This window comes from Nuphar pumila, chromosome 1 (genome assembly GCF_984573655.1).
Source record: "Nuphar pumila chromosome 1, dmNupPumi1.hap1.1, whole genome shotgun sequence".
In the NCBI taxonomy this organism is placed as follows: Eukaryota; Viridiplantae; Streptophyta; class Magnoliopsida; order Nymphaeales; family Nymphaeaceae; genus Nuphar; species Nuphar pumila.
This window is the reverse complement of record NC_143249.1, coordinates 182,065,061-182,136,220: the sequence shown is the minus strand read 5'-3', so window position 1 is coordinate 182,136,220 and position 71,160 is coordinate 182,065,061. Positions and strand designations below refer to the sequence as shown.

Genomic DNA, 71,160 nt, shown 5'->3' with positions numbered 1-71,160 from the left:
TTGCATTTCTTGTTCCGATTAAAATGATTCGAGAGACGTTTCCTAGCAAATGGACCATATTGAATGCATCTACAGGGTTAGATTTACAAAAAAACTTATAAAAATCTTGATTCATACCAGAAAACTTATTTGGTATAGGCTTTAACGTTGAATGCACGTCCAAATTTGATTTCAGACAATTAGCGGCGATCATGGCCACCACTAATTGTCTTTGCTTCACAAAAAAAAACATCTATTCATCCACTCTTACATGCTTCTATATATATAAAGATTTGCTATAATCTATTGTACACTAATGTTAGATAAAAAATAATAATTTTAATAAAATTTTGTTTTTTAACAAAAAACATGTTCTAAGGGATGTTTCCTAGTAAATCTAGTATGATTAAGTCAAAATAACTTGCATCATGAGATTCCAACTAGATTGTACCTATAATCATCTATATATATATATATATATGTGTGTGTGTGTGTGTGTGTGTGTGTCTGTGTGTGTGTGTGTAAATTGGAATATATTTGCTGGTATGAATCAAGATTTTCATAGGTTTTTTTGCAAAATCTAACCCTGAAGACGCATTCAGCATGGTCCATTTGCTAGGAATCGAGTGTTGGGTCATCATAATCAAATCAAGAAATAAGATTTTTTATGCTTGAATATTTATGAAAATTTTACGTCATTGATTTTTAACCCTTAAAGAATCTTTCATATACATCGTAAAGAGTCTGTTTCTATAAAACCAAGCATCTAGATCACATTCGTACAAGAAAAATTTTGAAAAAAATAAAAAAACCCTATAAAAATCATGATCCATACCAATAAACATATGTGGTTTGTAAACATATTTTAGTTACCCTATATATATATATATATATATATATATAAACACTAAAATATGAGAACTGATGTGTGAACTACGATTTTCATAGATTTTTGTTCTTTTCTCTTGAATCTAATCATACAGATGTGATTTGCATGCTTGGTTTTATAAGAACTCGCTCTTGAATTGTCTGATTTTGATGCATAAACGAGATTTTTTTAAGGATTTAATATCAATGGCTCATAATTTTTATAAATATTCAAGCATTCAAAAATCACATTTTTTCATCGAAAATACACAATCCAATGGTTGATTCTTAGCAAATTCACCATGCCAGCACATCCACATGGTTGGATTTGCAAAAAAAGTGCTGAAAATGCCCATATTTTTAGTTCTCATATTATAATTCTAATATTTCAACTCTCTCTCTCTCTCTCTCTCTATATATATATATATATATATATATATATAGTAATGGGTACGTGCTAAATAAAATATGTTAAATGAAATATGCTAAATGTGTTTTTTATTTTTATTTTAAATTCTGATGGTACATATGTGATCTATGTACTTTATTTTATATGGATCATCTCTTGAAGTGTTCAATTCTAACACATGGGTGGGTTTTTATAATGTTCAAAAAATCAATGGTCCAAAATCTTTGTAAAAATTTGAGACTCAAAATATCATTTTTTGTCATAAAAAACACACGATCAAGGTGTGGATTTCTCTTAAATCAATCATGCCCAACACATTTATGGGTTTGAAACTGCAAAAAAAAATCAATGAAAGAGCAGAAAAGCACATTTTTCATGTTTCATTTAGCATGTACCCATTACTCTCTCTCTCTCTCTCTCTCTCTCTCTCTCTCTCTCTCTCTCTCTCTCTCTCTCTCTCTCTCTCTCTCTCTCTCTTTCTCTCTCTCTCTCTCTCTCTCTATATATATATATATAAAGTAGTATGTGATAGCTGCCTACCGCTAGTCTACTGTGAGCGAATGGGTGTTTTTACGCTATTTTTTGCAAATATAACCCTATAGATGTGTTCAACATGGTCGATTTGTTAGGAAACAACACTTGGATCATGTTTTTTATAAAAAATATAAAATTTTAGGCTTTAAATATTTATAAAAAAATTAGACTGATGATTTTTAAATCTTATAAAACCAACATGTGTGTCAAAATCGGACGATCCAAGAATCGATACCTATAAAATGAAGCATGTAGAACACATGTGCATGGTCATATTTAAGAAAAACATGAAAAAATCATTCAAAAAGCTGGTGGTAGGTAAGGACCACTTTATATATTTATAACTATAATATGTAAACTCGCTAAATATGTAAACTAGTATGAATCGAGATGCATTTGGCAAGTGGTCAGTTTGCTTGGAATCAACTATTAGATCATCATAATCGGATCAAAAAATGTGATTTTGTATGCTTAAATATTTATAGAAATTTTGAGCCATTGATTTTCAAGCCTTAAAAGATCATTCTTATACATCATAATCGGATGATCTAAGAGTTTGTTTCTATAAAACCAAACATCTAGATCGCATCTGTAGAGTAAAATTTTAGAAAAAAAAACTATGAAAATCTTGTTGTATACCAGTATATATAATTTGTTGGTTTACATATTTCAGTTACCCCATATATATATAATGAAAATATTTGGTGTTTCGGTGTCATGATACCATATGGTAGTACACCCTCTTGTTTGCAAGTATCTAGCCCATCTAATGGTAAATCTAATCATAAAGATCTATTTGACACTGTTTATTTAGTATATTAGAAGGTTTTCTCATGTTTTTAATACACCATAAGATTTCATCTTGATGATGGTTAAAATCAATGGCTCACAATTCATAAAAATAAGAGTGGTTTAAAAATGATATAAAACATCAAATTGGACTGAAAATACTAATTCAAATATGCTACATATGATACAATGGTTAGATTTTGCTTTTCAAGCATATCTATATAAATCAAGTGTGTTCCACCATAAGTTATGTTGGTACAGTATAGCGCACACACACACACATATAGGGGAATAAAAACCTCCCCGATGAAAGACCTCCCAAACCTTCCCAATGAAGAATTTTTGGTGTTTTTTTTTCAAAATTCTGACCATACTTCAGCATGATTGATTTACTATGAATTGACACATGGATAATAAATTTTGGATAGAAAAAACGGTATTTGGAGCCTCAAAATTTTATGAAAATTGTACGCCGTTGATTTTGAAACTTATAAAAACTATCCATGCAATGAAATCAAATGCTTCAAGAATTGATTCCTATAAAAACAAGCATATAGATTGCATATGTACATCAAAATTTTGAAAAAAACACCAAAAATTTAATAAAATGTTCGAAAAGGTTTGGAAGGGTTTTTCATTGATGTGGTTTTAATATATATATATATATATATATATATATATATATATATATATATATATATATATATATATATATATATATATATATATATATATATATATATATATATATATATATATGAGAAGAATTATAGAATAGATTGCAAACTATGCCTAGATCTCAAAAATTTTATTGATAAAACCTGTTCAATTGTAGCCAATATCTTATTACTAATAATTTCAACTTTAGGAGGAAAAGTGGCATGTACTTTATTAGAGAGATTGTGCAATTTGATTTTTTTTTCTTACTTGCCACTATTTATTTTTACAATAAGTATATATATATATATATATATATATATATATATATATATATATATATATATATATATATATATATATATATATATATATATATATATATATATATATATAATGTTACCGATCGAATTATAAAAATTAGGGTAATATGGATGTAACCGTTCGCACCCGTTCTTTGGATAGAGTTGGGCATTGGAGTGTGTCCGCATGGAGTATTATTTTATGTTTTTTAATCTTGAAGACTGGAGGCTGTAGGTGGGTCTTCAAAAATACCAAACGTGCAGAGCAGTCAAACAGCCAATCGTGAATTGACTCCGTAGATTGCTGTCCCGAGTGTCACGCCTCTCTCTTCAGCCAAAGAACCCTTACCTCCTTTATTATTGTGGTATATAAATACTCCTCAACCTATGCCCCCAGAACCATCCAGGAAATTTCCCCCCTAAGAAAAGAACCGAGAAAAATCAAGCACCCCTCCTCCCTTGGCTCTCTTTCCCAACTCTCTTGCCAGATCTTCTCCTTAGACACTTTATCGTCTTTCTTCTTGTGGGTATCTCAGATTTTGACAAATATCATGTTCTTTAGTGTCTAAAGCGGTTTCCTCCTTGTGGGTATCTAAGATTTTGGACCAAGATCATGTTCTTTAGTCTCTAGATTGGGTCTTCCACGATGGGTGTCAAGTTTTTGAACCTCCAGATGATCTCGTGGTGTTTTCAGATGATGGGCAACCACTCTTCTTGCTTGCAGTTCCCTCCCGAGCCGCCGGCGAGGACAGTGAAGCTCATTCAATCAGATGGAGTCGTTAAGGTCTACCACAGGCGGGTGAACGCATCCGAACTGATGGTGGAATTCCCTAAGCATCTGATCTGCCACTCCGATTCTTTCTACATTGGGCAGAAAATCCCCGCGCTCTCTGCCGATGAAGAACTCCAACTCGGCCATAAATACTTCCTCCTCCCCAAGCACTTCTTTCAATCCGTTCTTTCCTTCGTCACTGTGGCTTCTTTCGCTTCCTCTTCTTCTAGAGTAGTCAAGAATGTTGCAGGCATTCGACCGTTTGACATACTCAAGACGCCAGAGGGGTCCCTTCAGATTAGAGTCTCCGATGAATTCATCTCGAAGCTCATAGAAGAAGGGAAAGTTGGTGAACATCGGCTTCAACAGCAGCAGCAGCAACCGAAAGGGAAGGTGTGCACCATCCCAGAGTTGCAGAAGGACTACAAGCAGTTGGTCGGTTCTAGGTCTCAACAATGGAAACCCAAGTTAGAGACCATTAAAGAGACAGAAAGGAAAGGCAGTAGATTTAATGGTGCGTTTGGAATCAAAGAAGAAAGAAAGCGAGATCGAAAGGTACCGAAAAGGCGCAGAGATCTGAAACCATGAAACAAGTTAGAGACCACGAAAAGAGAATACTGTAAAATATAAAATGTTACAATTTTTTTCCCATTTTCTTACCTCAATGCTGTGTTAATTCCTCAAGATCCTAAAAGTTTTTGGATTGAGATCGTCGATTGGTGATTGATCGCTCTGTGACATGCCTCCGTGTAAATTGATATAGTTAAACGCGTAAAACAGGAATTTCAGAGAAATTTTCATGGGTGGTTTTTGTTCTTTCAAGGTCTGCCTAATACAATCAAAAGGTGGTGATGTCAGGGACAACTCAGCCACTATAGAAGCTGGCTGAGAAAATGGCAGATTGTCCACGTGAAGGTTGGCAGTCTTAATTAGTCTTTTTCGGAGGTAAAAGTGACAAATTAGTGATCAAAGATGGATTGGGGGTTTGAACTTTGAATCTCGTGTACGTTACTTGGCTGAAAATGCAATTGTGGTCACGCACGCACATCTGTATGAGAGTGGATCAGGTCCGATGTACTCCTGACGGTCAATTAGGTGCCGTTCATCTACTTGATGAACGGCATCCAACCACAAAGGCTGGAGACTTTTCTCTCAGCCGTTTATTACAGATGCTCAAGATGCTATCCATTAGAGCATCAATGACACTGAAAAATTTTGTTAGCTCCAACTGAACGGTAAGGAATCCAACCATGTTGGTCCGATGGCATTCACCGTTAGGGGTACCCCTGACTTGATCCACTCTCCACACACACAATCGACGATCTCTCATCCATTTCCGACGAATTGAACGAGAACGGCTTCCCTTCTTGCTTCGATCGATGCGCAAGGCGAAGGCGGCGGAGAGTCGGAGAAGATGACGGAACCGGAGCCGCCGACGAGAGCTTCGCCGAGTCGTTCTACCGGAGCGGCACGGACTTCTCCTCCTTGTTGCAGAAGGATTTCGATCCGTCGACGACGGAGCCGAGACTCGTTCAGGCCGATCTATTCAGTATGTGGGGGCTCAAGCGAGCCGCCGACTCGACGGATGGGGGGATCGTTGATCAAGCGATCCGTCGGTTCTGGTTCTAGGGTTTGGCAGAATAATCGGAAGCTGCGTCGTGTAGGGGAAGGTGTCGTCAGCTCGGGTGGTGGTATGAGGCGGAGATGTCCCTTTTACAAGAGAATTGCCGGTACGATTTCCTTTAAAGTCTGCGAGTTTGTGAGAGTTGCGGCTATGATTTCTCAAAGTCGAATTCGCGATTTTGTGAAAATTTCTGGTATGATTTCTTGCATCGAAGTTATGAGTTTGTGAGAATTTCCTGTATGATTTCTTACATAGAAGTTGTGATTTTGTGAGCATCTTGCCGGTATGATTTCTTAAATCGATTTCATGATGTTGAGAAATTTTCTTATATGATTTCTTGCATTAAAGTCGTGATTTTGTGAGGATTGCCTGTATGATTTCTTACATGGAAGTCGCGATTTGCGATATTCCTGCCTTTGGTTCTCTGAGTTTGATTTTTGCGTTTTGTTAGATTGCATGGGATTTCATACTTTTCTTTTTCTTTTTCCGTTGATAAAGCAAGGAATTTTGCAGTATTTTCGAATACAAATGATAAATCAATCCTTTTTTTTTCTCCTTAAATCATCCAAGAAGAATGTGGGTGATCGAATCAGGATTGTGAAGAAAAAAACGTATCCTGAAAACACACGAAGAAGAAAAACAAGAAGCGGCGGCCGCATTACCAAACTGATATTGCATCCAGTCCTGCTGGGGAAGAGGCATAACTTCCCTTGGCATCGGTGGAGGAATTTAAGTCTCCAGATTTTGCGTCGAAATACCCGCGTGGAACAAGAAATCTTCGAGGGTCATCTCCCCGAGCGTCGGCTGCCACTGAACCCTCTGCTCCTGTACGTGCTGAATCTCCCTCTAAATATCACCGACCGTCTTCTGGCCGAAATCTTGATTGAACACCAAGCTAGGTTGCCTCTGATCCCCAGAAAAAAACAGTAACCCCAAGAAAGCAAATGACCAAAAAAGAAGCCCCAAATCTGTAAAAGATGAAGAAAGAAGGAAGGAAGGGAGAAATTAGAGCACAGCCGAGCGCTCTTGGATTTATAGGAGCGAAGAATCGGTGGAAGTCTCTACACGGAAATTAGGGTTTATTTTTTCTGCTATTTTCCCCATTCTCTGCTTCTTGGCAAGTGATGATTGGTTCAGATTAGAGAGAAAGAATCAGATGAGATTAACTACAAGAGAGCATTGATACGCGGAGCGAGGCAGTTGGAGACGAGATCTTATTGACCGTTCTTTCCGTTTCACTTTTCTTGATTATCCATCAAAACCATGGCTGACTTGGTGGGTTTCAGGGTGCATCAAGTTCAGGGTTCTAAAGATCTGTGTTTTCTTCACCACCGAGAGTTAACGTCACAAATCATGTTCTTGGTACAATATCGCAATATTTTGAAAAAAACTAAACAATATGAGGATATAGGAGAAATCCAATATCGAAAAAATAAAAATAAAAACGTGAATAATATAAGTAAGATATAAAAAGGGTTTTATTTGAAAAAAATAAGGGAAATTTTCAAAAATAAAAAACTAAGCAATTGTTTAGCTCCAATTAATAAGTATTGATACTTTTCCTACTCAATATAAGGAACCATTGATAGTCATAAATGTTGCTGGTCTTAGGACTCTAATAGTTGCATCAGGGTTCACATCATATCTACACCCGTTATTTCTTACCAGTTTAGAAGCATAGAAAATCAAGTTTGGATTGGTATGGGAATTTTTCAAGTCGATTCCACTCATACCTTATGTCAAACCTATCTTCATACCCCTCCTCAGGATTTCAATGATGCAAGTTGTTTTCATCAAATCAGGTTTCATAAATGTGGTCGATATGACATTTAAATGGCCTAATTAAATCCGACTTGTGCATGGGATTTTTTGGCGATTCAAAAATCAATGGTTGACAAAATACATAATTTTTATTATTTAAAAATCATATTTTTTAAATTAAAAATATATGATACAAAGGAAACTTAAGAATCAATCTATAAGGTCAGATTTGATGAAAACAACTTGCATCATTAAATTTAGGAGGTATTGAAAGTGATGACACAGGGGTGAATGGAAGCAAACTAGGAATTTTATCCAATGTTTATCTCTCATTTTTTTCTCAACCTACAGTGGTATTGGCTCTAGCTAGTGTTGCTTACCACAAATAGAATTCTTTCTTGAATAAAATTCACTCAATGCATTGAGCACAGTAGGCAACTCAAGTATACATTGAGTCAAATCCAAGCAGTTGATATGATCATAACCTGCACCCACATGACCTATCTGCTTCATCCATCATTGCTCAATCCAACCCTACTACCCCTAACTTATAAAATCTGGAGAGAGAGTCCCTAAGGTGCCAAACTTAGAAAGTCCAGAGAGAGAGAGTGACTTTAGATTCAGCTAATTAGTTTGAGTACATTGTCACCAACCTCCCAAAGAAGAAAAAACAAAAAGAATAAAGAAATCCACGCGTGAAGAACAAGGAAACACAGACGTTATGGAGGCCTTCAGCATGTTATGAAGCGAGGCGTAAGCCTCGAGGCGTTGAAGCGTAAGCTTCATGATCAAAATAATAAAATATATAATATTAATAAAATAGCATTGGTAAATGGTTTTTTAATATAAATATACATATATGAGTTTGTTATATACATATATGAGTTTGTTTGATGGTTGATTTAGTAAATATAAGGTTTTTGAAGGACTTGAAAAATAAATAACTCCCAATTTTTTAAATTATAATCTTGAATTTGTTTCCATCAAAAACGGCCTAAACAAAAAAAAATCTTAGTGATGCATATAAATATTTTTTTCTTGGACATATCAAATGCATACATGCAATAGCAATAGAACTATCATGAAACTATAGTTTTTCAGCAATGCACTTTTGCGCACATCTCTTACTTATATACAGGTATATGTAAATTTAAGTTACTAATGCAAGATTTTTAGTGGTTTACCACCACGCAATTAATCGGGAGCTATTAATGCTATATATTGAAACTTGCATCAAACATTTAGCTGAAATCATAGTGAGGCCAATCCAAACAGTGTTATATTTGAAATTATTTTAGATAATTATGTATTCAAAGCAATTCCAGAACGCCTCAGTACCTTGAGTGTGTGCCTCAGTACCTTGAGCGTGCGCCTCGCCTGTGAGGCGTACGCTTCAAGTACTGAGGCGTACGCCTCTCACAACACTGCTTACATGCATAAGCCAATAACACGAGTCTTTAACGTGGTTCGGTCTTGATGACCTACGTCTATGATGCCTCTATCCCTCTTAGACACTTAACGTGTGATATGTTCCCCTATTTATAGTTTGGTTTACAAATTGATAGACAACTTTTTTCAATCTTGATAAGGATTTTCGTTAACAGGTTTACATAAAAGTCTCTCATGATTACAACTTTATTAGCAATAAGATTCTCATAAACTTGGGTTTCCTTCTTGGACTTTCTTTAGAGGTTTTTCTTCATTCGTCTTGCTCTCTTTAGAAATTTTCTTATTGAACCTGTTCTCTTAGAAAGTTGGATCCTGTTGGATTTAGACAACGGAAATTAGATCAAATTCGTGTGTCTTGATATCCCAACAGCCGAAACGGGCTTGGGGTGACGTTGAGCTTGGTTCTTAAATAGTTGAACCATGGAATAACAAGAAGCTTGGTAAAAAAATTTGTGAGCTGGTCGAATTGGTCGATACAAGTTGAACAACACGAGCATGAACAACAACTTTGTCCCGCACAAAGTGAACGTCCAATACGATATGCTTGTTGCGACTGTGAAAGGTACCGTAGCAAAAACATAATCACAATAGATGATAAGAGAGGATGAAACTTCATGACCAATTTATCATCGAAGATATTGAAGCCACATGCATTCGGCAGTTATGTAACCACTTTTGTCACATAGTTGACGAATCAGTTGGTCGTATGATTGATCTGAATTTTGTTCATAGCCGTGGCCCGACTTATTGGGTACAACAATAATTAAGAGGGAAACCAAAGAGGGCTAAAACCCTAATTAACCCTCTTTTGTTTTACATAGTATGAACCATAGATTAATTAACGTCAACTGTTCATATTTAATACTCTGTACATATATATATATGTGAAAAAATGACTGTATTATACGACAAAAATAGCATGTTTCCTAAAATGCCCTATAATCGTAGGTTTTTAGTTTTTAGTTTTAAATTTTTTTATTTTTGCTTTTACTCCTCGCAGGTGCGATTTTTTTATTTTTGTACGTTTTGATGCTAAAATAATACACCCACAGAACTCGTCACCAAAATCACATTGGAGGTTGTGATGTTACAAAAAGATTGCTAATTTTTAAACAATTTGTCAAACTCATGCCGAGTTTTGCGCGATCACCAGCAATTGCGAAATTGTTGATGAGTATTATGAAATTATAAAATAGTTGTGAAACTCGAAATCTCTTATTTGAATGGCACCTGTACGAAATTACTTTTTCTTGTGCAATTATGTCTCATATAAATGACACTTTGTTTTCCAACCCTTTTTTCATCTGGATGCCCTATTTTGCAACACCTAATGTTCTTATAGTACTTAATCAGTGTTCCTTAATCTTTTCGGTGACATTCCAATGACATTTATGTGAATATTTTGGCGAGCAGCAACTTTGCGAAAATCCTTCATCGACAGTGACTGGCCAACGGGGAAAAACCTCTGTAATACCTGCAAAATTTATTCAATTTAACTTTTAAATTCGAGCAAAATTTAGTTTAAATTCGGGTTAAAATTAAGCTAAATTCAAGCAAAATTCAAGATGTTAAATTTAATTTGGACCCTAGTTAGATTCGAAATGGGTCATGGATCTGGTAGAAGATCCAAATTTGCAACTTTAGATTTGGGTTGGATTAGAAAATGTTTTTTTTAAAATGGACCGACATCCATTTTGGTTTTTTTAAAACTTGGATTGGATTTAGAAATGTATTTGAAAATGACTGAACCGCATTTTGGACCCAACCTAGAGTCCCTGTAGGATGTCACGTGTCATATGGGGCCTAGTGGGTCACTCACAGCCCAGAGAGATGCCATATGTCAATGTAGAGGCCCACAGGGGCTGTGGAGGTAGCCATGGGTATAGTGGTCTTTTACACCCTCTATACGTAAAGTGGCGAGTCCATAATGCGTAGCGATTCTTCACATGGGTCCCATGACATTTGAAACTATGAATATAATTATCTAAACAAAGATAACCAAGCAGGTAAATGTAATAGATTTCAAACCAATTAGGAAGTTAGAGATATTATCAAATTAATTAATTAATTAATTAAAGAATTCTAGAAAAGGGTGGGATGCCCCCCAGTGGACCCCACATGGTAAATTAGGTTAATTAACTAGATTAATGGAGGTAGAGAAAAAAAAAGTTCTCAAGTAGGAAAACTAGGTGTGTTGACCCTAGTGGGGCCCACATGGATAGAGTAAGAAACCACCTCTCCCCTATTTTTGGGGAATTTCACTGGGTGCTCCACCCTAGTGCGGCCCACCAAAGGGATAGAGAGGTTGTTTGAGAAACCACCTCTCTACAAAAATGGGGAAAATCCCCTTGGATAATCCCCCTTATCGCTTTATCTCTCTATCTCCCTTATCTCTCTTTCTTTCCCTCTTGTTCTCTCCCTCTTCCCACAAGTTTGGTTTTCTATCTCTATCTCTTGTCGAGCATGGAGAAGGTGTGCAGCCATTAAAGCTGCACAGTTTGAAGCTTTTTCAATGGAAGATGAAGGTGTGAGAACCTATATACGCACATATGCGGTAGGGTTCTTCTTACAGATATAGTTGAGATCCAATACATGGATCATATGTTTTCCATGGTGGGTTCGATCAGACCTAAGGTTGGATCATATCAACACCCTTTCCAAAGATTTTATAAGGATTAGAATATGAATTTTTATAAAAATAAAACAAGGTTTTATGGTTTCTTTTAAGGTTTAATAAAAAAAAATGTGTGAGTTGTATTAAAACCTTTTTTTTCATTAAACCTATGCTATTTGAATTATATTTCAGCATACCTTATGATTCATATGATTTGAAACATGTTAAAGGTGTTTTTACGTTTATTGATTTGATTAGGTTGTGTGAGTGCCTTTATTTTGTTTTATGGGTGTGTTTTGTCATGATCTCATTACAAATGAGCATATATAATCATTCTTAGGGTTTGATTTTCATTGTCATACCTCATAAGCATGTTGTTCGTATTGAAGAAATAAATATCGAATTTTTGAGCATAGGTTTTATGAGACTTTTTTTGTGTCTTATGATGTTGAGCATGAAATTAATTAAGCTTGTAATGTGCTTATTTGTTGTCTTGTAGAGACAGTGTTAGACGACCGTAAAAATTTATGGAGACCTTTCAGATATATTGAAGAGATCCTAGAAAAAACTGAAATCCATTTGGTATCTAAAAGTGTCCCAAACGGATACTGCAATAGGCAGCAGATTTGTTGTCCTGTGTGCAAGACATGTTTTAGAATCAAGTTTAACTTGAATGAGACTGATTTTTGGCTAAAGTCTACTAGACACGACAACGGATCAACGAAAAACAAAACAAAAGTTTTATGCTTTACCTGTGAGGCCCAGAAGCTAGCCCAAATCAAGTGAGTTTATAGATTTTGCAAAATTTTGAAATTTGAACTGTGCCTAGACATGGTTCAGTGCAGAAAAAATCCATGGTAAGAAGTTATTCAATAAAATTTGATTTGTTGAAAAGCGGTTGAGAGGCCTATCATAATAAAAATATATTTGACTAATTTTTCTTGAAGAATTATGATATTTTTAAAAATTGTTTTGAAAATGGGTTCTAACCTGTATGGTTAGGATAGAAAAATACACTGCAATTCAGAAATTACTACGAACAGCTGTAATGGAATTTTTTTGATCTTTCACTTGAAGATGAAAGCTAACATCCCCTGTTATATTCTGAATTTTTGTTAGGCCTGTGTGAGCTCTGTAGGGAACGTGGAAAGCAAGAAAATGCTTTTATACACAACTTAATGCTATGTGTATTTTGACTAGTGAACCATGTTTTAAGTTATATGATTTTGCTTAGACATAAGTAAAGTTTAGCTTGCATGTTCTTATTGGCTGGATTATGATGTAAAATACGGGTGAAGTTTGAATAACAGATTTCGCAATATCAGACTTTCACAACTATTTTATAATTTCACATTCGTATATGCAATACTCATCAATAATTTAGCAATTATGGGACTTTCACAAATTTTATGATTTTCGCTGGTGATCGCGTGAAACTCGTCAAGAGTGTATTATTTTAGGGTTATGACATGCAAAAATAAAAAATTCACACATGCAAGGGGTAAAAGTGACAATAAAAAATTAAGAACCTTCGATAATATCTATTCGGCAAATTTGGTAAATTCTGAAGCATTTTAGGAAACACATTATTTTTGTCGTACAATATTGTCATTGTCCAATATATAAATTATATTATGTATAATGTGCTGAAGCCAAGCTTAATCAAATTTAAACAGGTTAAACAAGCCCCATCAGTTGATCAAACTCGACTCGCCTACTCAGTCAAGCTTGTGCTCTTTTTATGGATTCAGCTCGTTGAAAATACCGAACATAAAGCGAGTTGAGCTCGGGCTGGCACGATTTGTTGTGCAGCCCTAGCTAGATGTACCGAGCCTTTGAGGGCATGAAGAGTGAAAACTTTAATCTAAACACGTACGTTGCGAATATTGATCACATTTTGATTAATTATATCTTTAGTATAATAAATACATAAAATGGTAAAAACAACAACACATTGATAAGTTTAATTTTTTAACGCATCACCATAATATCATGCATTTATTGGATTTATTTTATATGTTTTTGCATTTTTGCAAACATTTGTGTGCACAGGAATTTTCTAGCAACAACTATTCTTTTTCATTATTGCAGGTTTCGATAAGATTTACCCAATGTCAGATCCAAGGGGTTTGGAAAAATATGAACATAGACACAGTATACTCAAGCAGCAATCAATAAATAACACATCCAAGCAACAAACAGAACCAAACATGTCAGAATTTTCAACAGGAGATTAAGAGCATGATTATCATTTAGTTCAGGAAACTGTCTGATGGGCTCGGACCGCAACTGCATGACACAACAGCTCATTAAAAATACACTGTCAAGCATAGAACAGACACTCGGACATACTGGAAGATGAATAATAGGTCTTAACACAAAATACATTATCCAGATGAGACAATCAAGATTAACCGAAGTTACAGCAACAAAAACATTGCTAATAATAATGTTTCCTGCCAACTCCCAACTTAACAGCAAGTTTTTTTATGAAGTATAAACTAACTTCCCAATTGTTTAAATTCAATGGTTCAATTTCCGAGCTCTTTTTCTTCATCTCTTTATGTTGTATTTATCCAGTTAATTCAAGAACAAACATGCAGGAACACATGAATCAAGTATTAATGTACTCAACAGAATATTTGGTAATGGAATCGTCAATGCTTATATTTCAGCGAAGCATACCCACACTAGAGACTAGCCTCAAGCCATCAACCCACCCATACCAGTGACCAGCCTCAAGCCATCACGAGTGGAAGTTTGATTAGATTTGATCAGTTAGCATGACCTTGTTGTGACATGAAAAGCATTAGTGCACGAGGCAGGTCATACACAGTCAAGAAGCAACCACAAGTGTAAACTTGTAAAATTTGCAAATTGAGCACTCTACTTCAGTGCACAGGTAAAGATAAAACAATCACAAAGCTATAGCCGTGATGATGTGGCTCATGTAGCAGCAGAGTATCTGTTTGAGCCTCTTTTCGAGAGCATTGATCATAGAACGAGACAAGTATGGTACAAAAGCAGTAAAACCTGATACCAATGGTAAGACCACGACAAAATTCATGAGGTACAACGAAACCAAGCTGGACTTTTCCAATGAAATCTCTTCGGATATGAAAATGAGTACAGGACCAGATATTAGAACAGGAAACACAGAAATTTGAAGAGCCTAAAATGACAAAAAACATACTGATAACTGCAACATCCCATCTACATTACAACCTATACTATATCAGGCTCAGAAGTGGAGGACAGAGAGCACACGGCTATTAAAGTTACTCTGTTCAAATTTCAACTCCCTTAAGCCTATGTTTCTCTCCTAGATCTCCTCTGGCGAGGAGCTGCAGTTTCCTCTTTCTCATTCTCATCTTCCGCCTCAGCAGAAATTTCTTGATTATCCGTCTCTGCAGAATGGTCATCCTTCTTTTCCTTTGGCGCTTTAGGTCCAGCCTACAGCAAGAAAAAAAGAAAAGAAAAAGAAATAAGTCAATCTCTGAGATATGCACTATAGAAGCAAAACAATTGAAACTCAAAGACCATACTGCAACAGAAAGCACTACAGAAGGAAGATGAAAGAACTCACAGCCGGTTTCTTCCCACCAAAAAGAACCCTTAGGAAGAGTGTGCCAATAACCACCAGAACCGAAACCAGAATACCAATTGTAAGATTGGGTTGCTTTTCACCTTTTTCAATAACATCCTGCAACACATCCAACAAGGTTCAGGGATACTCATGAATTGAAAAACATAAAGCAACAATGCAGTTCAAACAATTCCAGTGCACATATGGAGACAATAAATTTAGACAGATAACATGTAGAATTACAAAAGATCAGCCTTCTGATGTGAAATTAAGCAGGAAACTTAATGGAAATATTGTCACATGGCGTCCAAATTTTCACCCTATGAATCAAACCTAAAATAATAACAGAAGCCATTCAGCCAAAGATCTCAAGTCATACTACAATTACAATCCTCACGTATTACAATTATGTCATTGTGATATATTGAAAGATGAATAATTTCCTAACTAATAATGTATGAGAAGGTGAGTCGCTTACAATGATCTTGACTTTATATGCCTCCAAGAATGGAATGTCAGCTATCTTGTAGAGGATATCAAAAACCTTTTTCTGCAGGAAATGAGAACGGGTTCAGCATAAGGTAAGAAAATGTATAAAAGATTCATATAGCAAATTGTAACCCAAATATAAACACATAAAAATCACTAAAAACGTCACCTGGAAGCCTGCGAGCCCCTTTGGGAGATTGGCAGCCTCATCCTCAGCCATCTGCTTTTCCTTTTCAGCATCATATTTGGGCTTCCATGCTGTCTCACGGTACCTCTCCGCAACCTTCTCATCACTTACTATCAAAATATTGTCGAATAAGATCCCATCCTGCATTGTCCAAATCTCTATTCCAATAGCAGCAATTGGCTCAAAGTTGGGCTTCTCGAGTTCAAAGTAATCAGGGTTTGGAATTTGTTGTGGCTTCCAAATGCCTTTGTAGTTAGGGTTGTCAATCATCGGGGCATGCCATTTGCCCTTGTAGGCTGGATTCCTCTTCATAGGTCTCTTCCACTCACCACAACCAGATGCTTCTGCACATTTTGGGTTATCAATTTTTGGGGCCTCCCACTCTCCGTCCTCCTCATCATCCCAATCTTCTGGCTTAGTAGCCTCTGGGTCATCAATCTCCTCAGGCTCATCATCCAACCAACCCTCAGGTTTTACAGCCTCCTCATCTTCAATTTCCATCGGCGCATCTTCATCCCAGTCATCTGGCTTTACTGCATCAGGGTCTGCGATATTGGCTCTCTCATCCCAATCCTCTGTTTTTTTATCATCTGGATCAGGAATGGTAGCAGGCGGGATGAAAGGTGGTTCGAAATCATCCTGTGACAGGAAGTTTACCTTCTTCTTCTCCTCGCTATCAATCAATATCCTTAATTCATTATCAGGTTTGACTATTGCAGTGTAAACATGAGTAAGCTTGTCCGAAGGAACGGATGGAGGATACTTGAGGTGGTGCTCAACATATTCTCTAGATTTAGGGTTTTTGTGCTTAACAATGAAGTGCACCTTGTTGGTCGAACCACATTTATCGGGTCCAAACATAATAGTGTAAGGAGACTCATTGTCGAATTCCTTAGGTTTCCACCCAGCATCCTGAGGACGGAGGTACTTCAAATAAGCTCCACCGCATTCAAGCCCATTCTGCAACCTGGTCTCAAATTGCAGAACGATAGTTCCATCCTTGAATTCTACCGCATTGTCCAATTCCTTGACAATGGCGTATTTCATCGCCTTCTCACTCACAAGAAGGCCGTGATCATCATGCCCCTCACTCTTAGCATGCTTCCATACGCCTAAATCAAACAATTAGAAAAAATAGTAAAGATTAATCGTGACCAAAATCCATAGAGAAACCTATAAAACGCTAAGATCTACAACTTTATAAACCAACCTTTGTAGTCATCCTTCTCAGATACAATCCACCGGCGTTCGAATGATTCGTCAAAGGATTCATAAAACAACTGGACAAGAAGCACTGAATCAATTCAAAGCAAGCTAAAACCCTAGAGAAGAAAACCAGATTTAGAGAATCTACATACGAACAAGGAGGAACAAGACGGAACATAACCGTCTCCATTCAAAACTCACCTCCTCTGCGGCGTTGATGCTGACGGCAAAGCACTGAATAAGCAGCAAAATAAACAAGGGTGCAACGGAGATCCGCTTATCGGCCATCATGGAGAACCGAACAACCCGACCTGCAGACAGCGCCAATTCAGATTAAACCACCAGAAAACCCTAAAATAACTCCAAACCCAATATAAACCCTAAAAAAAAACTAAGTTTCATAATTGATCTGCCTCCCCAAACTCTCAAAATTTCCACCGGAATACGTCAAAAATAGGAAAAAAAGAGAGATTCAGATCATACTAAACGAAAACTAATCCGGAAAATGGATTCTTGGAGTCTGAAAAAAAACGCAAAAAGAAAAATGAGATAACAGATCTAAAGATGACCGCTATAAATTCCACATATTGCATACTAATCATAACGGCGTAGATGAAAGAGAATCGTTCAGTTTCCGCAGGAATCTAGAAGAAGAGTAGGTTTTCGGAAGGCGATGACTCACCGCAAACCGATCGGAAAATCGGCCGGGAAAAAGCGCCCTCCGAGGGTAAGCCGAGCTCGAAACCCCGATCTAGGGATCATCTGGGTCGAGGGCTCGAAATAAATGACACGGACAAGGTCAGGTGGGGCCCAACGAACCCCCACGTCCTCACAACCAATAGTGAAAAGAGACCAACGGTCATCGCAGTGGCCGGGTGGCAGGCTTGAGCACGTAGATAAGGAAGCCTCTCGGAGAACTCGGTTGGTTGTGGACATGTTCCAACTCGGCTGATATTTATTTATTATATAGTTCTTAGGTATTTGAGGAAAACCAAATTTTTTTTTTTTTTAACTACCAAGGAAAATCTTCGTCGAGAGCCAAGTATGTTTGGTTGAATCTCAAAAATGATTTTAAGTTATATGAGATTTCAAATCACATGTTTTGGTTATGTGCAAATCAGCTTCGTCCTCTCAATTGCATGATATTTAAAATCGCATGTACTTAGCAACTCCCATGATATATGCCGACTCACGCCTTTGCCTTCAATACTTGTGCACGGGTAGTTAACGTGGAGTTAAGCTTCTGTCCACACCCGAAGAGTTCTTGCATATTGTATTTATATGGTTAGTCCTTAAAATTGAAAGCCATCACTAGGTTCATCATATATGAGTTGCCAGCAGAAACTAAATGTTCTTTGAAAATGCATATATGATTCGTCGAGAAATAACTTCAAGAATCTGGCCAAATGATATACGCGTGTTAAAAATAGACTAAACTTCGAAGCCACTTTTGAAAGTGAATTCAACTTCATTTTTTATGTATAATTACTTGATTTGATATCCTTTTGATGAGTTGTAGAACCATATTCAGAGTTTTTAATCTTGCAGAAAGGGGGGTTCGGGGGCTCCCCCGGCGCGGGTTTGAAACTTGGTTTTTTTGGGGCTTATGTTTGAAACCCGGTTTCTTATGGATCAAACCCGATTTGTTTAGGTTTAGGGTTGTCGCCCTGTGCCTTGTATAAATTCTTTTTTTTTCTTTTCTCTTGTTACAGTCGAAGAAGAGCAATAAAGTTTTTCTCTGGGCGGTCGTGGTTTTTTACTCTCTCTCTCGGATTTGAGGGAAGGTTTTTCACGTAAATCTGTGTGTCCTTGTTGTGTTTGGTTTGATCGTTCTTGTTTATTGTTTCCTTCATGTTGTTTTTTGCTTGCGGTTTTCCTAACACCTTCGATCTGAGGAATCTGAATATGCAAATATCTTTAACTAACGAGCTATCAATTGATCGGGATAAATTATGGAACAGGAAAAACATTATTCAAGAAGCCTTATTTCTAGTAAAAACAAGGTGAAGTCGATCTAAATGCTTAGAACTCTGAATTGTCATGTTAGAGGATGCAGTTCAGATGTTCTGGAATAGGATTCAGCAAAGAGGAACTTTGATTAGAAATTCAACACTTGAATTCACATGGATCAATCCGTGAAGATGATCATGCACTTCTACTCTAATGATCTAAGATGAATTGCAGTTGAAGGTGTTGCTGGAATTGAATCAAGAGCTCTAGCAGATCTACAAGTATGATCTATAGCGCAAACATGTTATGCAGTCTCTGCACATTTGTTCTAAGCCTAGAACACATCTAGAATTTCGGCAAATGCTTGGATTTCGATCAGAACCAGGAGAAAGGTAGAAGAAAGATCGATAGAGGAGATGAGAAGGGAAATCAAGTGAAATCCTGAAGAGAAGAGCAAACTCATCTCGAAAGGCCAATTCCTCACACGAGGCTTATTTCTAACACCTATTCCTAAGATCTATAGCTAGAGGAACTACTTCTAAATTTATTTCCAAGAATCTAAAATCAAGAGTTACACAAATAAAGGGTTTGAGGTCCTATTTATAGGCTCAACCAAGTTACAAAGTGAAGTCCCTTGCTTGGTCAACCCAAGGTTGAGGTGGTGTCTATTGGGATGGTCAAAGTTGACGTCTCACTCTACTCTAATAAAGCAACTCTAACTGGATGCGCACTAGCGCATAGGCACTAGAGATGTGTCTGTCGCATGCATGCACACTAGGCACTTGGACATCGCGTGCGTGATCCCCACGCGCTTGCTTGTCGCCCACGTGTGTGCTAGCAATGTGTGCATTGCACTATGGTGCACCATGGCTATGTGCATCGTGCGCATGTGCGCGCCAACTGACTTTTGATGTGGATCAGGTCCAACTATCTCGTAGGCTGAAAGCGTCGACCTGTGCAATCCCATGCACTATGCGTCGCCGACATCAAACTTTTGCAGGTAACTGCCTTTGATGCAATACCAAGGTTGCCATGCGCGGCCTATGCACATGTAATACACAAATAATTGTAGCAGTGTTGCGCCACCAGCTAGGCTTATCACAGATGCTGATCACTTCTCTTCTGAGGCTTTTTGTTTGAAGATGCATAGGGCTTAACGTCCTCTTCATGGCCTCTAATACACACAAGTTCACACCTCAACTCTACTACTGATAAGGACACACAGAATAGTTCTGCACGCAGCAAACAATCAATGCAATTTTTAGTAGTTGCCCACCTCGACGCTTAACACGCACAAGTGATGGCACAACCATAGATAGTGGTGCATTTTCACATATACATGAGCAAGATCACTCGGTGCTGGTAGTTGCAGTGCAGGCGCGCACACTGGTGTTGAGCATGGGTTGTGTGTTGTGTGTGGGCAGCAGACGATGTGCACACGATCGTATGGCAAGCATGCATAGATTCAACTCATCCTTGAGCAGCAATTAGGCGGATGCACACTTTACAAACACCTACACTTTTGTGCGGCTGATACACACATAATTAGTTCATTCTGTCATAAGCGCATACACAAAATTTTAACTTGTGAATGATCGAAATGAAAAAATTGCTCGAGCTTGTCTATGCACTTATCTCTTAGTTGATTTTACGACATTATTGGCTATGCTCAAACAATAGTCAGGGCAACGACCGTAGTCAATCTACGCAGATGTGCGCAGTCCAACTCCCGTCTATGACATTGTAGCCAAGGCGATGCTGTGAGTTGCAAATCAATTGACCTCTATTCTCAACCAAATGCACGCAGACACAGTATCAGCAATAAACAAGTGTTGTCCTGGGCAGGTGCACACACATGCTCTGCATGTAGCACTATGTGCGGTTGTTGGTGCATAATCGTGCAACAACTAAAATCTCAAATGTGCATCAGGTTGCTCTGCATCGAACACTAACGACACCCTGCTTGTAAGACCCACATATTTTCTAGAATTTTAATATAATATAGAGAAATTTTAATGTAGAAAAATCAAAGTAAGAAAATATTGATTTCTATATTTAACTTAGCTAATTAATGTTTATATTTTTAGAATATAGATTTTTTGTATTAATTAACCAAAAAGATTAAACCAGTAATTATTTGTTAAATAATTTTAAATGATTGAAAGCAAGGTCTAATTAATCTTAGAATAGCTAATTATTTTTTAATTATGCCTTAAGCTATGATTTCGCTTAAGAAAAAATATATTAAAGTATTTATATAGAGTTTTGACCTAATTAGATTAGATTAAACTAGAAGATCTAAAGTAGAAAAAAGTAGTGAAATGAAACTTTAGAAAAAATAAAGACTCAATATGGAATCTCAGAAAAATAAAAATTCAATGTGAAATTAAAAAAAAAGGACTCAAAAGTCCAAGAAGAATGATGACATTAGGAGTTGAAATGCAAGTGAGATTCACTAAATTCCAAGAAGAATCTTAAAAATATCCTAAGTAGAACAAATGAAGTAGAAAGACTAGAATCATTAGCTTGACGTAGGTTTCTATAATAGAAAAAGTCTTCATGTGATATGGAGGTCAAGGGTTAGGCATGGGAGAATTTTTTTGAGAATTGAGTTGGATATATCTCAACCCTCTATTCTTTGTAAAAATCTAAGCCATACATCTTGGATGTAATCATTAACTTAAGCCTATAAATACCCCAACAAATTGTGAAGGATAGACATCCTATAGTTCACAAACTTTTGTCTCTCTTGTTTTCTTCCTCTCCCACGATTTTGCAATTTTCTCATCTTTCTCCACTTTAGTATAGTGTAGGGTGCCATTAAGGAGCTCTACTCTACACCAATAGCGAGTTGAAAGTTCCAAGGTGAAGTAGATCAAGTCTAGTTGCATTTACAAGACAAAGTAAGTTGATTTATGTTTTACGCATATTGATATTTATTCAAACTTCTCTCTCTCTCTTATCCTATTTCTCTCCTCAACCCATATGAACATGTGCTTCATAATACATGTGGATATGACAAAAAAATTTATATGTTATTATCTATTTTCTCTCATGTATATATTTTTTGAACCCTACATGATTTAGGCAATGTTCATGGTTGAAGTGGAAAAGCACTAACTGTAATGGTATTTTCTCATTTCAAGAACCACGATCAATCAAAAAAATTGATTGAGTTTTATGAATTATTCATTCTTGAAAAATCAAGCATCTCACGAATTTTAATTTCTCTCTAAGCATACTTAAGGAATCATTATGTTCCTCAATAGAAGCAATTTTTTGAAATCCAATTGAATATAGAAATTGGGAAATTTATGTGAATGTGAAAATTTAAATTAGTTTCTTAAAAATTCGTGTGACGGAGATAGAATTCACAAATGAGAAATACTTTCTTAAATATCCATGTGAATGAAATAGAGTTCACAAAAAGGGAAAAACGGTTTGTTTAAAGCTCGTCTAAATATGAAAAGATTCACAAATTGTACTTTGATTTCTTGAAAATTCGTGTGAATGAAATATGACTCACTAATTAGCACTGGTTTCTCAAATACCCATATGAATGTGATAGAATTCACTAAATGAGAATTGATTCCTTGAAGATCAATGTGAATATGATAGGATTCATGAGTTAGAATGCTTTCTTGAAAATTTTAGTAATTCACAAAAAGGAAAATGCTTTCTTGGAAATTTTAGTAATTCACGAAAAATGATTTCTTGAAAATCCGTGTGAATATGATAGAGTTCACTCAATGTAAATGGTTTTTGAAAATTCGTGTGAATATAATTCCCAAAGTGGAAAGTGTTTTAAAAAAAAAATAGTTATTCAAATTCCTAACGTTGTTTATGAAAGTAAGTAGCTAAATTGAAAGTAAATGGTTTCAAAAGAATGAAATACAAATTTCTTATACTGTCTCCAAACTGGTTTAGAATTTTAATCTTTGAAAATTAAAACAATAATTAGGTTTCAAACACATTGACATTTTTTTTTTAAACACTCAAAACGATTACATGTATAAGCTGGACAAACCCAGTCCAGACCCCAGCGTTGTCCAAACTAGGTCTGCATCATAGACCATGCAAGTCTAAACCAACCATGGGTTCAAACTTGGGTCATTTTGGTCAGCACAGGCCCAACCGAACTGAGTTTGGCCTTTCTACATTGAGCCAGCTTGAACCAACTGGACTGTGTGGTTTGGTCCAGCCAAGGTTCAATCCTGGTGTTGTCTGATCGAGACCAATCCAGTGTTGACTGGACATACCAACAACTAGCAGTTATTCCTTGAAAACAAAAAGAAAGAGAAAAGTTTACAAATACAATATTGAGAAATCAATACCAATTGTCTTACACAACAAATTACTTCGCAAAAGCTTGAGTCTTCCGAGACATAAGAATAACATCACTAGATACACATGCACTTTCAAAATTAAGTGTTTAAAGAGTGACACAATACAAAAAGAGAAATTCTTATTGAATACACATCTGGGCACGATTAAATCATTGGTGTATGGTTAAAAAAAAAACATGCATATGATTCCAACTAGTGCACGATGATGTTGCACATAGAAATGTTTAAACTCGTCTACACCTATACTTGAGACAATGCAACTTGAAAAAACATGTGGGTCTATGCATATGATTGGTGCTTGACCACTATTTTCACAAGCCTGTGGTAAAGGCTAGGCAGCATTGCACCAACTATGCTTATGAAATTTGCCATATGATAAACGCTCGTAGGAATCATATATATATATATGCTCACGAAGGTGACATAAGCACTTTGACATAGAACAAATATACTTATGCTTGGCATCAATACATTGAGTCATAATGTCTATGCATAGGCCGTGTCCTAGGCCGATCTTTTGGAATAGGACATCTGCAATGCAGAGCTCTACTGAGTGGAAAATGCATTGAGTGTAGGAATGTGCGATATGTGTTCGCTTGATCAGTGATGTGCGCTTGTAGCACGACATGCGATAGGCATCAGTATTGTCGTTAGTGCATCGTTGTGTAGCGGCACAGACGTAGAGCGTTGTTCGGTTAAGCAGTGCCAGCGGATCAAAGGATGTTGCTTTTGGGGATTTGGTTAAGGACCTCTTGGCTTGCAAGATTGTCCCACACATAGAGGTTGGACGCATAGGAGTGCATGTGGGCTAGGGCTAATTCCTTCAGGGATCACATTAGGTGATTCCAACCGAGTATGGTGACTAAGGGCTAGGCGGGTGAATGCCTAGGTGTCAACGAATGACTTTGGTTGGTGCTCTTCACTATGGTGTTCAATCATGAACTGGTCTTTGGACCGGGGGGGCACAAGGTCTTGTTCCTTCAGTGGTGAGGTTTTGCTATGTCATGCACATGGAGCTGCAATACGTTTCATGGCATGCAAGGCTAAGGCAAAGTTTGTGCTTCTTTCAGAAGTGATAGTTGGTATGGGATGACTATGCACTAAGCAGCATGGATTATATGGAAAGCACATTTAGAAATGTGCTTGGTTAGCTTCCGCTAGGCAGCTCTGCACGAAGTGGTGTGAAGGGCCAATGAAAATGATTCAACACATAGAAAGGTGTTGGTATGTAGCCTTTGACCGTTAGGTTGACCAACATGGGCATCTTGGCGCGTTGCAGGTTTGCAAAATATTCTATGCCCGTAACAGAGCGATAGAACGGCTTGCGGTGGTAAGGAAAGACTATCGTGCCACACTTGCTTATTGAAAAATGTAAGCTCCTGACAAATTGGTATTAGAGCAGAAAGATTCACGGAGACCTTGTTCTTAATTGTGTGTGACACTGAAGAGTACAACGATGATTTATCTTGGTTACATAATTTTACGCAATTGAAGTGTGGTTGACCGAGCAGAGAAGCAAAATGTTGGTAGGATAGTATGAGACATCTTGTCGATGATAAACAGAAGTGTAAGGTTGTTGTTTAGTTGGCTAAGGGGAACGTAGATAAGCCAAAGATTCCTACCAGTTGTGCGTTAGGCTCACAGATGGAGCGTAACGTTTGCCTTGTGCGTGCAGATAATGCGCGTTGGATTCAGCTGGATGGATTTGCACCTTTGGGTATGGGAGAATCAATCAAACTTCTAATTTCTCTTCCAAGACTATGGGTTAGCGAAATGCTTACATTTAGCATAAGGATCATTGTTTTGATCTCTTGAGTTGGCAGATCATCAATGAATTTCGTGTGCAAAAAAAAGTTATTGTTTGTGACGAGAATATTTTGCTGACTCTGACAGAGAGTTACAACAAACTGGCTCTGGGAGGGGAGTTTCAGCGTTGGGCCAAAGGTGCCCATGGGAGGATAAGTGCCTAAGATGACATTTTGAAGGACCATTTTAGGGTGATACTCAAGAAGGCATCCCCCACTTGAAGACTAGTTTGGTCCGTTGAAAAACCATTAGTTGGTTTTTAAAGGAGTTGATATCTCTATGGCATGCGTTGGTAGTCGTCTTTTTCTGTGAGGACCACAAAGGGCTTGGAATTGCCCTTGTTGGGGTTGGAAGACACCCTAACCATAAGAATAAAGTTGGCAAGTTTGTCGTGTGGGCGAGAATGACTCGTTTGTGTTTGAGACTATATTGAGGTCTAAAGAGCAGAGAATGCTCGATGTTGATAAAATAGAAGACCGTTATCTAAGTGATCGAAGATGCGTTAAAAGAATCAGACTTGACGTGTTAAAGGTTGCGGCGATGATGGATGTAAACCAGATCAAATTGAGTAGGTTGAATAAAAAGAGTAAACCAAAGTCAAGTACAAAGGAAAACTGACATATTAGTGAAGACGATGTTCTTATTTGCACCAACATTGTCGAGGACGACAATGATTTTGGGTGAAGGAGAATGTCTCAGGCCGATCTTTTGGAATAGGACATGTGCAATGCAAATCTCTACTGAGTGAAAAATGCATCGAGTGTAGGAATGCACAGTATATGTTCGCTTGATCGATGATGTGTAGTGGTAGCACGCTATGCGATAGACATCGATATCATAGTTAGTGCATCGATGTGTGATAGCACAGACGTGGAGCGTTGTTCAGTTAAGCAATGCCAGCGGATCAAAAGATGTTGTCTTTGAGGATTTGGTTAAAGAGCTCTCGACTTGCAAGATTGTCCCACGCGTAACGGTTGGATGCACGGGGGTGCGTGTGGGTTAGAAAGAATTCTCTTAGAGATCACATTACGTGATTTCAACAGAGTATGGTGACTCGGGGCTAGGCAAGTGAATGTTTAGGTGTTGGCGAATGAGTTGGGGTGGTGTTCAATCATCAACTGGTCATTAGACTGGGGGCTGCAAGGTCTTGTTCCTTCTGTGGTAAGGTTTTGCTATGTCGTGTGCATGGAGCTGCAATACGCTTCATGGCATGCAAGGCTAAGGCAAATTTTGTGCCTCTTTTAGAAGTGATAGCTGGTATGAGACGACTATGCACTAAGCGGCATGAACTACATAGAATGTGCTTGATTAGCTTCCGCTAGGCAGCTGCGTATGGGGTGGTGCGCAGGGCCAATGAAAATGATTCAACACATGGAAAGGTGTTGGTACATGGTATTTGGCCGTTAGGCTGGCCAGCAAAGTTTGTGCCTCTTTTAGAAGTGATAGTTGGAATGAGACGACTATGCACTAAGCGGCATGGACCACATAGAATGTGCTTGATCAACTTCCGCTAGGTAGCTGCGTATGGGGTGGTGCGCAAGGCCAATGAAAATGATTCAACACATGAAAAGGTGTTGGTACGCGGTATTTGGTCGTTAGGTTGGCCAACTTGAGCAGTTTGGCACATTGCGGGTTTGCAAAACATTCTATGCTCGTGACAGAACGATAGAAAGGGTTGCGGTAGTAAAGAAAGACCGTCACGCCACACTGACTTATTGGAAAAAGTAAGCCTGTGACAGGCCGAGTGCCATGTGATAACGTTTGTGTTGTAGTGTGCTAAATTGCCTTTGGAATGGTAAGGTTATGCGAAAAAGAAAAATGCATATGACATGTACATGCATAAGTAACATCTGTTGCATAAAAGCATGTGATCATGATGTTTATGTTTTTTTTTCATATAAAATAATTGCCTTTGAAATTGACTATGTTGTCTTCACAAAATGATATACATAGTACTTGAAAGAAGTACAATTAAATTACATTTGAATTATTATGTCATGACTTGATGCATTGAGGCATGATGAACATCATTTGACTTATGTGTGATATGAACTAATTGCGGAATGCATTAGTGCTCTAATTGTGCTGTGATTTCATGTCGTGAGAGAAAGTCTCACTACATATGCAAATAACTACACATTTAAGATCATGGTTATCGCCTTCAAAAGCAATGTGCTCATTTGAGAAGCACATGATTTGGTCTGGGCAAGACCTTGTCATGACATACTGCCCTGCAGAGAGTGTGGAGGCTATTGAGCCAACTATTTTGTGAAATGAGAGTATGACTACTAACTACCCATAATAAAGATGGAGTCATCTATGTCACCCATTCATACTTTGATCCTTCATGAGAGAGGGTGGTTCAGTACAACCTCAAGTGACAAATGTCGCATGTACGTTTTAACTACATGTCATACCGACTTGAAAAATAAAAGAGCAGAAACGTCCTTAGACCTCCGTCACACAGAGTTAGGAAGGTCCAGGTCCAGGTTATCAGACAAATAATAGGCCTTAATTGCTGCAGTGATAGGGATTGCAATTCCAATTTATCTTTGCGCTGAATATTTATCGATTCTTTAAAGGCTGTAGGCTTGGATTGAGATCCGGTCACTAAGTACTACAACAAATATATAATTTGCATAATGAACACTATAACATACTCTAACTTACACGATGACAAATACTAGCCGGCCGTTGAAAAGTACATGCCAACCAGAAAATCATGACATTGAGGTTGGGGCATGACAAGTTTCCATGATTTAATATGTCGTTGGAAAGTAGTAGCCAGCCCAAAAAACGTGACATTGGAAAGTAATAGCCACGCGCCCACACTACCTCAATTGGCCAACAATCAACCCCACTGTCTTAGTTTTCTCGATAATGTGTTCAATGTAAGGTTTGATCCCGTCCCTTCTCTTCAGCTTGTTTTCACTACAAAACTTGTATACCGAAGCTCGGTTCAGGCTTGTCAGAGTTGAGCTCAAGCTAACTTAGCTTGAAGACTCACCCCGCAAGCACACGAGACCATGGCCCAGATGACAATGGCACGGAACCAATTTAAGGGTCTAGGTCAGGATCCTACGGTCGGTAAGCTAGGTCAACTGGGCATAATCTTTGGGTGGGTTCACCCAGTCAAGTCCGAGTCTCTCTAAACCAATGCTTTTAACACATTCGGCTACTCAACCACTTCCCATCCAATCCATTTCGTTGCGGTCCGAGTCCGAAACTGACGGGTGTGTTTTTTCCAAAAGCGCAAAGCTTAAAAGCCTCTGATTGGTCGAAACCAGAAGATGCGGATCGCTACCCCATCTCAAATCCTCACCGTCAGATAAACCTCACCACGCGGATTGACCCCACTCTATAAATACGGACCCTCTCCCCGATCAACCATTATCATTTTCCCGCCTTCTCAAATTCGAATTTCTCGCTCCACTGAAATCTCGTTTGCCCTTTGCCAACAAAGGAGAGAAGAGGAAGCCGAGAAAGTGGAAGATGGAGGGAGGTAAGTCTGTGAAAGCTGCCGGAGGCCGAAAGGGAGGGGTGAAAAAGACGGCCGTGTCGAAGTCGGTGAAGGCCGGCCTCCAGTTTCCGGTAGGAAGGATCGCCCGATTCTTGAAGAAGGGCAGGTACGCGCAGAGGGTTGGCATTGGGGCTCCGGTTTACCTCGCTGCCGTTCTTGAATACCTTGCCGCTGAGGTAAAATTGAACTTTGCCAATAACCGGATCTGTGTTTTTTTTTTTAGATTTTTGCTTGTTGGGGTTTTGATGTGTTGGGGTTTTGTTTTTTTTTTCCTTGTGGGTGGTGTAGGTTCTGGAGTTGGCTGGTAATGCTGCGAGGGATAACAAGAAGACGAGGATCATCCCCAGGCACCTCCTTCTGGCGGTGAGGAATGATGAGGAGTTGGGGAAGCTGTTGTCTGGTGTGACTATCGCGAGTGGCGGTGTCCTGCCGAACATCCACTCGGTGTTGCTGCCGAAGAAGTCCGAGAAGGCGTCCCAGGAACCCAAATCTCCAAAGTCTCCCAAATCGACCAAGAAAGCTTGAGTGGATTTGCTGTTCATTTGTACCCCACTTTTTCCTTGCTCTCTCTCTCTCTCTCTCTCTCTCTCTCTCTGTTTTGTGGGTGGTGGTGGTGTGGATGCTGGTTTTGTATATCCGAAGCATGTTTAACTTAAGTTTCTTTTCTAGTAGGATAAATTTTTGTTTTCTTCACGTTTGTTTTAGCTGTTTGTGATCTAATGTGATGGATTCTAAGAAATGACGTTTTGATTGATTTTCATTGATTTCTTTGCTTCATTATGAATTGTCTTTACTTGGAAAAGATTTGGTTCTTTGTACATCATCGAGCAATCCTGATACCTATCTGAAACATACACGATAATAGTTGTTTGGATATGGATCTTGCAAAGCGTGGATCACATAGTGCAATTGGGAGCCAATTTGATCCTCACTTTGCCTATGTCTTCAAATTGGAGAATTTAGCATACTTGCAATATGAGGCTCATAAAATTTCTATTTGCCCTTAATCCCAAAATTGAGCATATGATTTTAAGAAACTGCCAATCTGAGACATCTTCACCGATATCCAGCTTGTTAATTTTCAATTAAATCGGATAAAAAGCAATTCTTCCCTTCTCTTTCTCATGAGGGTAATATGATTTTTTGTATTTTGAAGGGGAATATGGAGAAACTGAATAAAACAAAACAAACAATCGTCAAGACGGTGGATGTTTAACTTGAGGTTCTCTATCGATGCAGTTTCTAAGAAACGGGTGGCCGTGTCATAACTGAGTTTTCTAGTTGAACTTGTTTCATTTGTTTGATAAAACGCTCTGACAATCCTATTGGTACAAGAATAGGTTTCGGCGGTGACGGTTTTTTTGTGTTATTGCGATCAGTCAGTTTCAGACTCGGCTAGTCATCCGGTGTCTTGGCCGTGTTGTCTTGGATCAGAGCTCGCCTGATTAAGAAGAGGGTAGATTTGTTTTAATCCAAAAGTTGCACGATTTACTTGTGAAATTGGTAGATTCAGCCCAGTTTAGAGCAAAAAACTATGCAATAATTGGGTCACTAAAGTGTTGAAATTTAACAGAATCTGCTGTCATACGCTGAAATGACTCAGCTGATTCAACTTTACATAAGATATTAATAAAAAATCGAAGAAAAAACGCAAATGGGGGCTTCACCTCTCGCCCCTCATCTTACTCAACCCCTCTTTGCCTTTCTCCCTCGGTGATCTGAGAGATTTTTGGACGAGTTGACGCCGAATGGAGCAGATGAAGGTGGCTTATCTGACGTGAAAGCCACCTTCATCTGTATAATCAGTGAAACTTGTGCTTTTTATCTGAAACGGTCTGATAGTCTTCGTCTGACATTGGTAAGCTTGTCCTAATGTTCTTTCGCTGTATTTTATGCATGTGTCGAAAGTATGTAATTTTCCGGCGTAGAATTGGGATTGATCGCACACGTGACTTCTTCATAACGTAGAGGCTGGATATGATAATCTCACGTATATGGGCTTGGTTCCTAGGCGTTACTAGTTTATATGTCTACTGCATTAGGAATCCTGAGAAATCACATATTTTTGCCATTTAACCACTTTTTATCTTTAATAGAGAGATTGATGTTTTGTTTAACATGGTGTTCATCTATGTTGATAGATTGCAAAGATTACTATCTAGAAGTCGTAACCAAAGATTAGCTAAAGATTCCAAGAAAACTGATGAAATAAGTGTTGAATCAGAGAACGATGACATGTATGAACGAATTTGAATTGAGAACATGAAAGTGAGGTTTGATTCTTAACTGTGACATGCCATCTGCAATATTTTGTTTAATTTGATTTCTTCAAAAGGAACAGAGCTTAGCTGTTCTGTTAACTTCCAGCATGAAAAACTTGCTTAGCAAGAAAACAATTCAAGAGCCAACTTTTGACAGTATGATTGTCGTCTACAGGTGATTGCCCTTTGTACCTCATTAGTTCCTTTCCGACCACAAACTGTTACTTTAACTGTATATATTATATTATTACCATGCTGGAAAATATTTGTTGTTTGACTTGGACCAGAAGTCCATTTTATGATGCTTCTAAATCAATTTCATTTCTGTGGCCTTGCCTGGGCATATAAGATTTTTTTTTTATGTATTTGTGAATGTTTGATCCGAGCATTCTTCTTATTAGGCGTGCAAGCAGCAAGGGCCAAGATGGTCGTGGAATTTATATCAAACATTTTAAAAACATTCATTTGGCTGATATGGAACTAGTTCTCGTGAGCCTTCCAGCTGTGATTTGGTGAATGGAGGATTCTTTTTTCAAGTTATAACCTTGAACGGTCCATATATATTCTATAACTGTCAATGAATAGTGTTTTTTGCAGCGAGAAGAAAAATCCAGGCTTAACCCCAATGGACTGGGTCAAGTTTTTTATTTCTGCTGTCTTACGTTTGGTGAGTCTTTTCCTAATAATCAGGCTCATTGGTTCTGCACTCATTTTTCATCTTTTATTCCTAGTTTTCCTGCTATGCTCCAATTTGCTGTTTTCCTTAAGGTTGCTCTTGTTAGTTACATTGAAATGCCTAAAGCAGATATAAGGGTTATAGTTGCTATTCTCTCTGGACTTGTGGGTTATTCTGCCAAGGCATACTTCACGTAAGTTTTCTGTTAGATAATGGATTTTCGTCATGTTTATTGTGTTCTGTGGATCCAGTAAAAGGTCTCTTTAAATGTTTTTTTAATTTAGTTAATTAGTTGGTGTTTTCAGTGTCTTTCAGCTTCTTTGTGTCTCTGTCAGTTTGATGGGCCACTGTAGTTTGTTAAACTTGGGTACTGGCTGTGGACCATCTCATGCTGAATATCTGGATAAGGAACTCAGGATACCTCAATGATGCAATATCTACAAACAGAACAGAATGTGTAGCATGCCTTTTGTTGAGATTGTAGAGATTGCATTTACCTGTGGATCTATGTTTTTTGTGATGTTTTGAGCAAACCAGATTAACTAACAATCAATTGATCATGTACTATCATGCATGTCAAAGAGATGCATATACAATATGACTGCACCATCCCTTTCTTTGTCGAAAATGAAAGTCAATTTTGCATTGTCTTGCTTTTCCATTTTGACCATGCAACATTGGTACCAAGCATTTCAATTTCGACCATACAATTGCTTTTCCGTATACATGACCATGCATGTGTTTTGACCCTCCATGCACCATTTCAGGTTCCAGTAAAATTTGGCAACATACCAGAACTTAATCACAAAATCTATGTATGACAAACAATTGGATAGTGGGAGAGGGACCCTTCTTCATTTGTGTGATGATGTTATACGGCAGGAAGTAGGTATCAAGTCCGGTACTTCTATCATTGTACTATATGTTGTTGGAGAAGAGACGACTTCTCATTTTTTATCTACTTGACGAGCTGAGTTTTTAATGTTTTTTTGTTGGTTGATTATGTGAAAGAGATTATTATAGCATTCTTTGTTTTGATGGAGCAAGGTAAGGTGACGAAATAGGTATATTAGGCTAATGATGTTGGTCAATTGCATGTTTTCTTGCCAAAGCTGTATCTTCGGCAATCATGTTTCCTTACCACTTGAGACATATTCATAGGACCTCGATTTGCGCTGTGAAGAACTTATGGAGTCAGAGTTTGGCTAGAATGCTGAAAAATCATGTGGGCCTGCATACGTTGAACCACACATCGTAAAACTGTCTCAGTATCTCATATGGTATGGTACACTATGTGGAGAGACCTACCCTGTCTACAATTCTGTAATGGGCTGAATTAGAGACAAACTCCTAAACACATTTTGTTATGGTCTCCAAACCTTATATAATGGCCCTCTTTCTGGGCTCTTCACATGTCAAAAAGAGAATTCAGTCCCTCTATCATTAGATCTAGAGAAAAGAAAATGACCAAATATATAGGTTCTGAAAGATCATACCGTCAATGATTTACCAGAGCGCCAATGAATTCAGGTATACTTCCGTATCGAGTTTGATTTCCATTTTGTTTCAATAATTTAGCGAGAACATGTAAATCGGTCCTCTTTGGCTTTCAGTGGATTTCTAAATCCAACACAAAAATCTAATTTTGAGGTAAGATGATGCCGTTCAGAAGCTAGAGAAGCTTGGAATTATTGGTCAGGTAAGATTCATATGACAGCCTGAAAAGGACAAAAAAACAGACAATGCGTTGATCTAAAACATTTTGTTTTTTGGGTGCATCAGATTTGGAGGTTTTTATAGCTTACTATCCTTTTTCTTTACTCCTGTTAGCTAAACTTGAAAACACTAATGACCTTTGAATTTTGACATTATTTGGGTTGGCATCTTTTCTTCGCATTAAAGTATGATCTATATCCCTTAGAAGTGCTTCTGCATCTGAAGAATGATGTAATCATCCGGCAATTGAGTATTGCCAAGCACTAATCCATGTAATAACAAAGCATTCTTTGTGATTAGATCTGTACGCAATGTTCAACAACATTTTCATGGAGAACTCCAAAGATGGCTAACTATAATATTCTGATAGCTTCCTTTTGATCAGGAGCAGTCGACCCAAAACTCACTTGATTATATAAACTACTTATGCCCTTACAGACACTTAAACAGAAGGAGCATGCAACGACCTTCGAATATTTCTTACCCTGTGCACAGTGGCGGAGCCAGGAGTTTTTCGTTGGGTGGGCAGACTTCGGGTCTCGGGGACAATGCTATGGTCTTGAAGGACGATCCATTTATTCGGATCAATAGCGGAGCCAAAAAAATTTCGTTTGAGGCACAGTCGTTCGTGAAGAGATAAAACTTAAATAAGCCTTTGAATTATATTGAAATCGATTGGTTATCAATGTAAAAAAAAATCAGCAATATTTATCACAATATACTCAAATCATTTGAGATCAGTCTCACATACATTCAGCTCAAATAAACAGCAAGGAAGCAGAACATTACGCTGCTTTCCAAAAGCAGTTTCTAAAGCTTAAAACGCACAATCCAGAACCCGGTTGAATGCAGATTCGAACTCGGGGAGTGACAGACGCTGGTCCAGATTAGGTGGAAGCTTAGGGTGTATGTGATACCGCTGCCACGGGAAGACATAAATGTGTCAGCACCACTTGATGATCGCTGTCCTGGGCGAGTGCTCGCCACCTAAAACAAACTACATCTAAATGACAACACACCACGGACGATAATATCCAGAACAGGTCAGGTCCAACACTAACAATTTTTCAATTCCAAGCATGCGTTATTGATCCTCGAACAGATTGCTGGATTAAAAGTAAACATACACTTATTTTATGTTTGTCACACACCAGACAAATTAAAACACACATAGTGGTAGGCATTAGCATACAAGAGTTAAAATCAGATTCTTTGTTTCTTTACGAAATATCGCTGGAGGCACAGTATTTTTTTTTTCGGTTTCAAATTCTGGGGTGGGCGACTGCCCACCCATGCCCACCCCTGGCTCTGCCACTGCCTGTGCAGCAATCGTTTCTAGTTTTAACATGAAACTGCTATGATGATCAGCAGTCTTTGGTTTCACTTACAAAATCTCTGTGTTGGTTTCATTATATATATATATATATATATATATATATATATATATATATATATATATATATATATATATCAGTGTCACTGATATCACTGATATTTTGAATATATCGTGATATTATTGGCAATTTCAAGCTTGCAGATAATATCAGGAATATATCATGATATTTTCAAAATATCGACAAATAAAAATAGTGTAATATTATCGCGATATTTTTTAGGTTTTCTTTTAAAGTTTGCATTTCCTAGTTTTTTGTTTCTTTTATATTTTAAAACCTTTAAAACATGTTTATTTATATTTTTGAAAGAAAAGTAATACAAAATTTATTATTTGTTTAGGTTTTTTGTTGTGATATTTATATTTTTTTTTGTTTTTAAAACTTCCAAGATTTATCAACTTTCGAAAATCTCTCTGAGAAATACCCTTGCCCCGATATTATCTTCAACGATATATATATATATATATATATATATATATATATATGATAGCATTTGCTAACCTCATGTGTAAGGGGGGAGGTTTTTTTACCAAATCTGACCTCATATTGATATGTTAAGCATGGTCAAAATAGTAGGAATCAGCTCTTGAATAATAGTTTTTGGACTTAAAAACAAATTTTTTTTTTAGGTTTGAAAATTTTGTACATTGTAGGCTGTTGATTTTTCAACCCTCTTAAAATCTGAAATATACATCAGAAAAACATGATCCAAAGGTCAGTTCTACTAAACTTAAATGGTCAGAACTCAGATGTGCACAAAAATTGGAAAAAAAATGAAAATATTACATTTTTTTTTCTAGGGTGTTCCTTAGCTACGAGGACAGCAAACATGAGATAAGATATTGAATAATCAGATAGACTCTAAACACAATATTTTGACTTCAAGAGTCAGCTCAGGTCAGATTGATTTGGCCACAGTTGGTCTCTAGTTTCTCTACCAACCAAACTTGGTTCTTATGTGGATCGACCTGCAATTTTAAAGCCATGGAGATGGATTTTCCAATCTAGATCTCTTGTAGCTTTTTGGCCGGCAGAAAATGGCCGAAGACAGCTACACTCGACAGCACAGACCGAATCAAATTCATCTTTCATCAAGCGTTAGAATTCCACCATTAGAAAGAGAACGAAATCTTTGACACGCCAATGTCAATGTTTTGGCAGCACTTCAACATCAACCCTTCCAAATACAAATGTACAAGATTTTCGCATTTCAATCAGATCAAGACCTTCCCATATCTCAAATCCAAATTGCAATCAGATCAAGACTTCAACATCAACATCAACCCTCCCAGCTCTATATGCTAAGATCAAAATTGGCTCAAGTTATTAAATTCTCCTATGTCTAGAATAAATCGCCACGCTTGACCTTCCCATATCTGAGATCAACTCCAAAACCAAATACGATTACGTCCTGAAGCCAAGTATAATTAAGTCCTGTGCATAATTGCCCAAAACCAAGAACCAAATGGACACCATTTACATGTCTAATGCATTATTATGTTCCGTTTTTGGTCAGTGTTGTGCCCTGTGTAACCGTAATTCAAGAACCAAAGAAATTTGCACTCGCACTGTCAAAAGAGACTCCTATTGTCATTTTGAATATCGAAATGGGATTTCTTTTGTTCATTGAAAATATGCATTCATTTTAATCCTGCAATTTTCATATTGTGAGTAGAAGGCTAGCTTTTGGACATCTCCTGAAAACCAGATGGACTTTTTCCCTTTTGGAAGTTGGAAAACAAGAAAAAAAGAATACTACTTCAAGGATGGCTTCATAAAGTTTTCATCTTCTGCTGCCCGTTCTCTTGCTCTTTATCACATCTAGTCATCTGTAAAAATAATGTGTGTGTGTGTCGTATGCATGAGTCTGCTTCGAAAGCAATAATCAATCATCATAATTTAACCCCACAAAGTAATAAAGGCTTAATCTAAAGCTTCTGTAAATTAAAGCATCAAGTCTAGCTCTCCACAAGAAAAACTTAAAACTCTATAACATAATAAAGTCTTCAAAATAACATAACAAGATCATATAACAAATCGACGATTGTCCGCCATCAATTTCTAAGCGTGGTCTGAATTATTAGCCAGTCTAGAAAGCACACCATCGTTATTGCCTGCACCATGATAGATGCATGTTCACAAGGTTGGATATACTCTTGGACCTGAAGTAGCAACTGTGCACAATTACATGAAAGTTACACCTCCCAGTTAGCATGCTCATCACATGAGAAGGACCCTATGCAAATAAAAACTGGATGAACTGAATTCCTGAAACTTCACGACTGACCTATTCTGCTCTGACATGCATACCATCGGTGCAAGCCAATTGTTTTGTAAGATTGTATATTCGTGTACCTATGTAGCTTTCTATCCATATAATTTTCCTACAATGTACTTCATGTCCAGGTAGGAAGAATTCCTAGCAAAACAGTTCAAATTGTAATGCATATAAATTTTACTGGTTACCATAATGGGGGACTTCCTGACCCCTCTTATCATCCCATCCTCTAACCCATGGCTGCCCAGGTGCTGCACGAGTACTAGGTGAAGCATGAGCGTTGACATTGTTCAAAACATTGCTTTGAACAGCAGAAAACACCTGTACAAATGCAAATGCACAGAAGCAATTAAAATTTCTGCCATTGAAACCAATAATGTTGACTTAAAAGTAATACTTCATGGTATCTATACTAACTGGGTTAGTTTTAATCGCCTCTGGTGGTTGCGCTTGTTCAGTTAGCCACTTCCACAAGTCTGGGTTTTCCTGCAAGAAGTAAGCCAAGCATGAGTCTAAACACAAAATGCTGAACATCTGTATATGAATGAGATGCACAACGGTTCCCATCATAATAGATGAAGAAACAAGAGAGAGAACTTAAATTTCTTCCCGGAATATGCCAATATAAATGCTTCTTGGGCCAGAAATCCATGAAAGTAATCAAAATTTAATCTAGTAAAAGTTGTCAGCTGCACAATTTTCAATTAAACATCTAACAATTTGATGAGATCTTCTTAGTTGAATTTGGAAGCCATTATACATGTAATTTTCATAAAGTCCAGGAGGTAAAGTGGAATCAAATTTCAAATCAATAAGATATCTCCCCAACCAAGTCCAAGTACAAACCCATAGTGGATTCTGTTAGATCTGATTATACTGGATTTGAATATATCCTAGGCCACATGGATACTCCATCTGTACTTATGAATCATAATCCCTAGATATTTTCCTAACTGGAACCTCCATCTGGCTGTATATGTGTTAGATAGGCTACACTTGCATATGAATTTATCTGTGCTGGAATGTACTGCACGGGGCCAGATGCCTATTGACTTACATAGATTAAGATTAGGACATGCACGAGCTGAGTATAAGACATGGTTGTTCCCACATGCCATGTGTACTTTGAACCATGCTTAAGCTCATGTCAAGTTCAAGTTGAGCTTAAACAAACATGTTTGAGTTCAAACAGTTGGGTTTAAGTTAAGTAATGATAGAGCTTGCTTAGATGGGTTGAATGTAAAGGAAGTTGAATCAAAATTCTAAATAACTGAACTACTAAATTCAAAACCAAGGTCATATCATTATCTTAACAGTGTCAAGGCTGGTGGACAGCTAAGTTGTGTGCTATAAGGTGCATGAAAAGCTTAAAGCCAGGAAAGGAGACAGAACGTCCAGGCACAGTGGTAGAAAACCTCTTAAAAAGAGAGAAGATAAGAAGGCAGTCACCAGGACCACCCGAGTGGGAAAATTATTTGTGCATAGAAGCAGGGATTGAGAAAAGAAGTTCCAATAGTCTGTATATGTTGGAACACCAATCTTGAGAAATCTATTGTTTGGTGAAAATGATCCTCAAATTTAGATTATACCAACAAGAAATGAAAATTTTCAATCTAATTAACACAGTGTTTTTTCAGAAAAAACCATTGGCATGCAAATCACATGAAATGTTCAATCTCCGAGGCACTTCTCCGAGATAACTTAACATTCTGGAGAATTTTCTATTAATATTTCAAACCCCAGACAGTCCCTTTCTCAACACCAGTTTGACACTAACAAGACCGGTTTCAGAAAATCCTCATCGCACTTCTGGTGTCAGAAGGCATTTGGCTATCGCAAAAGTGCAGTGGGCTGAATATATGGAACCATGGTTGTTTTATTTTCAATGATATGCACACAGCAGCTACTTATATATATATGTATCTATACGAACATCACATATCATTCAAGAAAAACTATGCATCCATGCGTAACTAGCTGATAAATAAGTTCAAGAAATTAAGATGGTTGGTTCAATCATTTGCTTAACTGAGTTCAAATATACGGATGCAAAATTGATCATACCAAATCAAGAACACCGACTAGAGAGCGTAACTAGCTAATAAAAAAGTTCAATAAGATGGTTAGTCCAATCATTTGCTCAACTAAGATCAATATACGGATGCAAATTGATCGTACCAGATCAAGAACATCGATTAGAGCGTTAATTTGAGCTATCGAGCGAATGTTCTCCTCCACCCATTTCCCCATAACCAAGTCGAGCTCAAGAAACCCCCGCAGATCCCATCATTATACATATAATCGGGTCCGTCTTTCATTCGATCGTGACCACATCCAATCAACCACTATGATTGGTTGTGAACTGATCCATCAGTTGGACGGCTAGAATCAATATAAGATCCTTTGTATCTTATGTCAAACGATTGGATCTTGTTTTGAAATTATAGGGTTTTTAGAGAATTCGGTCAAATTACTCGTAAAATATGGTTATTTTTTGAATAAAAATATATAAAAATAAAAACTATGCATTTTTTTCATGATAAATAGCTAATGAAAAAAAAAATATCACATTTAAAATGCAATATTTGACGAAAAACTCATGAAAAATTGAAACCATCGCAGGAAATTACTGTTTTTAACTTTCACATAATTTCTTGCAATATTTTTGCAAGATTTTCATAAATCTATGCCGGTGAGTACACTCAGAGTAGACCTTGCAGCAAGGGATGACACCTATGAGTTTCAAACTTGTGACATCCAGCCAACTTAGAGACATTCACAAGTTGCCCCTCCAAGATGAGCAGAGAGCTTGTGGGCAAACCAAGTTCCCAGAACGCCAACCATGCGGAAAAAATCTCAACCTATACGCCTAGGCTGTCTTTTGAACGCAAGTGTAAGGAGGCCAATGAAAGAAAAAATGGCCTTCCTTTAAATGTTTGTATGTGGTGGCAATCACGGCTGTAAATGGGTGGGAACCAGGATGGAGGTTTTACAATTTTGGGATTTGATTTTGATCCGAATCTTCGCGTATTTAACAGTTCTGGATCCAAACCGTTTGCATCCCTATTGGCAATGCTCTTAAACGCATGCAATGAAAGAAAGGCTGTTCATGCATTTAAGTTTTGGTGTTGCTACGCAGCACGGCAGCAGCATCCATGCAACCGTAACCATGCCCCGATATATGCTCCTATTCTACCGTAGGAACGCTACCATTAGAACAACGTCCATTTAATGTTGAAATGAGCACTTTAGATGCTTATTAGATTTTTCTAATAAGCTAATTACTTAAAATGTCAAGAATAGATTTCTAAAGGGGCTCATGATTCAGATAAAAAAATAACTGTACTGTCCTATAAAAATGATGCATTCATGCAAAAACTTAAATATTTCAAAAAATAACTGTACTGTCCTAATAAGGCTTGACGTTCACACGAATATGTTGCAAACCTCCAAATATAGTTAAAATTATCGAGGAGATTCACAATATATTTGCACGAATCTCTTTACGTTTGAATAAATATATTGTGAACCTTTAAATATGACTAAAATCAGATTAACAATATATTTGTGTGGATCTCCTTATGTTACAACAAACATGCTAACCTATAAATATGATTAAAATCATCAAAGAGATAAACAACATATTTATACAAACCTCCTCACGTTCACACAAATATATTGTGAACCTCCAACTATTGGTTAAAATCATTGAAGAGATTCACAATATATTTGTGCAAGCTTTCTTACGTTCTCATAAATATGTTGTGAACCTCTAAATATGGTTAAAATCAAAGTAATGAGATTTGCATAATATTTATGCGAGGCTGTCGACATTCGCACAAATATCTTATAGACTTATGAAAGATTATGATCAATCAAAGAAGTTTCATATGATATTTGTGTAAACCTACAAACATTCACACATATATCTTGTGAATTTCTAAAATATTAAAATCAAACATAATATTTATATGGACCTTTCGACATATCTTATAGTCACATGATTTTTATACTCATATATATAATATATTTTTTATGTGACTATATTGCGAATCTTCTTTGGTGATTTTAACCACATTTAGAGGTTAATATATTTGTGTATGTGGCCAGTCTTCTTCATGATTTTAACTATATTTGGAGGCTCACAACGTATTTGAGCGAATGTGAGGAGGTTCACACAAATATGTTGTGAATCTCTTAAGTGATTTTAACCATAATATAAAGTTGAAAACATATTTTTGCGAACGTGAGAAAGTTCACACAAATATGTTGCAAATCTCCTTAATTTGATTTTAACCATATTTAAAAGTTTTCAACATATTTATACGACATCTTTTGCGAATCTACGAATCTCTTTGATGATTTTAACCATAGTTAGCAGTTCACAACATATTTGTGCAAACTTTCACACATAAGTTGTGAATCTCTTCGATAATTTTAACTATGTTTGAAGGTTCACAACATATTTGTATGAATGTTTGAGATTCTCCTTGGTAATTTTAACTATATTCAGAGGTTCCAATATATTTGTTCAAATGCAAAGAGATCCGCACAAATATATTGTGAATCTCCTTAAAATTTTTAACTATACACAACATATTTGTGCAAACATCAGGATAACCACACAAATATGTTGCAAATGGTAAAAATGATCCTTAAAAAAAGTCTAAAATCAGTAATCTTGAACATGCTAAGGATTTTGGCATATTTGTGAGTTTTTGCAAAAGCATGCCATTTTTACGGGACAATACAGTCTTTGTCCGAGAAGCATACTTGCATTTCAAAGATCACAAACAACTCACCAAACATAGCTGCACTCTTCATCGCACAAACAGCAATTTTGTTTTTTGACACAACTCAATTAACGGGCATGTGTCCCGTAGATTCATAGAACACAATAAGAATTTCTGGGGACATGAACGCAAATTACTACATAAAATCGTAATCATCAAGGGCATCATAAGCATTAACAACTGCTACATCGTCGTCTGCTTTCTCAACATGGAGCTGTTTCTTCTTGGCTACAACATATAAGCCAACACAACCAATTAACAGTCGAAAACCATCTGAGCCAAAAAGAATGAAAAAAGAAGCATGTGGATGAAAAGGAATCGGAAAACAAACCTGGCTTCTTCTTGCCGGCATTGGCCTCTTTCTCTGCTTTGAGTTTTTCATTGGCAATGGCGCTAATGGAAGAAGCAACCTCCTTTGCATCTGCTGCTTTCATGGATACCATGGATAGCCTCATAACCGCCTTAAGTAGGTTTATATAGTGAAAGCTTTTCTGCATTGAACATTCGATGTAACAAGATGTCAGTATGAGAAAGCTTCTCTAGTAAAAAGATCATAAGGATTTCAGAAACTTGCCTCATATGGATGGAGCTTATGTGAGACGAGTTCAGCATATTCCAAGAAATCGCTTTCAGACTTCGGTATGAAATTATCCAAAGTTTTTTCATCACCTGTCCGAGCAAATAGCTCTGTTGTCGACTTGTAATCAGCTTCTTCCACAAGCCTGATGAAAGGTAATCATTTATTTTTCAGAACAGACTGTGCTATACAGAGATTATCCAAACTTTATGACCCAAGCAGTGGCCGATCCAGGATTTGGTTTAAAGGGGGGCCAAATTTTTTTATAATAAAATAAAATAAATAGTCCAAAATGAGGTTAACTCCGCCTGTGTAGTTATACACTGCCGGTCCCAAGCCCGGATAAAGGAGGAGGGTTGCGGTAGGCCTGTGACAGCCAGCATAAAAACTTTGTCATATCCTATGAAAATGAACCAATATGAGAATTTCGTTGGGGCGTTCCCTACTGAGCGACGCGCTGTACTCTCTAGGCCCGGAGGCAGTGATAAATGTGCAAGGGTTGCTAGGTCGTCGCCCAGAAGCGACGCGTCACACCGGCGCCCGGGTGTGGTGTCAAATAGGCAAGGGTTCCCTCACTTTGTTGGACGAGTGGGGGTAAAGAAGTTAGTCCAATACCATAAAATTAGGTTAGCCACTTGGAACATAGGGTCTTTAACTGGTAAGTTGGTAGAGTTAGTAGATGTTATGTGTAGGAGAAAGATTGATATTTTATGTCTTCAAGAGACCAAATGGGTAGGTGAGAAAGCTAAAGTGATAGAACCTTGGGGATATAAGATTTGGTATACAGGAATAAATAGGAATAGGAATGGAGTAGGGATTGTTATGAGTCGTCAGTTTATAGATAATGTAGTTGAGGTCCGTAGGAAGGGTGATAGAATTTTACTTATTAAATTAGTATTAGGTACGGATATTATTAATATTATTAGTGTTTATGCACCTCAAGTAGGTTTAGATGATTCCATTAAGCATCAATTTTGGGAAGATTTAGATGGAGTAGTACAAGAGACATCTTATGGAGAAAAGCTTTTCATCGGCGGTGACCTTAATGGACATGTAGGCATTAGTAGGGATGGATTTGAGAATATCCATGGAGGCTATGGTATAGGAGAAAGAAATGAAAGTGGAGAAAGGATTTTAGATTTTTGTTTGTCCTATGATCTTAGCAAACACTTGGTTTAGGAAGAGGGAGTCTCACCTAGTAACATTTAAAAGTGGGGTTAATACGAGTCAGATAGATTTTTTCCTACTTAGAAAGAGAGATAGGGGTTGTTGCATCGATTGTAAGGTTATACCAGGAGAAAGTGTAGCTACACAACATAGAGTCTTAATTTTAGATCTTAGAATTAGACAATGCCGCAAAAGGGATAGACATAGGATAGATCCTAGAATTAAGTGGTGGGCACTGAAAGGAGCTAAACAAGGAATGTTTGTAGAGCAGGTAGTTAAGGAAGTTGATTGGTGTCTCGAGGAGGATTCAGAATCAATGTGGAATAAGATAGCGGGTGGTATGAGAAAAGTAGCTAAGGAGGTATTGGGTGAGTCTTAAGGCGGTGCACCACTAGGTAAGGATACATCATGGTGGAACGAGGATGTCAAATTAGCTATTAAGGTTAAAAGAGAGTGTTATAGAAATCTAAGTAAGAGTCGTGATAATGAGAATTTGGAGAAGTATATGATAGCAAAGAAGGAAGCTAAAAAAGTTGTTCGAAACGCGAGGGCTAAGGTATATAAGGAGGTTTATGACAAGTTGGATACCAAAGAAGGTGAGAAGGATATTTATAGGCTTGCAAAGATGAGAGATAGGAAATCGAAGGATTTGGGTATGGTTAGATGTATCAAAGATGAAACGCAAAGGGTTTTAGTCAAAGATGAGGAGATTAATGAGAGATGGAAAGATTATTTTGATAAGCTATTTAATGATAGTCATGCTCAAGATCTTGGAGACTTCTCCATTCCTTTTCATGAGATAAATCGTGACTTCATGCGCAAGATTCAAAAGAAAGAAATTACAGAGGCTTTGAAGAAAATGAAATCAAGAAGGGCAGTTGGCCTAGATGGTATACCTATCGAGGCTTGGAAATGCTTGGGAGAGAAAGGTTTAGAATGGTTGACAAATCTTTTTAACTTGATTTGGCGAACAAATAAGATGCCTAATGAATGGAGGAAGAGTACTTTGGTGCCTTTATATAAGAATAAGGGTGATATACAAGATTGCACAAACTATCGTGGTATAAAACTCATGAGTCACACTATGAAACTTTGGGAGAGGGTGATTGAGTCTAGGTTGAGGAAGGTTGTCATGATATCGGAGAATCAATTTGGTTTTATGCCTGGAAGATCAACTATGGAAGCTATACATCTTCTTAGACAACTTATTGAAAGATATAGAGAGAAGAACAAAGATTTGCATATGGTTTTTATTGATTTAGAGAAGGCATACGATAAAGTACCTAGGGACGTTCTCTGGTGGACAATGATGAAGAAAGGTGTTTCTCTCAAGTACATTAGTATAATTAAAGATATGTATGAAGGAGTAGTAACCAATGTCCGCACTTGTGGAGGGGTGACAACCAATTTCCCGATAACGGTTGGGTTACATCAAGGATCTGCTTTAAGCCCTTTCCTATTTGCGATAGTGATGGATGAGCTTACGAGATCAATTCAAGAAAATGTACCGTGGTGTATGTTGTTTGCTGATGATATTGTTTTGATTGATGAGTCTAGAGCTGGGGTTAATGCTAAGTTAGAATTATGGAGACAGACATTGGAAGCTAGAGGTTTTAAGTTGAGTAAGAGTAAGACTGAATATATGGAATGTCGGTTTAGTAAGCAACGAAGTAGTGATGGGAGTGTAGTGAAGCTTGGTGAGCAAGATATACCGGTGAATGATTATTTCAAATATTTGGGATCCATCATTCAAAAGTATGGAGAAATTGATGGAGATGTAAATCATAGGATAAAGGTTGGGTGGATGAAATGGAAAAGTGCTACTGGAGTGCTGTGCGATTGTAGAATGCCATTGCGGTTGAAGGGAAAGTTTTATAGGACGACTATTAGACCCGCTTTACTATATGGTACGGAATGTTGGGCTGCCAAGAGACATCATATTCAAAAAATGAGTGTAGCTGAGATGCGGATGCTTAGATGGATGTGTGGAAATACAATAAAAGATAAGATTCGGAACGAAGAGATACGTAAGAAGGTAGGTGTTGCACCCATTGAAAATAAGATGCGAGAGAATCGTTTACGGTGGTTTGGACATATTCGGCGAAGGCCTAATGATGCTCCAGTTAGAAGGTTGGAGAAATGGGAAAATATATTAGTTAAAAGAGGTCGGGGTAGGCCTAGGAAGACTTGGATGGAGATGATAGGAAAGGATATGAATGCTTTGAACCTCACCGAGGACATGGCGTTGGATAGAAATGATTGGAGGAAAAGGATTCATGTGGAAGACCCAAAATGAATTTCTTTTTTGGTTCATATCGCTGACCCCAATTGTTTTGGGATGAAGGCGTAGTTGTTGTTGTTGTTGTAGTCCAAAATGAGGTTATTTATGTGACTCCCCAAGTATTAGTGATTGTTTGCATTGATAAGCTGCTAAAAAACTAACCAATGACACCTTAACCTTATACAATAAGAGTATAAAAACAACCTTGCGTAATATACTTTGACAGATTTACTCTGTTACATATAGTTAATGATAATCAAGAACCACCAATTATTGAGGAACTTGAGAATTCGGTTGTTAACATGTGACTGATGCCACATAGGTGCAGGTGCAGCACGGCATGTGCATTCTCAAAAAACATGGGTGTGGGTCAATATATATATATATATATATATATGTTTTTCTTAAAATGCATTGACACATATAGATCATATTTGCAGCATTGAGAGGGCTTAAAATCTTGCAAGCATGCTATTATTGAATCTCAATGTACCATCATGGGATAATGCATCAACCTTGGGAGTCAAGCCCAATTGGGTACCTTGGATTTTGGTTTGGTTGATTTTTGGATCGGATAGAGGTTGATTTTACAGGATTCACAAATGAAACCTCATTCTATTTTGTTAAATATTGGAATTCTACAGATTTTCCATTTTTTCTGGTTTGAGAGTTTCTGTCCACATTTGAAAAATCTTGACTTTCTGGTCATATTTTCTTGTTTTACGCCTTGGAAGATAGTGGAAGTGATTCGGGGCCTTTTGTAGAGTATTTTAGGAGTAACCACAATTTTTGGTGGTAAACTATGGGCCTGTACACTCCCCAAGTATTAGTGATTGTGCTGCTAGTTTATTCTAGATTTGGCTCGTTTTGTGACTTGTGACTTGCAGCTGCATGGTTTTTGAGATTGTTTGCAACTTTAGGAGGGGCTCGAGGCCCACCTCGCCCCCCCTGGATCTGCCCTTGCCCAAGTTCAACAAGATAGCAACTAAAGAACGAAGCACATGATGCAACAGGATAACAAATATATAATAAATGCATCATTTACCTTTGTTGATGGAGTTTTTCTGCAATAGGATCTGCAAGTTTTTCATCTGCCACTACTGCAGATTTCTCAAGTTTTTCATCTGCTGTTCCTGCATATTTTTGTTTCTTGTTAGCACCTTTTCCACCAACTTTTGGAACAGCCTTTTCTACTGGAGGTTCTGGTTTGGGTGCCTGAAATCAGAACACTTGCCTGTGGGTACACTTTGGCGATATTGACATCAACTCAACAGGCCAAGTTGTGTCATTTAAGTATATTATCCTTGCTAATTAAAAAAAAAATAATTCAGCTAAAAAAATTAATTTTGAATGTAAAATTAGTGCCTAGTATTTGATTCAAAATGTGCACACTTGATGCACCAATTTCTCCACTTGAATGACATAAATCAACCATGATAACAAGCAGCATGACTACTTTTTGTGCCCATACCCCATTCATATTTTCTATTTTTTTCCCCAAAACTTCTAAGTATGCATGCATGTGTTAAGCAAAAGATGACTTCTGTCACTGAAGACTAGCATGTTGAGCAAAACAGGGATTATATTGAAGATTGGATAACATTATGATTTTGAATTCATTGTGGCATAGATATGCAAGCTCTATGAAACCCCTGTGAAGAATCCTTGCAAACAATCAAGTTTTCAAATAACTTGATCCTTCAAATACTCAAGATACAAAATAAATGCACAGTGTTTATAAGCTTTACACCACAAAAGAAGTGCAATAAATGCACAGTGTTTATAAACTTTACACCACAAAAGAAGTGCAACAAATGCATAGTGTTTATAAACTTAAGGAGACAACTCCTTACTGTAATACATACATTCAATGGGCTCATGTAGCCCTTATTTATAAGCACACTTAAAGAGTCGGCTCTTTTTTAAACTGTGTACTACAGTCAGTGGCTGACTGTTGTACATTGTACACAAATATTACATAAAAGAACAAAAATAAGAAATAAAAAAATTACAAAAATAAAAAAATAAAGAGAAAGAATTACAATCATATTAAAAAACATAAATATGCGTAAAATATAAAAATAACTAAAATACCCCTACAACTGATACATTGTCTTATGAATTATAATTTAACACCCCCCTCAAACTTAGGGCAAGATGACCGAAAGTTTGCCAAGGAGAAAATTGAACCGTGGAAGGCTTTGGTGAAGAAATCTGGCAACTGATATTCTGAAGTTACATATAGAAGATCTATAACTCCTTTTAGATACGCTTCCCGAACATAGTGACAGTCCATCTCAATGTGTTTAGTCCGCTCATGAAAAGTATGATTTTTGACAATATATATTGCACTCTTGTTATCACAACATAACTTGGTGGGCCATTCTATTGAGATTCCCATGCCTTCTAATAACTGATGAATCTATACAATTTCCATGGTAGTAGTCGCCATGACACGATATTCAACTTTTGTTGAGGATAAATACACTTTTTGTTGCTTCTTACATCTCCATGAAATCAACGAGTCTCCTAAAAACGCACAAAAACCAGTGGTGGAGTGACGGTTATTTGGGTCACCTCTCCAGTCAAAGTCAGTATAAGCAATTAATTTTAATTCAGAAGAAGATGATAAGAATACTCCCTTGTTTAGTGTGCCCTTTATGTATCTCATAATCCGTAAGATGACACTCATCTGAACTGATGTTGGTGCATGTTGGAACTGATTTGCAGTATGAATTGCATGAGAGATATCTGGTCTAGTAATACTCAGATACATCAAAGATCCCACAAGCTGTTTGAAGGGGGTGAGATCAGAGAGAGGAATACCATCATCAATCTTCATTTTGGCTCCTACTATAGCAGGAGTTTCACAAACCTTATCATCCGTAATACCTGACCTGTCAATAATCTCAGAGGGAAGCTTAGTTTGAGATAAAAAATACCCTCTATGAGAGTATGCTATTTCAATACCCAAAAAATAAGTTAGAAATCCCAAATCAGACATTTCAAACCTATCCTTCAAAATTGATTTTATGCTTTTAACCCCTTTAGAATCACTTTCGGTTAGAAGCATATCATCCACATATAAGAGCATAATGACAATCCCTACACTGGTTTTTCTAACAAATAAAGCAGTGTCAGTGAAACAGGAAAAAAAACCATTTTCTAACATTACAGAGTTAAATCTATCATACCAAGCTTTGGGGGCTTGTTTTAAATCATAAAGTGCTTTTTGAAGGCGAAGCACTTTCCCTTTTGGAGTCTTCATTCCTGGTGGAGCATCCATATATACCTCTTTATTCAGATCACCATTAAGGAAGACGTTTTTAACATCCATTTGATAGATGTTCCATTTGTTGATTGAGGCAACGGTAATGAGACATCGAACAATGACCATTCGGGCCACAGGAACAAAAGTTTCTTCATAGTCAATCCCATATTCTTGACTATATCCCTTTGCAACTAATCGAGCCTTATATCTCTCAAGAGATCCATCGCTCTTAGATTTTACCTTAAATACCCATTTACACCCTATTTCTTTCTTACCCTTAGGAAGATCTTGAAACTCCCAAGTCTTTACCCTGTTGAGAGCTGAAAGCTCACATTCCATTGCTTTCCGCCATTCATCATTCTTTTTGGCTTCTTCAAAGTTTCTGGGTTCTATATAGGAATGAATGGCGCTAAGGCAGACTCTATGTTTAGGAGTAAACGAATCATATGAATTAAACCTAGAAGACATCTTTCTACTTCTCTCAATTCTTCATAGGTTTTCATCATTTGTTGAATTGGACCCACTATAATACCAAAATTTTCAATTGCACTCTTAAAATTGTTTCTATCTCTATAGGTATATGTTATAGGATCTCTCAATGCGCCTTCATTTCTATGTTGGGAGATATGTGGATGGGAAGAGCCATCTTCTTTATCATTGACGTCATTATGAATGAAATCGTCATCACTATCATCATCATGTGCTAACATTTCAAATAAAAAAGAGTAATCCATGTTTTCTTCAAAGGGTTCACTCCTTTCAAAACCATTAACATTTTCCAGAAAACTCACATTTCTGGAAACATATAGCTTGTCATTTTTAATATCATAAAAACGAAACCCTTTTTGGGTCGGAATATCCAAGAAAAGCGCAGGCAATGGCTTTTGGTGAAAACTTGTCGTTCTTGTCAGTAAGAGCGAAGCATTTACAACTAAAAATTCTCAACCGACTATAGTCGGGTTCTTTGGTATACAGGTTTTCAAAAGGCGAGATATTGTTGAAGTTTTTAGAAGGTAACCGATTTATCAGATACACAGATGCTAGAGCCGCTTCAGCCCAAAAACCTTTTGGGATGTTTTGAGAAACAAGTAATGTTCGAGTTGTCTCTATTATATGTCTATGCTTTCTTTCGGCTAATCCATTTTGTTGAAGGGTTTTCAGACAAGATCTTTGATGAACAATATCATGACCTTCAAGATAATTTTTGAATTCACTTAAAAGGTATTTTCCACCAGAGTCGGTTCTAAAAATTTTTAGATTCCTATTAAATTGATTTTTAATCATCATATGATAGGTTTTAAAAATCGAGAAAACTTCATATTTGTGTTTAAGAAAACAAATCCAACAATATCTCGTGTAGTCGTAAAAAAAATGACATAATATGCAAAGCCTCATTTTGATAGGACGGGTGCCGGTCCCCATACATCTGAATGGATAATTTCAAAAGGTCTTGTAGTAAATATAGATCTTTGACAAAAAGGCAATTTTTTTCATTTTCCCAACAATACAGTCGTTACAAGTGAAATCACTTTTACATAGACTTTTAACAAAAGGTAAATGAGAAATTTTTGCAATATTTGGATGTCCAAGTCTCTTGTGCCACACATTAATATCCTTTTGTTGGACAACATTACAAAACAGGTTCTTTGGAATTTGAAGGGAATCGACATAATATAGATTGCCCTTCCTAGAGCCTTCCCCAATCAATCTCCCGAACCGGCGATCCTGTATCCAACATTTGTTAGATGAAAACTTTATATCACACCCATGATCCGAGAGTTGAGAAACGTAAAGCAAATTTAAGTTTAATTTGGGTATAAATCTAATTTTTGGAATAAAGAACCCTTGTTTTTTAAAATTTCCTATTCCTTTTAGATGTTCCATCCGCGGTTGAAACAACAGATGAAGAGGGATTTTTTGAGTATTCGAAAAAAGAACTAAAATTTGGGGTCATGTGAAAAGAAGCACCTGAATCTAAAAGCCAAAAGGTCTTACCGAGAGGAGAACATGTTGACATGACAGCTCCGAAAATAGCCCCTTTTAGAAGAGGTTGAAGTGCATCTAAGATTTGTTGCAATGAGAGAGCTCCATTTGAAGATGGCGAGCACTCTTCCTTTTGAGGTTGAGATGTAGTAGCTATGACAAATAACTTTTTCCACTTTGGGCAAATAGGCTTGATATGCGCCGGTTCCTTACAAAAATGACATAAAAGCCTACTATAATCCTTCTTCCCTCCTTGACCACTTGAGTTTTGATTCTTAAAGTGAGGAGGCTTGTAGGTCCTTAAGTTGCTCCCCGGTCTTGAGACGACATTAACTCCTTCATTTTCTTCATTATTAGAAGGTGTAGCTAGAACACTTGGGTTGTTCTTGCTTATACCCATACGAGTCTCTTCCCTACTTAGTTTAGTAATTATATCTTCAAGAAAGGGGGAACTGAAGGCGGATAAAAGAGAAGACCGGATTTGTTCGAATTCAGGCCTAAGCCCATTCAAAAAATTAAAAAATCTATCTTCTTCCAATTGTTTATGACGAAGCTCTATGGCTTCTCCACTCCACTTGGGTTCGAGCATAGCAAGCTCATCCTAAATAGAAGAGAGTTCGACAAAATACTCTCTTATAGTCATCTCTCCCCGATGAAGAGTTAGCGCCCTCTTTTGGAAGTAATATTTATGGGACAAGTCCCTAGAGGTGTACATCTTATCAAGGTACTTTCACGATTGAGAAGCCTTCTTAAACTTGATAATATTGGCGTTAATTCTTGTTTCTACGGATGAAAAAATCCATGAGAGGATTTTAAAATTCCGTATCTCCCATTCTTCATGCTTTTTGGTGTAGTCTTCAAGAGCCTTGGCTCTTTCTTCGCCTTTAAGGATTTTTATTTCTCATTTCTCCATCAAGGTTATCTTTGGCTCCGGTTCGGGAATCGAGCCTTGGACATAGCCCTAAAGCCCTTTCCCTTTAATATGAGCCTCCATGTTTCTGACCCAAGCGTGATAGTTGGACCCATTGAGTTTGAAGTCGAGAGAAAAATGAGTCTTTTTCACCCAATAGAGAGGAGAGATGATGAAAAAGAATACGTACCACAAAGGATTTTTAAACCTTTCTTGATAAAAGAGTCTTCTAAAATATTGGATGAACAAGAGGATCCACTCCAATCACCAAAAAATTCACACTTTTCGAGGCACCCGAAAAAGTGAGAATCCACACGATCTTTCTTTCTCCAACCTTGCTTTGATACCATGTGAAGAATCCTTGCAAACAATCAAGTTTTCAAATAACTTGATACTTCAAATACTGAAGATACAAAATAAATGGACAGTGTTTATAAGCTTTACACCACAAAAGAAGTGCAATAAATGCACAGTGTTTATAAGCTTTACACCACAAAAGAAGTGCAATAAATGCACCGTGTTTATAAGCTTAAGGAGACAACTCTTTACTGTAATACATACATTCAATGGGCTCATGTAGCCCTTATTTATAAGCACACTTAAAGAGTTGTTGGGCTATTCCCAACGGCTCTTATTAGAGACATTGGGAATCAGCCCAACACCTATCAGTGGCTGATTGTTGCAGTGTACACAGTTAGCCACTGACTGTGTAAAAAAATATTACATAAAAGAACAAAAATAAGAAATGAAAAAATTACAAAAAAAAAGAAAAAAAAAGAATTACAATCATATTCAAAAACATGAATATGCGTAAAATATAGAAATTACTAAAATACCCCTATAACTAATACATTGTCTTATGAATTATAATTTAACCCCAACAAGTGAGTACAAATGTTGATTCCAGGGTTACCGAAAGCGCCTATAGGAGTGAAAAAGTGCGCTTCAAAAGAGCGAAACATGGTGCTTCCGAAATGCACAGGGAAGCACCCATTTTAATTGAGAAGCACACTTACTAATGAGGAAGCTCGCTTCATTTTTTTAAGGGTTTGGACAGTTTTACCACCTTATTAAACTTCACTCTTTTTTCCTCTGTCTCTGTCTCTCGATCTCTCTATTTCTCACTCTGATAACATTTTTGAATTTTGATAGCATTTTTAGTATGATCTTCAAACATGTACTAATCGATAGGTGTGTGTGGAAGCATATTATTTTGTCTTCTTTTATCTCAATTTTAGATCACGCTAATTTTGGTTGCACCATGGGTAACCTTGACAACATTTACTGACTCACCAAGCATAGTGTTTTGCTATGTGCCCCCCTCAAATCAAATCATTCAAAAAATTAAAATAGCAGTTCTAGGAATTATCTACACATCAAAATTTCAAGCTATGCCACAAATATTCTGTTTAAATGATTACAATAAGAATACAAATTATGAATTTTTCTTGATGTATTATTTATTAAATGCTTGCAACAAGATGCATTTGTTAAATGCTTGCAACATGAATATGAATTATAAATTTTTCTTGATGTATTATTCATTAAATACTTGCAATATGATGCATTTGTTAAATGGTTGCACTTGCATAGATGATTTAGATTTGAGATTAATCGATCAACTTTAATGTTATCTACTCATGTTTTATTTTGTCAATAATAACATAAATATTATATTTTGGTAAATTAAAAAATATATAATTACATTTTCGCTTCCCACTTGAATCCTAAGTCTCTTCCCCTTTCAAATCCTGGTTCGCTTTCGGTTCGATTCCTAGGTAGCTTCCGGTTCGCTTCTCTTCTCGCTTTGGAGACGATTCTCGATTTGCTTCTAAGTCGTTTTGTACTTCCTAAAATTTTAGAACTGCCTCACTTCCCGCTTCTGAATCACTTCCCACTCCCGCTTCCTCGACCGACAACTCTAGTTGATTCCATCTCTAAGAAATCAAAAATTTGTAGCTATGTCTATTATATCACAAGCAATGGATGATATTACTGGGAACAACCGTAGATCTATGTCACAAAGGATAATGAAGCAAAACTCAGGCCTTAAGTTGAGGTTTCTCCCTAACGGAGAAAATAGAAGCCATGCACATTAACACTCAAGTAAACCTAAATCGCTGTCTCGTCTTGATAATATATCAGCCTGAAAAGTAATGTTGGTGAAACAATAACACCTGAACTCAAGGTGTGAGCTGCCCAGCAAAGAGAAACCAATGAAGCGATTTGGTTTCCAAAACCGTAACAATATTCTATTAATTTCTTAGCCAGGATCCCCAACAAGTGCAGCAGCATCAGACAAACAGAATGATCCTTAAAAAAGATAACTGAAGGTTGATCTTACCTAAACTAAAAATGGTGCTTTTTTTATAATAAAACTAAAAATGTTGGTGTAGATGGAAGAGAACCTGGAACTCAAATATCATAAGCCAAAATGGCTCCCTATGTTACTTTCTTGTTCGACAGACCCAAAACAGGCAAAAAAAAAAAGGAAACCAAAGAACTAGGCCCACCTACATCATATAGTGCATGTTTCACCTTAGAGGGCTGTTAATGGCTGATCACCAATCTCCTTACAGCATATTTATCTTTGTTCATGAACTCCACATCCTTGGTCCACGTATCCTGAACAAAGTCTCCTGTAAGTATTCTTTTAACACAGGATACTCATTCTGTCTGAACTATTTTCGCGAATAATGACCTACATCTGATGATTTGGCATACATGCCCTCAGCTTCTTTCTTTCCAGATGGCCACTTTCCCTCAGCACTAAGGGGACATTTAAGATCTCTTTCGGCAACTGGACAACCAGCAGATACTGAAACTCAGCTGCCACAGTGAAAACAAGCATGTGGCGTGATAATAATTTGCCATAAACAAGTCCCATTAATATGTATGTAGCATCTACGATTCAATTTCATGTATTGCTGATTTCTTTTCCCCTTTTCTCTTGCTTTCTCAGTAAAATTTCCTTTTCCTAACCTAGAAAAACAGAAAACAAAGGTGAAATGTGTCATTAGTCTGCCAATGAATAAGTGACAAAATGATGCTAATGAGCTCACAGCATCATCATCTCCAAAAGGAGGAAGCCCAATAGTCATTCCGGATGAACTCAAATCATTTTCAAGGCAAATTTGTTGGTGGCTTTTGATTGACCAAAATGTTAATTATTCTTTGCTCAGGTAGGATGTTGTATCATGATCATAATTCATAGTTTAAGAGATGAAGGACCATGTCCTCAGTCAGACTTCCTTCGAATCCTTACAATCTTATATGAGTGAAACTTTGCTGCAATTAAAACCACTTTCAAACTCCTCTCTGCTCTAAAAACAGGGGTTGTTACCCTTTGAAGAATATCAGAATCCTTAACATGGACAAACAAAATAATAGTTTGTACAAAAGCAATCTTTTGCTCCCCAAAAGTGGGACCCAAGACCATAAAAACATATAACAATTTATGAAGGTCAGCTGAAATGTCTAAGTAGCTGCATGATTTCCAGTTGTTCCACACTTCCACTGCAGCAATCTGTGTGCAGCTTGGCTTAGACCACATTGTTCTGGAGTGGATGCCAACCAATCAGGCCATTCTATATAGAATATAGTCATGGCCAAGAAGGATAGAGAGGACACATTTATCAAGTTCCCACTAAGAATAGCATATATGAGGTACACCTTGGAAAAACCATGTGACATTGCAAGGAGGGTCAAAAGGAATATTTTCCACCAAAGAAAAAGGAGCAGAGTCAAGGAAGAAAAAGGGCATCATTCTGACTGCAGACTGGCCTCCTCTCACTGCCAACTCAAATTACTGCAACATAGCCATCACTAGGTGATGATGATGAGATAGCACACTATTGTTATGCTAGCAAATGGTCATCAGGTAAAATCATGACCTCCAGGGTTCTTTGCACCTGGATAGTACCAGGACCCCTGTGCCCCGGATTGCCCATGAAGCCATACTATGATCCACAACTCCCACTTGTAGCAAGCTAAACCTAGTTTTTACTAGTTTGTCACACGATTTAATAAATATGAATAACAATATAAAAATACACACACACACATGCAAGTCTTTGCCAAAGTGCAGTAGCGAAACAAAACTCAGAGAACTAAAAGCAAACATACAAAATTCAGCAAACAAAAGGGAAAACCTTTTCCAAAGGAGGCACATCTCCATCTTCCCAAGACACCTTCACATCTTCAATGTCCTCATCATCCCATAAACCTTTTGGCTTTTCACTAGCATGAGCAGGCGGTGCAGGATCAAAATCCTCAGATTCTGCAAATTGGCAAAGTGACTAAAAAAACATCAGAAATCATAATGGCAAATACTCAATGATCCATACATTAGTTGTTATACGTTACAGCAGATGAATCCAGCTTTAACCACACAACACAATCGAATGCAAATTATGAAGGGTTACTCCATGACATTTAAGCTTCAATGATGACTTAGCTTCAATTTATGACTTAAATCCAGGCAAAACCACTCTAAAACAACAGCCTGGATTAAACGTGGTTATTCCCCATTCCCATATTTATTTTCCCACAACAATGTCCCAGAAATGATATTAAGTGGAGAAACAAGTTAATGATCCTATCTTTACAAGTTTCAAGCAATTTGAGCATACAATAAATTAAGAATACTTCCATAGGCAAATCTCTCTAGGTTGAGGGAAGCACCCAAGCGTAAACTAGAAGATAACCAATGGGAATCACTTTATTGTCATGTTCTCTCTCAGCCCCATTGGTCGTGCTGGGAATTGGAATTGAGACCACCCACCTTCTTGAAGCCTGTTACAGTCTTACAGTTCTTGAGCCTGGGGTTCTAACGACTCAGTTATCATCTTTGGAGGCAAAGTTTGAGGCAAGTAGATGATAGACATGTCCTCAATGGATTTATTGCACATTTTAAGGATTTGAAAAACAAATAATTGATATTAAAGAGAAATTTCCCTCTAGAATGCCCATAATTTGTATTCTGAGGCCTTGCAAATTCTCACTGGTACAGTCATTAGAGGCATCTATATTATGCCTTTCGGTAGATAACAAATACTTGCAGATTTAATTATTGAAAACTCATAAAGTGGAGAACTAAAAAATTCATCAAGAATCACGATTTACTTGTGGAGAACTGAAAAAATCATCAAGAATCACGATTTACTTATACAGTATAAGAAAACAAGCATAAGTCAGGCCGAACCAGTTCTCATACACAGGAGTTTTTTTGCATATCAATAGTTTTACTATGTCAATACTATAACATGATCGTATATAGAGTTTTAGCTCTTTTTCATTGGCATGTTTGCTCTTGTGAGCGCATATGCAACTTGGAGTCATTAACAAAACTTGATAAACTGACCTCGTTGGGCATAAGTGCGTCGATTAACACTGCTCTTCTAAAACCCCACAAGCAAGCATGACATTGTTACGAACATTGAGCCCCATTGGTGGAACTCATACGCAAGGAAACCAATAATAAATATGGGATGGATGTTAAGAAAAAACCCAATTGGGATAAAAAATGATGAAAGCTAGACTATTTCACAAAGATAATACAAACTACACATACAAAAGTACAGTCTTTGATCTATACTCGGAATGCACAGCATCATTCTCATTGAATCAATCACAAAAGAGGAAATGAAAAAAAAAGATAAGAAGCGCTATACATTGCCCATAGATGAAGAAAGTCAGAAACCATTGAAGATAGACACAAATGTCACTCATTTACACCAATTAATTCTACAAAAAAAAACCCAACCCCATTCAGCTCAATGAGCAGCCAACCCCAAGATGGGGGGTGGGAATAAAAACAGAGGCGCTTACCCCAATCATCCATATTTCTCTCAAGTAGCATCAATTCAACTGAATCATAAAGAAAAGAGCGTCCTTTCTAAGACCACCCCCCCCGAGAACGAGATGGTATCCCCTGCAAATATGACGAAGGAGTCGACATATAGAAAAGAGTACAGGAACAAAGAGAAATTCAATATCTACAGCATAAATCTGCCTACTTAATCCAAAATTGTGAACAAATACATCTTACTAATAATACACACGAGAGAGAGAGAGACCTGAGGAGGATGACGAGCGTGAACGGTCGTCGGCCGACCGTCTCCGTCGATCAGAGGTGGAGGAGGAGGAGGAACGAGGAAGGATGGTGGGTTAGGGGGGGGGGGGGGGGGGGGCGGTAGGGTAAGGGTTCGAAAGCTTTCCTGGTTGGATTAGACCTATGTAAAATATGACAAATCCACTCCCATCTTCATATGAAAGTGGGCCTCTTTCTCGTAGAGATTTTTTTTTCTTGAAGGATGGGAAAACCACGCTGGGGATAAGAGACCTAGCGCTTGGCACATTTTCATATGAAAGTGGGCCTCTTTCTGAGAATGAAACCTTGACCACCCGCCTAGCGGCTTAGACCCCCTCCTCTGCGCCAAACCGCTTGAATCTCTTTCTCATGGAGATTGAAACTTGAAAGGAACGATGCATCGGTAGGCCAGGTAGGAGTCGCATTTGACATAGGAAATCATGCGCTTCGAGTGAGAGCACAGTCGTACCCTTCTCCAGGAGAATGGTTTTTCGCACGAAACTGGCCTTTTGGTGCGGCAGCTGTTTCTACTTTCCCGCAGTGGTGCGTGTAAATGCGAATTTGTCCGACTTGGAAGTGCGCGCATTGCATGCCTGAAACGGATCTGATTCAGTTGGACTCATGATCTAGGACCAATATGATTTTCTTGGATATGAATCTTAAAAGCAAGATCCTAGTTTGTAGTTGATTTGGATTCCAATTCATCGTTCAGAAAATTTGATTAGATTTGGTTCAATATTTCTGCCAGGTCGGTCTCAAACCTAAGAATAAACCTATCATTTTTACAGGAGCCAATCATGGACGTGTAGGATTCAATTCTACATCATCGGATATTTCTTGAATCTGGATTCAAATTTAGTGCCTAAAAAATCAAATTTAGATTGGGATCAACCTTGATCTCGCCTGTATCCGATCAGCTTGATCAACCCAAAAACCAATTACATAATTACATAAATGGAACTGGGCTTGGATTGGGCCTAGTTGCACCCAAAAACCCAAAATCTTCCAGCCCCAGCCAAAAACCAGGCTGAACAGTGCGTTATTTGGAGAAGAACTTTCGCAAGCCCCTATTTACATATACGGCACGTTTGGAAGTGAGAAAATGGTAAGAAAAATGCGAGTAGAAAAAAAAATGACAACTTTTCCAACAACTTCAAAGGAGATAAATTTTTTTAAAAGAAAGTTTTCTAATAAGTGTGATTTTTTATAAGAAAAATTCTTCCACCTAAGGGTGTAAGAATTTTTTCTATGAAAAATTCTTTTTGATTACCCACAACACATCTCATCCCATGGGCGGACACAAGAAGAGCTTCCTCCATCTTCATCCACCTCACACCCACCATCATTTTTAGGTTGCTCTATCTGAGAGGGGGCTGATCGAACCCTGTTCCCCTCTCATTTTCTCACAAATTTCATTCTATTTTTCTCAAACAAGTGAAAATTTTTCATTTTAAAAAGTTATCATATAAAAAATTTTCATAACCAAATTTTTCTGAGAATTTTTATTGCTTCCAAACATGCTCATAGGGCTCAGCCTAGGCCTGTGGGTTAATCACGATCAGGTCCAAATGGCCCTTGAGTTCCCGGCCTCTTGTCCACTAAAACTGAAGCTTTCATCATCTCTTCAGCACCAATAGTTCATGAATGAAAACCAAGCAAAATCACAGCCCAACTGGTTGCTTAAATGAAGTCTAAAGTGGAGATGCAAATGGGTCGGATAATGGATTCAAGATGTAGTTTTTGCAATTTTTTGGATGTTCTCAATCCTATTTCGATCCGAATCTCTATGTATTTAGCTGTTCCAAACCATTTGTATCCCTAGCCCAAAGGTGAACCATATCGAAGTCTGCTAAGCTAATTAACTGAGCCTAAGCCTGGTTCACAACCAATCTTGGGTTTATCACATTGGGTTATTTTTAGAACAATAAAACGCTCATGACAGAGACATAAAGAAGCTCCAAATAGGGATGGCAGTAGATTGGGGTGGGGACAAGGTCCCCCCCCCCCCCCCCCCCCACACACACATCTCAAAATCCTGCCCTCCATGCCTGCACTAGTTTTGATTTTAACTTTCATCCTTGTTTCATGTACTCCATCCCCGGTCCAAACGGGGTGAGACCCCATTTTCCCTCTGTCTATTGCCATCCCTAAAGAAGGATTGGGGGCGGGGCGGGGGAAAGCGTAAGTCCATCCTTGCCTCCATCCCTGCACGATTTTTGATTTTAACCTCCATCGCCGTCTCCATCCCCGATCCAAACGGCGCAAGGTGGGACAGGGCCAACTTTGTGGCTTTAGCCATAGACTGGTCTACCCCAAGGGAGAAAAGGGTAGGTGTGAACATTGTTTTTCATTATTATTCTTGTTATTTTTATAAAGATGCGCTTTATATGGTGGAATTAGTAGGAAAAGGCATTTGGATCGTCGAATAAGCAGGTCTTTTTTGAAAGGTTGAAATATCAAGACACATTCTTAAATTTTAAACTTTCTAAGAATTGTTTGTTCCATACAAAAATGTGAACTGAAGACCGGTTTCCTATGAAATTATGCGGGACACATCCGTATATTCCAATTGCTGGGAAAAAGGCAGCTATCACTCAAGTAAACCTAACCATGGCTGAGTCAAGAGTCTTGCAAGGTCCTATCAAGAAAGTCACAAACTAAGCCCACCATTGGGCAGAACTAAAAGAAAGGAATAAAAGAATGCAGTGATTGCGAATCTGCGATAGAGTAGTAAGACATCCATCTAGACTAGTTGAAGTTTTGTTTTTAACTAACCAACTGCTTTATTCTGTATTGTACCTAGGGGTGTCAACGGGTCCGGTTTATCCACACCGACCCGGACCAAACCCTATAAGGTCCGGGTATGGTGACAAATAGGAAGACCTAATTAAGACCCGGATTCGGACGTGAAAGTCCAATTAATACATGGTTCTGGGTATACTTTGTAGAATTTTATACTAGACCAGGGCACGACCCAAGTTTCGATTAAGACCCACATTTTTCAATGTAAAATTGATAAAAAATATTATTTTACCAGGCATGATCAGGGTCTGCTTCATGTAGTTTTTATTGGGTCCAGGTATTGTTTCTATTATAATAGACCCGATTAGCCACGGGTCTGGACCAGATACCATGCCCAAAAATCCGGTCCAAGTCTGATAATACCTGGGTCTGAACCAAACCCGACCCGTTGACACCCCTAATTGTACTCATCACGACTGCTCAACCCTTTCTTTAGAATCCATGGAGCAGGTGCAATGTGATTTCTGAATGTGGCATCCATGAAAATGAGGCAGCACTTTATTTTTTTAAAGGCAAGCACATGATCCGTGCTCACCAATATGCTAAAGGGACCCTTACACAATCTTTATAACAAAGTATAGATCTTTATAACAAAGAATCCAGTACCCTGGGCGAGGTGGGGCCCTGTTTCCCCTTAGTCTATAGTCATCCCTTAAAGGATTGGGGATGAGGTGGGGCAAGGCGGGGAAAAGCTTACGTTCATCCCCGCACGGGGATAGATTTTAACCTTCATCCCTGCCTCCATCCTCGTTTCATGCCCTTCATCCCCGGTCCAAACAGGGTGAGGCGGGGAGGAGCCCCGTTGATCCCCGATCCACTGCCATCCCTAACAGCTGCCCTTTTCATGCTAAGAATGTTTTACCTTTTATTCAATGTTGCTATTGGGCTCGGATCACCATTGGATCCAAGATCCAAGGGACAATTGCCCGCCCCTTAGAGGATCATTGCGAGCTCATTCTCTACTTCACCTCAAAAATAGAATTGGATCTTGACATTGCTCAAGAAGAAAGTTGTGTGTGTGTCTGTGTGTCATAGGTGTGGCTTTATCTGATCAATCTGAATAACACTTTGAATTGATCAGTTTCAATGTAAAAAGCATGATATTTTTCAATTGTAAAAATTCCATTCATTGATTTTTGAAGATATTGAAAAATCTACCAACTTACAATGGAACTACTCAAACATGCCTTTTAATAAACAAAGAATGTAGAGCATATATTGTATAAAGCTTAACCCTACTTGTTTCACCCAGTTTACACAAAACAAACATGCCAACTCTTTTTTTTTTTTTAAGGCAAGCTGAGGCTAGGCAGACCCCCATCAGTTATTATTCAATGTACCATTGGGGTTTTGAACCTGCAACCTCCCACTACAGGAAGACGTGCGTTGACAGCTCCTACCAACCATGCCAAACCTTTATTTTCTTGTAGGCCCCCACATGTTTCTTTTTTCAGGTTGACCATGCATTTACTATGTAAATCCATACCTCCGGTGAATGGATTTACTGATGCATTTTTCACCATGAGCTCACCTTCCCATCATGGGATGCCTTTCTCGTGAAGTCTTTTCTTATTGGTGGGAATGAAATAGACAACTCTAGTCCTAGGTGAAAAACGGGTCTTAGAAGGTATGGTACTAATAACAAAACACAACACACATATATAATGATAGGGGTGCTCCTTAGCACTGAGCACCTATTTCCACCTAATAAAAGCTTCAAATTTTCAAGATTTTTTTCATTGATCAGACCCTATAGATATGATTTAAAATCATTATTTAGTGAAAAACAAGTTTTGAATCATGTGATTGTGGAGATTTTAAAATCTTCAAAAATCAATGGCTCACAATGTACCAAAATGTTATGACTTAAAAAACCTAATTTTATGTCAAAAAAAAATATGATTCTTATCAAATAAAATGTATAAAGTACAACTATAAAGTCTGATTGAAAAGGTGAACCTATAACTATGATTTTTAGTAGGTGCGTGAGGAACAAAGTAACATTTCTCTCTCTCCATACACATATATGGGGTTTTTTAACATTAGGGGATTCACCTTTATTAAAATAACTAAAATAGCTTTAAAAGAAGGATTTTTTTTTTAAAAATGGGCGGTTACTTTTTGAGGTAAAAAAAATGTAACTTTGATAGATTTATAAAGTTATATTTTTGAAAAAGTCATTTGACTTTTCATTTTCCTTAAGTTCAAATGACCTGTAATGCACAAAAAAAATATTGATGCATTTTTTATAAATGTCATTCTTTTAAAGGTATTTTAGTCATTTTAATATGGAGCTAATGTTAAACACTAGTTTAATGTTATATAAACTAGTAGGGTGTATCACAAACACTCAAAAAGTCCGATCAAAATCTAACGAATTTGTGCTCTTTAGCAGCGGTCTTGACTGCCGCTAAAAGGTCTAAAGACACATACTTGTGCGGCTAGCGTGCGTCCAAAGAAAGGGAGGGTTTGATGATATACCCTTTTGTTATATATATATATATATATATATATATATATATATATATATATATATATATATATATATATATATATATATATATATATATATATATATAGAGAGAGAGAGAGAGAGAGAGAGAGTTTTGAAATGCAGTAGCATCAGCGAGTAGTTGCTTTTATCCAGCCGGTGTTCAGGGTATCACTACTCAATTAATAATGCCACCAACTAAAACCCTCAAAAGTTGATCTGATATAGTAGAGAGGTACGTAGACCAATATATATTCATTGTATGCACCCTTTAGTGTCAATATTGATCTGGTATAGTAGAGAGGTACGTAGACCAATATATATTCATTGTATGCACCCTTTAGTGTCAATATTTCGGTGATGTGTACTACGAGCAATAATGTCACTGATTGAACAGAAAAAGTCCAATCTATCCCATATCTGTTCTATTTAGAACAATGCTGACGCTTATTGGACCTAGTTATTTGGATGATATACATCTCTTTCTATGGATGGTCACAACTGCATTATGAATTCCATCAACAGTCAACAGTGATTCATTTAAGAGCTAAATCAATGTTCAGTTCACTGGACACAAAGCATGTGAAGTACTAAATGGTTCATGATGGTGAGTGACAATGGGGAAGTTAGATCCACTAGTTGGCACTCTCTCATGTCACCTTATGGGATATGGACAATGTAGACGGGGGCAATCCCTTGCCAAGAGGGTCTATTCTTGTATATATTTTGCTACTGCCACATTGAGGAGGCATGGTTAGATGATCCGATCGAATACTTTGTAAAGTACTTGGGTTACACAGAACATAGAAAATTGCTAACATGGGCAGCAATTTTTTGTGTAAAACATAAACACAGAAAATCATTATGCGCGGCGCAATTTCGTGTAAAACACAATAAATCACGGACTCGAGGTAATTTTTTGTGTTTTGTGTGATCCGAGTGCTTTATAAAATACTCGATCCCGATCAGTGGATCTGCTTACTCATTCATTCTGGTGAAAGATTTATAAATAGCATACCAATTGAGGCCATTTAGCAGGGCAGCGAAGGAGGGGCTTGGCTGAATATGTTTGCAGATGAAGACATGTGAGAAAGCGAAGGAGGGGCAGGGAAAATATACAAGGAACATGGTTCCGGCAAATGGAGCAATCACTTTCCATGGTATTACCTACTTCAGAAGCAAACACATTCTCCTTGAAAGTTTTATTTGTTCACATGAAACTCACTAGATAAAAAGAAACAACGACATATCAAGCTAATCAGAAAGACACTTTTAATTAAATTGTTTTGTATGAGTTTTGAAAAATACAGATTTTGGTTAAAACGTGTATTTTATTTATTTAAAAGTAAATAATCGGTTATATAATAACATAATTTTCAATTATAAATTGCTCATCCGGCTAGTGAGTTTTGAGGATATGAACTCATAATGCTGGCCTCAAGGGGTTTGGCGCAGTCGAGGGGGGCTTTGGCCACTAGGTGGGTGGTCAGGGTTCCATTCCCATGAGTGTTTGTATTAATGAATGAGGGCAAGAGATAAGCCCTTTGTCAGCCGAAGCATGGCGACTCCCTGAGGGCAAGGGGTATGCTACTTAGTCAGGGCAGTGACTGTAAGTAGGGCAGGCTTAACCAATGAGACTAGGTCTCTCATCTTGAGGGTGGTTTCCCCATCTAAACTTGTAATATTGTTGACACCGAAAGCTGCTTCTAAGGAGGCACATTAGCTTGGGTTTGGGGGTGGGGGATGCGGCTCCAATTCTACATTTGTTTTTTTTACCAATGCTTGTCTGGCAGGAGCAGTTAGCGCAGGTCACCTTGTGTTGGGACGTTGCAAGTTCGCACCCCCAAATGGTATCGTTGTATAACTGGTAGGGGTCTGCCTAACCCCAGCTTTATCTGTCGAGAAAAAAATCATACATTTGATTTTTAGTAGTAGCCTTTATGATGGATCTTAACACGAGCAGCCCTCAGTACAGTACACATGCAAAAGTTTTCACCAACACGTGAGATCCCAAGATTTGAAGTACATGTAATGTATCTCTTTCCCGAACCTCCGGGGTAGAAATCTTTCAGATGCCGTGCACGTCTGTTTTACCTCGGTCTGTTCATGAGCCTCATGCCAAAATCAAGACATGGGGTAATGACACTCAAATGCATCCAAGTGAAAGGTCCTGTAACTTCCTGTTGGAATTTGCATGGGGTCTGTTTTACAGCAATAGGGGGGCCGGCTGTCATTTACAGAACTAAAGGGTGGTGATAGTTAGTTAGACTAACAGAGCATACGCGCCTTAAGGTATCAAAATAGTTTTCTGTGCAGTATTCATTTGGATGAAGATGGACATAGGTCTGTCTTTACAGCGATAGGGGTGGCTAGTGGTAGTTAGTTTGCCTGACAATGCATATGCTCCCTAAGGTATCAAAGTAACTGTGTGCACTATTCATTTGGATGAAGATGGGCATGAGCATATGTCGGTATTGTCCTAAGAATCTTGAAGCTAAGCCACGAGCCAATGCATCAAAAAGCAAGTTCATATTCATTTGGATATGTACCTTTAGTAATAGACGTGCCGGCATGGGCCCAATACGGATGCATGCCTGTTTTGGAATGCTTATCATGAAAGAACATTAGTGGACCACATCAACTGGCTCCCCATGAGAGAGAGAGAGAGAGCAAAATAGGATTTTCACCAACAAGGGTGTTACGTTCTACTCATTAATTTCATTAACAATAAAACGTTGCTTTGTACAAAATGGACCTCTTTGTAATCTACCATCTGAAGCAACCAGAACCTGCATACAAGGAGTGTTTATTTAGTTGGGGAAAGACACAGGATCTAAGAAGATAGACAAGGGAGTTGGAAACATACTAAATTATTTAGTCCTGGAGAGTTGTCCCTCTGCTTTAGTTCATACTGATCTGCCCCTCGTACCAATCTCCCCAATTCCTTTTGCCATCTCTGCTGCTTCCGATCTTTCACTAACCATACTTCCCTGCTCTTGTGAAGGCCGAGATTGGCTCCATTGTCGTGTTGAACCAGCCATTACTTGATCTCTTAAACCTTTGACATACTTGTACCTTTGCATTTCTAAATCATAATCTTGGTTTGCATAAGGAGCACCATCCATGGTCTCAGAGCACCTTCCTTCATCAGTGATCCCCTTTTCCCGACTCTGTTTACAACCAATATCCCATTCAATACCTTCAGTGATCCCAGTCTCAAATGATAGGGAAGCGTCCTTCAGTGTCTCCAAATCATGTGATACCAGATCACTGCCATTTTCTTCTAGTGTGGCACCGGAAGCATAACTCCACTTGTAGCTTCTGCTATTTTCATCCCTGTTCAGCTCAATGGAATGAAGATCACTATCAGCTGAGTCCTCTTCATCAGTGTCCTGCTCAAGGCCATCCCTTGTTTGCGTTCCATGGTCAGGTTGCTGTTGCACCTCAGTACTAACACCAGGCACCCCTTGCTTTTCCTCTGTGGTCGTTTGCTTCGTCTTGAGAAAAGCTTCGAGCTCTCTCCTCAGCTTATCAAGAGCAGCATTCTTCTCCTCGAGCTGAAACTTAGCGTCGGCGAGCTTCATCTGGACTCTCTCTTCTCGCCACACATCGGCCAATTGAAGCATCTCTCTCTCCCTCTCCACTTCTTCCCATGCCTTGGCAGACTCCCTCTTCAATTCTTCCACCTCTGCCTTGTCTTCCCCAATTCCCCTCGCCAATTCATCACACACTTTCTCCATCACTTGCCTTACCTTCCGCTCGCTCTCCAATTCCTTCACAGCCTTTGCTAACAAAGCCTTCGTCTCTGCCAATTCCCTACCTAGCTTCTTATTCATGCTCTCCATCCTCCTCCTCAGTTTCCTTTCGACCTCCAATTCTGCAGCAATCGTTCGAACAGCAGCTTGAATCCTCTCCTGCTCCCTGCTCTTCCATGCTGCCTTCTCCTCTGCAAAGCATTTCATCATGTATTTGATTTCACGGCGATCGGATCTATGCTCCTCAACTAACCGATCAATCTGAACACGGGCCCTTTTGAGCTCCCCACGCAATGCAGACACAAGAGACATACTGGTTGAGTGCTGCTCCTCCAGTCCCCATATTCGATTAAGGATCTTCAGAAACTCTTTATGAGTGGAAGAACAGTGATCGGTTTCCTTTAAATGACTCTTCAATGCGGCTAAAGACCCGGTTGGTGTTAGACCCCTGGATCGAGTTTCAATCTACAAATTCCACCAACCATGATCAAAGTTTGGTCGAGGCATTGTTCAGAACTATTCAACTTTACCAAGTAACCAAAAAACCAAAAACCAAAAAAACCCTTCTTTTATCCCTTAAGATCAACAAAACCATCAAACGTTCTTGAAATATAAGCAACCAAAAGCTATGTCATAGACTAACAAAACGGGGAGGAAAAGACAGAGACCAACAAAACGGCTTCAATAGAGAAACAAAGAACAGATATATGATTTACCTCCATTAAGCTCGTATGGCTCAAAGAATCCAATCCTTGAAATGTGCATCTCTGCGAAATTGCAGCCAATCTTCTTCTTAGGGTACCCGTCCCCGATTGATCCGTCGTCTTCATAACACCAAAGAAGAAGGCATAATAGAAGATGGGTATGAGAAAAATCCATCATGCACAAAGAAGAAACAAAAAAAACAACCAATAGAAGGGAAAAAAAAGAGAGAAAAAAAGAAAATCACAGAAGCGTACTTCAGACACCGGACTATGAGGAGGGTCGGATAGGTGGGGCGGCAACGAGCCGGAAACCACAGACCTCCGATCACGAATCGAGAGGCTGCCTTTCTTCATCTTCTTATCCAGAGTCTCTTCCCTGTGTTGCTGAATAGGCGGGATCTCGTTCATCTCCCACAGCGTAGCAGCGAGCTTCCTGGCGGAGACGGGGCCATGCTTTGCCTTTTGAGCGACGCTTTGGGAACGAGGGGACTCAACGAACGCCATGGGACAGGGAGAGCCAGAGCTCATCTTCCAAGTGGGCACGGGCGTGCTCGATCCGCCCTTTCTCCCCACTAGAATCGCTCGTTTGAGCCTGTGATTCTTCAGAATCGACGAAGAAGACGAAGAGGAAGAGCACCCACGTTTCCGAATCCTGCATCCGCTCTTCACCAATCTCTCTGTTCCTAGACTCCCTCTCGGCATTCTAGAGAGAGAGAGAGAGAGAGAGAGAGAGAGAGAGAGAGAGAGAGAGAGAGAGAGAGAGAGAGAGAGAGAGATTTCTTGTTTCTCTTTGGTAGGGGAGAGAGGAGATGAATTTTAGAGGCGTTTATTGGGTGAAAATAAAAATGGGGAATCGAGATTTCACGTCATGATCATTCGACCGTTCAAATCCCTAAAATCTCTCGTCTGGATGATTGTCCTTTTTCTATCTTTTGAGAACGGAGAGAGAGAGAGAGGCTTTCCCTTCTCTTCTGCTGCTACTGCTGCTTGGATGCATGATTTTATTCTCTTGTATCCTCCCTTTTATTCCTCCTTCCTGCTGTTTCCATTTCTAAGCACCCCTTCTCAAATGTACATTCCGAAGCAGCCCTTCCTTTTAGTTTTCTTTTTTCTTTTTCCTTTCCCACATCTCAAGTAGAGCAAGCTTAAGTTTCTTTCATCTTTTAGTAAACACAAGGAGAATATGATTTGTTCATTTCAATAAGTTTCAACAGAAAATTTCACGTCCGGGGAATGTGGGTCTGATTAACACGAGGGGATGACCCCAGTCAGTGACTCTTGAAAATCTCGACGATTTCTTTTATCTCCACAAATATTCCATCAGTGTCGTCAATTTGCTCCAATACCACTCTGACCTAAGTATGTTAAATAATTCAAGTATACATGCTTATAGCAACTTTCTTCATCCAAATTGTGATGTTAAGCACTCTACTAATCCTGAAGATGCCACTTCAAATTATTCAATATTGGGGTGGTAAACTAGAGCAGGCAAGAAAAGGTGAAGTTCTCAAGTGCTGTAGGAGACTTGTAAAGGCCACGGCAAGGTCGAAGCTGACCTCCAGGGTTTTACCAACCTGAGGCCAGCCAATGCACAGTCGGTGATGAGAGGTTTTACCCTTTGGACTAAAAAAAAAAATGGTTTGCTTGGTGCTTATCCTATGCTGCCTAAAAATGTCTGCCAAAAGAATTGTTTATCATAGAATACACGCAGCGGTTTCCAAAGGTATACGGACAGCTTTCAATTGGCATTTTGCACTGACGATGCTTTTAATGCCAATTTGTCCTGTGAGAGAGAGAGAGAGAGAGAGAGAGAGAGAGAGAGAGAGAATCCGAATGTTTGATTCAAATCCAAAACATTATTTTCTGATATTGAGCTTATAATAAAATCCGAATGAATATTTGGATTGGGTGAGGACTTGTATGATAGGACCTTTTTCATATTGAAATATCGATTCAGATCACTGTCTTTGTTGGGTTACGTTTGGATAGAAATCAAATCTCACCAATTTGCATTGTTTACATGTAAAACACTTGTTCCCAACCTTTTCTTCTTACTAGATCTAGTACTACCATAAAAAACCAAATTCAACTGTACAACATCAGAACTAGTTTGGTTCAAGACTCAGATTTGGAGTATTCGGTTAAGATGGAGATTCATATTGAGATCTAACATGATCCAACTGGTATCCGGCCCACCCCTCTTGGTTTACAGTGCACTTTAAAAGCTCCAACAGTTCTTTGAGTTGGGCGGACATTTTGTTTTTATCTTTTCAGCTGGGGTAAATATTTGGTACTAACGAATGTACAAAACTATTGAGTAAAAATCACCTTTTTTATATTTCATCATCTTCTTCTTCTTATTATTATTATTTTGATCAGATGTTATATATGTGTTTTACATTGTTTGTTTAGTAGAGGGTTGACTTTGAATCACGTAATTGTGGCATTTAAGAAGAGTTTGCTTAGAAAAATGAACAACTCACAATGTATTACTTCATAACTCAAAAAAACAGGTCTTTACATTGAAACAATACAATCCAAGGTACAATCCCTTGAAAAAACAAACTCTGTGGAACACATCTAATGTGGTTGAATTGAATGTCACAGCTCACAGCCTTGTACCTAGGGATGTCAATGGATCGGGTTTACCTGGACCCGACCCAAACCAAACACTATAGGATCTGGGTATGGTGATAAATAAGAAGACCCAATTAAGATTCGGGTCAAAACCTGAAGGTCCGATTAATACATGGACCCGGGTATAGTTTGTGAAATTTTATACCAGACTCGAGCCCACCCCAAGTTTTGATTAAGACCAGCATTTTTCAATGTAAAAATGATAAAAAATATGGTTTTACCGGGTCTGGTTCATGTAGTTCTTATCGGATCTGGGTATGGTTTCTCTTATAGTGGGTCCAATTAGATCCAAGTTAGAACCCGATACCATACCCAAAATCGGGACCAGGTATGGTTCCACCTGGGTCCAAACCAAACCCGACCTGTTCACACCCCTACTTGTACCCTTGATTTCTTGCTCAAATATTTCCTTACCTTCTTCAGCACTAAATCTTTGCCCTTGAGTTGGTTGGATCGCTAGCTAGATAACCAAACAGCAACAAAATAAAATATGAAGTGATCAATCACATGATGTGATTGAGTTGAA

The 71,160-nt window shown here is 37.9% G+C and overlaps 6 protein-coding genes and 1 pseudogene across 9 annotated transcripts; 3 read left to right on the top strand and 4 right to left on the bottom strand.

Moving 5' to 3' along the window:
• The first annotated feature begins 4,183 nt into the window (after positions 1 to 4,183).
• On the top strand, positions 4,184 to 4,897 carry LOC149851580 (uncharacterized). The gene has a single exon (XM_090008792.1). It carries the CDS (start codon positions 4,184 to 4,186, stop codon positions 4,895 to 4,897), a length of 714 nt encoding a protein of 237 aa, XP_089864918.1.
• Positions 4,898 to 14,770: 9,873 nt separating this feature from the next.
• Positions 14,771 to 17,979, bottom strand: LOC149851579 (calnexin homolog). The gene is made up of 7 exons (XM_090001495.1): positions 17,908 to 17,979; positions 17,427 to 17,536; positions 17,230 to 17,299; positions 16,002 to 17,131; positions 15,822 to 15,893; positions 15,344 to 15,460; positions 14,771 to 15,210 (listed from the first exon to the last, which is right to left on the bottom strand). Exons 2-7 carry the CDS (start codon positions 17,514 to 17,516, stop codon positions 15,067 to 15,069), a joined length of 1,623 nt encoding a protein of 540 aa, XP_089857621.1. The 5' UTR covers positions 17,517 to 17,536; positions 17,908 to 17,979; the 3' UTR covers positions 14,771 to 15,066.
• A 10,790-nt stretch (positions 17,980 to 28,769) lies between these two features.
• Positions 28,770 to 29,604, top strand: LOC149851578 (histone H2A.1-like). Its single transcript, XM_090015431.1, has 2 exons — positions 28,770 to 29,023; positions 29,136 to 29,604. The coding sequence occupies exons 1-2, from the start codon at positions 28,820 to 28,822 to the stop codon at positions 29,370 to 29,372; spliced, it is 441 nt and encodes a 146-aa protein (XP_089871557.1). The 5' UTR covers positions 28,770 to 28,819; the 3' UTR covers positions 29,373 to 29,604.
• Positions 29,605 to 30,743: 1,139 nt separating this feature from the next.
• LOC149851577 (uncharacterized) lies at positions 30,744 to 32,993 on the top strand (annotated as a pseudogene).
• Positions 32,994 to 34,303: 1,310 nt separating this feature from the next.
• LOC149851576 (succinate dehydrogenase assembly factor 2, mitochondrial-like) lies at positions 34,304 to 39,441 on the bottom strand. Of its 2 annotated transcripts, none has more exons than XM_090015425.1 (4): positions 39,351 to 39,441; positions 37,590 to 37,658; positions 37,361 to 37,493; positions 34,304 to 34,419 (listed from the first exon to the last, which is right to left on the bottom strand). In XM_090015425.1, the coding sequence occupies exons 1-4, from the start codon at positions 39,420 to 39,422 to the stop codon at positions 34,400 to 34,402; spliced, it is 294 nt and encodes a 97-aa protein (XP_089871551.1). In that variant the 5' UTR covers positions 39,423 to 39,441; the 3' UTR covers positions 34,304 to 34,399. The 2 variants fall into 2 exon arrangements, with proteins under 2 accessions (XP_089871551.1, XP_089871546.1); XM_090015420.1 differs by lacking the exon at positions 34,304 to 34,419 and adding an exon at positions 36,860 to 37,008.
• Positions 39,442 to 41,919: 2,478 nt separating this feature from the next.
• Positions 41,920 to 58,328, bottom strand: LOC149851575 (uncharacterized). 2 transcript variants are annotated; one of them, XM_090015415.1, is made up of 7 exons: positions 58,232 to 58,328; positions 57,984 to 58,086; positions 56,306 to 56,452; positions 47,036 to 47,205; positions 42,540 to 42,687; positions 42,297 to 42,456; positions 41,920 to 42,193 (listed from the first exon to the last, which is right to left on the bottom strand). In XM_090015415.1, the coding sequence occupies exons 2-7, from the start codon at positions 57,990 to 57,992 to the stop codon at positions 42,102 to 42,104; spliced, it is 726 nt and encodes a 241-aa protein (XP_089871541.1). In that variant the 5' UTR covers positions 57,993 to 58,086; positions 58,232 to 58,328; the 3' UTR covers positions 41,920 to 42,101. The 2 variants fall into 2 exon arrangements, with proteins under 2 accessions (XP_089871541.1, XP_089871535.1); XM_090015409.1 differs by having other exon boundaries at positions 56,306 to 56,433.
• A 7,908-nt stretch (positions 58,329 to 66,236) lies between these two features.
• LOC149851574 (golgin family A protein) lies at positions 66,237 to 68,986 on the bottom strand. 2 transcript variants are annotated; one of them, XM_090015404.1, is made up of 4 exons: positions 68,253 to 68,975; positions 68,010 to 68,117; positions 66,405 to 67,758; positions 66,237 to 66,327 (listed from the first exon to the last, which is right to left on the bottom strand). In XM_090015404.1, the coding sequence occupies exons 1-3, from the start codon at positions 68,697 to 68,699 to the stop codon at positions 66,445 to 66,447; spliced, it is 1,869 nt and encodes a 622-aa protein (XP_089871530.1). In that variant the 5' UTR covers positions 68,700 to 68,975; the 3' UTR covers positions 66,237 to 66,327; positions 66,405 to 66,444. The 2 variants fall into 2 exon arrangements, with proteins under 2 accessions (XP_089871530.1, XP_089871527.1); XM_090015401.1 differs by having other exon boundaries at positions 66,237 to 67,758; positions 68,253 to 68,986.
• Between the last annotated feature and the right edge of the window lie 2,174 nt (positions 68,987 to 71,160).

Coding starts and splice junctions, on each gene's coding strand:
- LOC149851579 (XM_090001495.1), bottom strand. CDS start 17,516: ATGATGGCCGATAAGCGGATCTCCGTTGCACCCTTGTTTATTTTGCTG. Junction 15,894..16,001: donor AGGGGCTCGCAGGCTTCCAG/GTGACGTTTTTA, acceptor CATTTCCTGCAG/AAAAAGGTTTTTGATATCCT. Junction 15,461..15,821: donor CATATAAAGTCAAGATCATT/GTAAGCGACTCA, acceptor GATGTGTTGCAG/GATGTTATTGAAAAAGGTGA.
- LOC149851580 (XM_090008792.1), top strand. CDS start 4,184: ATGGGTGTCAAGTTTTTGAACCTCCAGATGATCTCGTGGTGTTTTCAG.
- LOC149851576 (XM_090015420.1), bottom strand. CDS start 39,422: ATGGGGAAATGGGTGGAGGAGAACATTCGCTCGATAGCTCAAATTAAC. Junction 37,494..37,589: donor AGGCGATTAAAACTAACCCA/GTTAGTATAGAT, acceptor GCATTTGTACAG/GTGTTTTCTGCTGTTCAAAG. Junction 37,009..37,360: donor TCAGGAAGTCCCCCATTATG/GTAACCAGTAAA, acceptor ATCATGGTGCAG/GCAATAACGATGGTGTGCTT.
- LOC149851574 (XM_090015401.1), bottom strand. CDS start 68,699: ATGCCGAGAGGGAGTCTAGGAACAGAGAGATTGGTGAAGAGCGGATGC. Junction 68,118..68,252: donor CTCATAGTCCGGTGTCTGAA/GTACGCTTCTGT, acceptor GGTGTTATGAAG/ACGACGGATCAATCGGGGAC. Junction 67,759..68,009: donor GCCATACGAGCTTAATGGAG/GTAAATCATATA, acceptor TGGAATTTGTAG/ATTGAAACTCGATCCAGGGG.
- LOC149851575 (XM_090015409.1), bottom strand. CDS start 58,014: ATGCTACTTGAGAGAAATATGGATGATTGGG. Junction 56,434..57,983: donor GAGAAATATGGATGATTGGG/GTAAGCGCCTCT, acceptor GCCAATTTGCAG/AATCTGAGGATTTTGATCCT. Junction 42,194..42,296: donor TGCCGGCAAGAAGAAGCCAG/GTTTGTTTTCCG, acceptor TATATGTTGTAG/CCAAGAAGAAACAGCTCCAT.
- LOC149851578 (XM_090015431.1), top strand. CDS start 28,820: ATGGAGGGAGGTAAGTCTGTGAAAGCTGCCGGAGGCCGAAAGGGAGGG. Junction 29,024..29,135: donor TTGAATACCTTGCCGCTGAG/GTAAAATTGAAC, acceptor TGGGTGGTGTAG/GTTCTGGAGTTGGCTGGTAA.